Below are 72,089 nucleotides of genomic sequence, written 5' to 3'. Positions count from 1 at the left end.
TTCTTCAAGGATCAGTTAATAAATGTGAACAATAAATGCTTAACACTAAAGTAATATAAAATTAAGTAACACTGGCCGGGTGCAGTGGCTCACGCCTGTAATCCCAACACTTTGGGAAGCCAAGGCAGGCGGATCACAAGGTCAGAAGATTGAGACCATCCTGGCTAACACGGTGAAACCCTGTCTCTACTAAAAATACATAAAAAGAAAGAAAGAAAGAAAGAAAATTAGCCAGGTGTGGTGGTGGCCACCTGTAGTCCCAGCTACTCAGGAGGCTGAGGCAGGAGAATGGCATGAACCTGGGAGGCAGAGCTTGCAGTGAGCTGAGATCGCGCCACTGCACTCCAGCCTGGGTGACAAAGTGAGACTCTGTCTCAAAAAAAAAAAAAAAAAAAAAATTACATAACAGTAGGACAAATTATCTGGTGTGATGCTGCTCTAGACAACTATTTTTAGCATTAACATTGAATTACCTTGAAGACAGATAATTTTCACCCCACGCAGTGTCATAGAGGGTCATGAGGGTCACGTGGACTGATTCACCATAATATTAGGATAGAAAATGGGAAAGTTACTACATTAATACCTGCTGAGTTGTATGTAGCTTATATCCTTCACACTGAGAAGAATAAAGTCAAGCTAGGAGAATTCATAGAGATCCTGAAAGCGTATGACATAAAGAATAATGGACAGAATCAATCAGAGATTATTGGGCTCTGAAATTAAAAACAAAAACAAAAACAAAAACTTTGGTTAGAGATAGTTTAAATCAAACACTTAGAAGACTAATATAAGGAAAATAAATATTCTGAGTCCTTCGAAAAGACAATGAGTAAACATTCTAAACAAAGTGGATTTAGAGTGAACATAAGATCCAGTATTTAATTAAATATGTTTATCTAGTCATGGATGTTGAATTTTATACATGGTATTCATATACACAGAGAAAGATTTATGATGAAGCTCTTGAAGCTTATACTTCACTTATCTTAGCTTCACCAGCCTAGTTAAAAGATCTGAAGTTAATTTTGTTCTTCTAGCTTTGTACTCATTTTCTTAACCTGGGTTTTCCAAATTATGGTTTCAGGCTCAAAAGAACTTGGATCTTTCTCTACTTGGATGGCAGTGAGATGTTTATAATCTGCATCATCTTTTCCAAGGCAGTCTAAGATTTTTAAATTATGCTACTTTTTTTATTGAATTGAATATTGTTTTATTCTCAATAGCTTATTAATATGTTGATTAGATACCCTCTGCTATACATGGAATTGTGAGAATTTGCACTATAGCATAGCTTGCCTCCCATATGGTATAGGGCATGCACACTGACAGAGTATTAGGGAAAGAGACTGAAAGGGAATATAAAAGGAATATTAGACAGCTTTTTATTTTCCCCCATCTAATGGTGTCTCTCTGACTATGCATGAACACAGTCATTCGATGCATAACAATGGAGATGCATTCTGAGAAATGCATTGTTAGGTGATTTTGTCATTATGTGAATATAAATGCTATAGATGCTATAGCTTACCACACACCTAAGCTATATGGTATAGTCTATTGTTCTAGGCTACTACGTTGCAAAGAATGTTATTGTACTGAATGCTATAGCCAGTTGTAACACAATTGTATTTGTGTATCTAAACGTAATCTACACATGGAAAATGTACAATAAAAATATGGCATAAAAGATAAAATTAGTACACCTGTATAGGACACTTACCATAAATGGAAGTTGCTCTGGGTGAGTCAGTGTGTGAGTAGTGAGTGAATGTGAAGGCCTAGGACATTAGGATGTACACTATTGTAGACTTTATAAAAACTATACACTTAGGTTACACTACATTTATTTTAACATTTTTTACTTCTTCAAGAATATATTAGTCAGTTTACTGTAATTTTTTTTTACTTTATAAACTTTTAAATATTTTAAATTTTTTGACTTTTGTAATAACAATTGGATTATAACACAAACATATTAAGCAGTTATACAAAAATATTAGGTTGGTGCAAACAAAACAAAACAAACCCCCACCCTGGAAAAATCACAATTACTTTCACACCAACCTAATGTTTTCTTTCTTTATATCCTTATTTTATAAACTTTTTTAATATTTTTAAAACTATTTATTTTACTTTTTAAACTTTTTTGTTACCACCTAAGACACAAACACAGTCATGCACCACACATTACTGGTACATATTAGCCTAGGCCTGCACAGGGTTAGGATAATCAGTATCACTGTTCCACCTCCACATGTTATCTCACTGGGAAGTCTTTAGAAGCAATAATATGCGTAGAGCTGTCATCTCCTTTGATAACAGTGCCTTCTTCTGGAGTATCTTCTGAAGGACCTACCTGAGGCTGTTTTACCGTTAACTAGTTAACTTCCTTTTAATAAGTAGAAGGAGTACCCTCTAAAACAATAATAAAAATTATGGTATAAAAAATACATAAACCAGTAACACAGTTGTTTATTATCATTATCAAGTATTATATAGTGTACATCATTGTATGTGCCATACTTTCATACAAATGGCACTGCAGTAGGTTTCTTTACAACAGTATCATCACAAACATGTGAGTAATTTGTTGCACTAAGACATTATGATGGCTATTACATCACTAGTCAATAAGAATTTTTCAGCCTTATTATAGTCTCATAGGATGGCCATTGTATACGCAGTTGTTCATTGGCCAAAACCTTGTTATGTGTTGCAAGACTTTAATCACAAGTATCAAGACTAATTTAAACATCTGTTTTAATATTTTAGACAATTGTAAAAACAATGATGACTAAAACTTTGAGTGTTCTGATGCTTCAGTGTAATCATACACACATTTCCATAGTATTCATATAGACATGAAAAGACAAAATTATGTTCGGTACATGTTTTCAATAATTTTAGTGCATTTGACAGTTTTCTTTTGTGCAAATATATTTTGCTATCATTTTAACAGAAAAATATGGACAACTTTGCAAACACAATTGTTATTCTTTTCCAAATATCAAATATATTCCTATTGTTAAGAAAAAGAACAGAGATTTACTCATTAAGTTCCATGATGAATTGATTACATTCCAAGATGATTTAGAAATGAATAAAGTGGAAGGTTGAGCTCACTTTAACATTCCATATGGAGTTAATACAGAAAAATAATAAAGTGGAATTTATAAGAAAGCAAAATAGATATTGAAAAAGAGAGTGCTAAAAATCAAGGAAGTACTTTTATGAAGAAGACTGTTTGAATGATTCTTTTCAGTAGACAAAACATTTATGAACACTGTATAATAATACAGGTTTAAGAAGTGAATGATAATTAGAGGGAATTTTACTTGTGAACCCAAGTTTTAAAGACTTTCTCATTGTCAGTTTCTACATAAAAAACAACACTCCATGCATATGGACAACGTGAGCATGTGAAGTTTCTAACCAATAATGAATACAGTGCGGTGCCAAGCTGGTTACGGTTTTTGGCCAATGCAATAATTAACACCAATAAGAAAACATGATGGCGGACCCATAAGCCAAAAACTAGATTTCCTCTACTCATGATTGGAAACAATGTGTAAACGTGATTTTGCCGAGCAATGTTTTGAACATATGATGGAATATCTATGAAAAATTTCAATGAGAGAAAAGTATGGAGTAATCGATTTGGGAGTATAAGTAAAGAGCATAGCAGAATTTAAAGAATGGTTAATGACCCCTCATAGAGAAAGTTTTAATTATTTTGGTAAAAAGAAAGCTAATCCATTAATGAGGAAGGATGTTTTTCATAAAACGTATTTAATGTCTATGAACTAGTGAATAAAGAATAATTGAATGAGAAGAAATTCCACGAAAACTGTCAAGATTTAACATTAAAAGTCTTTTTGAAGGAATTCTTGCAAATTGAATCAATAATAAATGTTTTCAAGACAGCTGACCCCTGTTCTGAATGCATTTCAAAAGCACTTAGAAAATTAAACATACCGATTACTGCTACAAAAGATTTACTATGAAAAGAAGCATCATTTATTTCATCTTAAATAGAATTTTTTTTTTCTTAAAAAGACCACTTACAATGTAGATGTCATATAAAGGGCTCATTTCACAAATTTCAAAATACATTTAGAAGGCTATATTGCTATATTGTGTTTGATTTATTTATTTCTTTTTTGTGACCAGTTGTGGTGAAAAGCCTAAAATTAAATCTTAATATTCTGTGCTGCCTTGACATAGGGCAACATTGGGAGTGTCTTGATGTCCTAACTGCTGGTTCTTATCCCTTCTCTCCTCTTACAGTTGAAGTCTCATAGCCAAATAAGCCGCTTTATTAAAAAGAGAAGAGCAGGTGCAGTTTCTGCTCATCTGTGAGCAGCTGCTTTCAGGTCCCTGCCAGTCCACTGAATTATTCAAACAAGCCAATCACATCTTCCTTCAGGAACCAAGATGTCACAGACTCTCTTGATCCTACAAAGCCTGCCTCTCATAGTCTCTGTTTGTTCACTGTATTCCCAAGGACAACCTCTCTGTGGCCTTCTGTGGCTCTCTGCATCCTTCTCCCCTGAGCTGTGAGTATACATGACTAATAAACTCCTGCCAATGTCATCTGTTCAGTGTCAAAGTCATGTGTTTGGCTATCTTCATAGTTCTAGGGCAGGAATCCCTTCTCACCAACAGGGTGAAAAGGAAGTGGTTCAAACACCAGTTTTAGTATTTTTTATAATATAAATTTTATTTTCAGGTACAGAATCACAAAAAATCATATTATGGATACAGGAAATAATACGATTTCAACTTATTTTTATAAATTTGTGACAACTACCTAGAAACTAATCAGACTGTATATCACAGAGGATATTTTGTAATTGTATATACTGAGGCACAGTTCAGATACAGGAGACTAAGTCACTTGTATAGTAAATGATGGGAGAAGTACATAGATCACATGGTTCCTCTCACATCAAGGTCTGTTTTCTTTTCATTATATTCATTTGCCAGAGTCACATAGAGACTGGAATACAAGAATTCACTTCCAATAATATTCCAATTCCAAACACATATTTCACATTTTTTTTTCCTTCTTTTCCATTAAATTCCCTCTTTCGAACTTTGTTGACATTATTCATGGCCAAGTCAATTGGAGTTTTCTTTTAGTAAGAATGCCTACTAGATAGGATTTTCTCTTAGACAAAAATCAAATGGAATCTTGGATGATTATTCTCTTTCTTCCACCATCTCTCAGTTATGACTTCACGGCAATATCCCTGATTTGTTTACCAGTAGTCAATCAATGAGTAAATAGAACAGTAACTATCAAGTGTGCAAAATTTCGAACGCTAACTCTGTTTCCATGATCACTAAAATGTGAGCTCTTTCAGCTTTTCAGATGACAGTAATTTGAAGGGTAGAGAAATGACACACACAGCCTCAATTTAGGACAAAAAAAAAAAAGAAAGAAAAAATATACAGAGAGAACAAACTGAGTATGCTAGCTACTTCATCTCTAAACAAAAGGTCTAAGATATCTAAAGTGTGCTTTTCAAAGGAGTGCTTTCTTTCTTGCTTCCCTTGATATTGATGTTTATGTACTCTCATGAAAGGATAAAAAAAGAATATTATTAAAAATACAACAATTTAGAAAAATGCAGTTATTTTTATCTATAGTTAAAAATGTCGTCATGATTACACATTATTGATTATTTTGAATGTATGTCTTTCTGAAATAATATGTATTTTTATGGATGCCACTGGTTGATTTGACTCATACATTAGAAATCACCTTAATAGCACTTGTTCTGCTATATAATAGTTTCTTTAAAAAATCTGCACTAGTTTCATTAACAAATTATATTTAATATTGATTTATATTTAATAATTCTAGATATCAGGTTATAATTATAGTTATGTAAGAGTATAGTGTATTAATCTACTTCCTATTGTGGGGTTCACAATATAGTTTGGTCATAAAGATGTTAAATTTGAATTTTATTAAAGTTGTGATAGGTAACTCATATCTGCTTCAAATATTTCTAGATTGAAATTATTAAAGACATTCTCAAGGTAGCAGATGTTTGATTCTTAATTGTCCATTTGTCTATGTATTGAACTGGACTTAGAGCAGTTATCTGAGATCAATTTTACTTGCTCCTATATGTTCCACTTACCAACTTGTACAGATGTTGGCGGCTTTCCATTCAGGCAGCTGTCCTAGATAGTGTTCTTACCAACCATGAGATAACCCCCCATCTAGTTGTTAAAATATACACATCAGCCTTTATTGGACAATATATAGTCCTTATTGGACTACAACACTTGACTGTAATGTAATCTTGGCTGCTCCCTTCTTCAAGGCTTTTTCTGTTTTGGTTTTTCTGAACATTTTTTTTGTGAGAAATAACATTCATGGAGTTTTTCTCAAGTCATATGTAATGGATTTTCTGTTTATGTCATATTTATCTTCGAATCATGTCAATTCATCAGAGATTTTGAATATTCAGAATATATTATTCTGAATTTTTAAGAAATATTCTTGACTGAACTTCATTATGTAATCATATAGTGCTGGTATGTTGCTAAAAATGTAATTATTTACATAATATAGTGGTGTACCCCTCATGGGCACCAAAATATTTCCAAAATTGTTTGATTTTCTTGTAAATGTGACTTCTCAAATATTGCTCATATTTGCTTATGTTCTGTGTCCCTAATTATACATCTATAGAATTCAGTTCTATGCTTGTTTTCCTCACTCTATTGATGAGGTCCTGCAGCTCATTTTCCATCCTAATGAGACATAGCAAGTTCCTGCCTTGGTTATGTATTATGACTTTATTTTAGTTATGCATTTAACACTGAGTAGAGGAGGTAGAGATACATTCTGAGTGAAGGACGCCTGTTGTCTCGTTGTGGGGTGGAGGTGGTTGCATCTTCTTTCATGGAGTGAGCGGTAAAGTTTATCAAACAGTGGGCCACTTCTACCAATTCAGAGACCTCAGGGTAATACGGTGATTAAATATTTTTAGGGCTATCTAAGCTGGTGCCCCCATTCTATGCCTCAGGGTCCCATTCTTTCTCAAATACAGCCCCTTATTGACGAGAATGTCTTTTCCCCAGTGTTTGTTCTGCGAACCTTTGTCCAAAATGAGTTTACGGCAGGTGTGTGGATTTGTTTCTGGGTTCTCTATTCTGTTTCCTTGGTCTATGTGTCTGTTTTGATTTCAGTACAATGCTTTCTGGATACTTTAGCTCTAGTATAATTTGAAGTCAGGTAATGTGATTCTTATAGTTTTGTTCTTTTTGCTCAGGATAGCTTTGGCTACTCTGGGTCTTTTGTGATTCTATCCAAATTTTAGAATTTTTTTTCTATCTCTGTGAAGAATGCCATTGGTATTTTGATAGTGATTGCATTGAATTTGTAGATGGCTTCAGGTAGTATGGAAATTATAACAGTATTGATTCTTCCAATCCATGAATATGACTATCTTTCTATTTTGTGGTGTCCTCTTCAATTTATTTATCAGTGTTTCATAGTTCTCATTTTAAAGATGTTTCACATCTTTGGTTAGGTTAATTCTTAGGTATTTTATATTATTTATGACTATTGTAAATGAGGGTATATGTTTTTGTTATTGTGGATTGTTTACTGTTGGCATATACAAATATTATTAATTTTTGTATGCTGATTTTTTTTAATCCTGCAACTGTACTGAGTTTGTTTTTTAGCTGTAATGGTTTTTTGGTGGCATCTTTATGTTTTTCCAAATATGAGATTATATCATTTTCAAATAAAAATAATTTGACTTCTTCCTTTCCAATTTGGGTGCCTTTCATTTCTTTCTCTCATCCGATTGCTCTAGCTAGGACTTCCAGTAATATATTGAATGACAGTGGTGAAAACGAACATCCTTGTCATGTTCCAAATGTTGCAGGAAAGACTTTCAGTCTTTCTTCATTCAGTATGATACTAGCTGTGGGTCTGTTGTATACAACGTTTATTATGTTGAGATATGTTCCTTCTATTCCCAGTTTTTTGAAGGTTTTTACCATGAAAAGATGTTAAATTTCATCAAATGCTTTTTCATGGTCAATTGTAATGATTATATGGTTTTTGTCCTTCATTCTATTGATACAATATCCCATACATTGATTTGAGTATGTTGAATTATCCTTGCAACCCATGGATAAATCCTGCTTGGCCATGACGAATGATCATTTTAGGTATTATTGAATTTGGTTTGCTAGTATTTTGTTGAGGATTTTTGCATCAATATTCATGAGAGATTCATCAATATTCTTTGGCCTGTAGTTCTCTTTTTTTGATGTTTCATTGGTTTTGGTATCAGCATAATACTGGCCTCAGAGAATGAGTTTGGAAGTATTTCCTCCTCTATTTTTCAGAACAGTTTGAGTAGGATTGGTGTTAGTTCTTAAAATATTTGTTAGAAATAAGCAATGAAGTCATTAAGCCTGGGGCTTTTCTTTACTGAGGACTTCTATTACAACTTTGATCTTGTTACTTGTTAGTGATCTGTTCGGATTTTGGATTTCTTCCTCGTTCAAACTCAATAGGTTGTGTGTGCCTATGGATTTATCCATTTTTTTAGATTTTACAATTTATTGGCATATAAATGTTCATAGTAGCCACTAATGATACTTTCAATTTCTGTGGTATCAACCATAATGTCTCCACTTTCATCTCTGATATTATTTATTTGGGTCTTCTTTCCTTTTTTCTTAGTCTGGCTAAAGGTTTGTCAATTTTGTTTATCTTTTAAAAAAACAAACTTTTTGTTTCATTGATTTCTTGAGTTTTTTTATCATGTCAAATCCATTTCTGCTCCAATTATTATTATTTTTTTCTTCTTTAATTTGGGGTTCAGTTTTTGTGCATTTCTAGCTCTTTAAGGTGTGTCATTAAGTTATTGATTCAAAGTTTTTCTTCTGCTTTGATGTAGGCACTTACAGATATGAATTTCCCTTTAGTATTGCTTTCACTGTATCTGTACATTTCGGTATATTATATTCCCACTGTCATTTTTTTTTAAAACAAATTACAAAGAAAAATTTCAATTTCCTTCTTAATTTCTTCATTGACCCACTGGTAATTCAGGAGCATATTGTTTAATTTCCATATGTTTATATAGTTTCAAAAATTCCTCCTGTTACTGATTTCTAGTTTTATTCCACTGTGGTCAGAGAAAATGCTTGATATTATTTCAATTTTTTTTTTTTTTGGATGTTCTAAAACTTGTTTTGTGACCTAACATATGCTTTATTTTTGGAAACAGGCCATATAATGAGGAAAAGAATGTGTATTTTCCAGCCTTTGAATGAAATGTTCTGTAAATATCTATCAGATAAATTTGTTCCACAGTACAGAGTGAGTCCAGTGTTTCTTTGTTGATTTTCTGTGTGGGAGATCTGTTCAATGCTGAAAGTGGGATAATGAAGTCTTTAGCTATTATTGTATTGGGTCTGTCTCTCTCTTGAGCTCTGATAACATTTGCTTTAGGTATCTAAGAGCTTCAATGTTGGGTGCATGTATCTTTATCATTGTTATATCCTCTTGCTGAGTTGACCCCTTTATCACTATATAATAACATTCTCTATCTATTTTTAAAGTTTCTGTTTTGAAATCTATTTTGTCTGATCTAAGTATAAGTATTTCTGCTCTTTTGTGGTTTACATTGGCATGGAATATCTTTTTCCATTTCTGTGATTTTACTTTATGTGTATCTTTATAGGTGAAGTGTGTTTCTTGTAGGCAACAGATCATTGTGTCTGTTTTCTTCTTCCATTCAGTCACTCCATGTCTTCTGATTGGAGAGATTAGCCTATTTATATCCAGTTATTACTGATAAGTAGGAGCTTACTCCTGCCATTTTATTATCTGTGCTCTGGTTGTTTTTCAGTCTTCTCTTCCTTCTTTCCTTCTTTTCTGTTTTTCTTTTAGTGAGGCTGATTTTCTCTGGTGGTATGCTTTCATTTCTTGCTTTTTATTTTTTTGTATATCCGTTGTATGTTTTTCAGTTTCAGGTTACTGTGAGGTTTGCAAATACAATCTTATAATCCACATTTTACACTGATGATGATTTAATACTAATTGCAAAAGGCATTGCTAAAGGCATTTACTAATGAAACTCCCACAAATCAAGGATAAAGAAAGAATCTAAAAGCAGCAAGTCCAAGAAACAAGAACAAATGTGCAGAAAAAAAACTAATAAAACTAATAAAACCTCTACACTTTAACTTCATCTCTCCTTTTTAACCTTTAGGTTGTTTTCCTTTATGTCTTATTGTACGATGTCTTAAAAAGTTGTTGTAGTTATCAAGAACAGTTTACACACCATCACAGCGTTATACTATTCTATGTTTTTCTGTGTGCTTACTATTTCCAGGGAGTCTTTTACCTTCAGATGATTTCTTCTTGCATATTAGCATCATTTTCTTTCAGTTGGAAAAACTCCCTTTAGCACTTCTTATAGGACAGATTTGGTGTTGATGAAATCCCTCAGCTTTTGTTTGTCTCAGAAGGTTTTTATTTCTTCTTTATGTTAGAGGGATATTTTCACTGGCTATATTTTTCTAGGGAAAAAGGCTTTTTCTTTCAGCAATTTAATACGTCTTGCCACTCTCTCCTGTCTTGCAAGATATCCATTGAAAAGTCTGCTGCCAAATGCATTGGAGCTCCATTGTATGTTATTTGTTTGTTTTCACTTGCTGCGTTTTGATTCTTTCTTTATCTTTGATTTGTGGGAGTTTCATTAGTAAATGCCTTACCGTAGTTTTGAGTTAAAAATCTCCTTGGTGTTGAATAGCCTTCTTGTGCTTAAATGTTGATATCCTTCTCTAGGTTTGGAAGTTCTGATATTATCCCTTTGAATAAATTTTCTACCCCTATCTCTTTCTCTACCTCCTCTTTAAGACCACTGATGCTTAGATTTGCCATACTGAGGCTATTTCTAGATTTTGTAGCCATGTTTCATCTTTTTTCCCTTTTTCTTGCCTCCTCTGATTGCTTATTTTCAAATAGCTTCTCTTCAGGCTCACTAATTCCTTCTTCTGTTTGATCACTTCTGCTGTTAAGAGACTCATGCATTCTTCAGAATGTCAACTGCATTTTTCAACTCAAAAACTTTCTGCTTGATTCTTAATTATTTCAGTTTTAAAATTTTCTAATATAATTCTATATTCCTTCTCTATATTATCTTGAATTTCTTTGAGTTTCTTCAAAACTGCTATTTTAAATTCTCTGTATATCTCTGTTTTTCCAGGATTGGTCCCTGGTGCCGTATTTAGTTCATTTCATGGTGTCATGTTTTCCAGTATGCTGTTAATGCTTGCAGATATTTGTCAGCATCTGGGCATTGAAGAGTTAGGTATTTATTATAGTCCTCACACCCTGGACTTCTTTGTGCCTATCTTTCTCTGGAAGTCTTCTCAGCTATTCAAAAGGACCTGGATCCAAAGCACAATAACACTGTGGTGTTTGTCGAGTCATGGAAGTACCACTTTGATGGTCTGGATAAAGATCTGGAAGAATTCTCTGGATTACCAATCAGAGACTCTTGTTCTTTTCTCATACTTTCTCCCAAACAAATGAAGTCTCTCTCTCTGTGCTGAGCCACCTAGAACTGGGGGTGTGGTGGTGAAAGCACCTCTATGGCCATCATTACTGGGATTGTGCTGGATCAGACCTGAAGCCAGCATAGCACTGAATCTTGCTCAAGTCCTTCCCTTCAGGGCAGTGAGTTCCCCCAGGCCTCAGGTGTGTCCAGAGGTGCTGTCTGGGAGCCAGGGATTGAAGTCAAAAATTTTAGCAGTTTACCTGATGTTCCATTATATTGCAGATAAGCTGGCACTCAAACTGCAATACAAAGTACTTCTCACTCTTCCCTCCTCTTTCCACAGGTGTAAGAGCCTGCCCTTATGTCCACCATCACCATTCTATGGGAGGTTCTGCCAATCCACCACCAATGGTCACTTAAAGCCCAATGGCTCCTCTGTCAGCTTGTGGTGAATGATGCCAGGCCTGAGACTTACAGTTCAGTGCACTCTGGCCCAAAAGAGGTCCCAAAATGCCACTCAGGAGTCTAGGCCTAGGCCTGGGGACCCCAAGAGCCTGCTTGTTGCTCTACCTACCATGGCCAAGCTAAGAGGCAAGACAAAGTCCCCTTTACTTTTCTCTTTGCTTTTCTCAAACAGAAGGAGTCTTTCATTGTAACCATTATAGCTGGTTATGCGTTGGGTCACCCCTGAAGCCAGCACATGTCAGAATCCAAAGCCCGTGGTGTACTCCCTGGGTATTACTGGGGTTATTCAGGGCCCAAATGCTCTTTAGTTAACACGTGATGAGGTTTGCAAGGACTAGATTCTTCCCTTCAATGTAGTGGGTTCCCTTTTGGCCCAAAGTGTGTCCAGAAACGTCATCTGGAAGCTAAGGCCTTACTACTTTGTCCAGCGCCCTATACTACTGTTGCTGAGCTGGTATCTAAGATGCAAAATTAAGTACTCTTTATTCTTTGCTGTCCTCTTTGTACTACCTGGGATTTGGGGAGAGATGGCACAAGCACTCCCTTAGCCATGCCAGCTGGTGTCTCTCTAGGTCACATGCTACCCTAGTCTACAGGCTGTAAGACTATCCTAACACTAGGATTTACCTAGGAATTGCAGTGCTTGTGTCTTAAACTGCCTTTCAAATTTACCTAGAACCCCAGAGACTTTTAGTCCATGGTGTCAAGGCTGGTCAAAAAACTTAAGTTCCAACTTAAAGGTGATTCCCCTCTGGTAAGGGCTGGTCCAAACGCTAACTACATGCACAGGCATGTGCTGAGCCTAGCACCATTTATTCTCTGTGACAGGACAGCACTGAGGTCAATGTCAAGTCCCCCAGGCACTGAGATCTCCCTCCCCAAGGTGCACAGAGCCCCTGCTGGGGATTGGGGGATGGATGGCATCTGTGATTCAAGACTATCTCTCCTGCCTTCCTCAATGTCTCTCTTAGTAATAAGAAGTTAAAACCAGGTACTGTGGTTGTTCACCTAAATTTTGGTTCTTTTGATGGTCCTTTACTGTGTGCAGATGGTTGTTAAAATTTGGTGTTCCAGTGGGGAGAATGAACAGTGTAAGCCTCTATTCCACCATGTTGCTCCACCCCAGATGAAATTCACTATATGTTTATTATTGACCTAACTTTTGTATGTTAATGTTTTCTGCATCTTTGAGGTTAATTAAATCTTCCCTTTATTGTCCATTTTCCCTCACTAGTTTGATAATTACACATTTTTTAATGAAGCTTTTGGTAGTTAGCCTGGAGATTATCATCTATCTTATTGACTTATTAGTGTCTTAAATAAATTTGAATTCTTATAGCTTTATTTATCTAGCGTGATGGATAATTTCTGTAAAAACTTGGCCAGGCTATGGTACCCAGTTGTTTTGTCAAACACTGGTATAATGTTGCTGTGAAAATATATGTGAAGATTAACAATTATTATTCAATTGACATTAAGTAAAGCAGATTACCTTTCATAAATTGATGGGTCTCATTCAACGAGCTAAATGCGTTAAGATAAAAGACTGAGGTTTTCTGAGGGTAAAGCATTTGTGCCTCAAGACTGCAACTTAGAAGCACTGTGCAAATTCCCATCTTCTGTCCTCCCCTGCAATATTATAAACTCAAGACTGCAACATCAACTCTTATCTGAATTTTCAGCCCAACAGACTACAGATTTCAAATTTGTCAGGCCCCTAAAGTTCTGTTTTTCTGGAGAACCCTGACTAATACATCTAGTAAATTATTTCACTGGAATGAAATGCTGGGTTTCTGATTTCTAACAGCAACAGTGGAAGTGAGGAAATGATGGAATGGAATTTTAAAGCAACACAGTGACACATATCAACACCAACTTAATATTTCATTTGTTTATTATTATTAGAGATAAATTTATTATTTATTATTATTATTATTATTATTATTATTATTATTATTATTATTAGGGACAGGATCTTGCTCTGTTACCCAGGCTGGAGTTCAGTGGCATGACCACAACTCAATGCAGCATTGATCTTATGGGCCCAAGCTATCCTCCCACCTCAGCCTCCCAAGTAGCTGGGACTACAGATACATGCCATTGTGCCCAGCTATTTTCTTTCTTTTCTTTTCTTTTTTTTACTTTTCTTTTTTCTTTCTTTTTTCTTTTTTTTGTTAAAACAGACAAGGTCTTTCTTTGTTGCCCATACTGATCGTGAACTCCTGGCTTCAAGCAATCCTCCCGCCCCAGCTTCCCAAAGTGCTGAGATTATAAGGGTGAGCCACCACACATGTCCCCAGCCTAATGTTAGGAACAAAGTAGGTAGATTTTATAAGAGATTGGATACAGTTAAAAAGAGTATTAGTGAACTTGAAGACTATTCAGTAAAAAAACACCCACATAGAAGTACAAAAAAATAAAAAGGATTAACTCCAGAAAATAGCATAAGCATAAGGAATACAGTGAAAGTCTAACCTACATATAATTAGTTTCCCATAGAGAAAAGAAGAGAGAATGAAGAGCCATGAATTTGTTAAATATTTGGATAAACTAAATTAAATATGTCTACATATGATAGTATCTATAGTACTTTGTAGAGTAAAATATATAGAGAGAATTAAAATATATGAAAAATAGAATATAATTCAAGAATGAAATAAATGGAGAAAATGTCCCAAGGTGTCATTATTGCATAGGAAGAGGGTACCACCTGACATTTTATTTTTATAATGGAAAGGTGGTTACTATTGGAATAGTAAAAATTATACTTCCTAACTGAAAGGAAAAAATGGAATAATAGAAAATAATTATTCCAAAATAAATAAAGAAGTAGAGAAAAAGGACCAAAGGCACAGATAGAAATTGTAGAATAAAATTGAAGAATTAAATCAACATTCATCATTTAATATATTAAATAAAAAATAATGCTCAAATTAAAAAAATTAAAACTGCAGAAAGACAGTCTAAATGATAAACATACAGAATGAATAATATATATATATATATTTATTTATTTATTTATGTATCAGCTCAATATAGCCTAGCTAAAACTTCTTAAAAGTCTAGCAGTTTCTTAGATTATACACCTTCTTTGAATAAAGATCGCATTTTGCTCATAATTGAACCATCTGTGAAACTTTGCAACAGGGCATGCATACATGCAATGAAACAATTCGCTTGAATACTGCATAAGAGTTAATAAAGTGCAGTAGTACATTATGTTTCTCAGAAGACTCTTGTGTACTAGGAAAAGAAGAACTTTTAATTCTTATTTTTATAAATGAAAAAAAGAAACAAAGCTAAGAATTGACCTGTTCAAGATTATTTAGCCAGAATTGAAACTCAAATTTAAGATGCTTTATACCTGTCTTGGCTATTTTATGAATTAACTCTTTGTGTAATTGAATTGAATCATTTGTATCTTTAATCATTCTCCAAATTTTTCCACTTTTAAATATTTTTGAGCTCATTCATTCAAGGATGACTGAACACATGTCTAATTGCTTTATTTACTTATATCATCTTAATGAATATGAATTATAACTCATTCAATTTAGTCCTAATAATTAACATTGATGATTAAATTAGAAATATGCCTGTAGTCTCTGCTACTCGAGACACTGAGGCAAGAAGATCACTTGAGGCCAGAAGTTCAAGGCTGCAATATTTTATGATCTCCTGTGACTAGCCATTGCACTCCAGCCCGGGAAACTTAGCAAGATCCCATCTCTCAAAGAAAATCTCAAAACTGTCTAGTTCTTTTTCATTTGTTAGGAAGAGTCATGGCTTTTGTGTGAAAGAAACATATTTTTCACCCATGCAGCAAACCAAGAGTTGCATCTTTACAGATTCAATCAGAGACAATAAGAAGGTTTCATCTATATTAATTTCAGTTAGTTGGAGTCAGCCAGTGGGTCTCTGTCATTTTGTTACTAGCTGCAAAACAACCATGCCTGATATTCTGACAGTGACTGGGAGACAGTTCTCATAAGATGGTAGAAATTGAAGACATTGACAGGATTATAAAGCTCATAGTCTATTGTGAAAGAACAGTTAAACAAATAAAAAAATTGAAAAGAATAAACAGAGATGAAATCATCATCCCTTAAATAAGATCATGAAAAGCAGTACTGTATTTTCTAGCTTCTACAGTATGGCTAGACCTCTGATTTGGTCATTTAATGGATGATTTCACATTGAAAACTCACACCAACCTGGTAGTAGGTGTATTAAATGTACATGAAAAATAAGAAAACTGACACTCTGAATTATTGTTATCAATAATTTCTAGTTTTAAATATAGTAAGATTAATACTTGCTATACTTTAATCATTCAATTATTTCTAGGAATGGCATTGTACTTAGTCCATTTTCACACTGCCATAAAGAAATACCTGATACTGGGTAATTTATAAAGAAAAGAGGTTTAATTGATGGTTCTACATGGCTAGGGAGGTCTCAGGAAACTTACAATCACGGCAGAAGGTGAAGGAAAAGCAAGTACCTTCTCTACAAGGTGGCGGGAAAGAACATGTGAACGAAGTTCTGTCAAACAATTATAAAACCATCAGCTCCTGTGAGAACTCAGTCACTATCACAAGGACAGCATGGGGGAAACTGACTCCATAATCTAGTCACCTCCCACCAGGTCCCTCCCTCAACACATGGGGATTATGGAGATTACAATTTGAGATGAGATTTGGGTGGGGACACAGAACCAAACCATATCAGTACTCTAACAGCTACGTGTAATTTGAAGCTATAGCCCAGGTTATTTCTACCATATCCGATTCTGCAGTTGTGTTGCAACTTGGTTCTTTTGCTGTACCATTTTTACATTTTTCAAATTTCTATTTAAAATTAAAATATTGGCCGGGCGCGGTGGCTCAAGCCTGTAATCTCAGTACTTTGGGAGTCCGAGACAGGCGGATCACGAGGTCAGGAGATCGAGACCATCCTGGCTAACACGGTGAAACCCCGTCTCTACTAAAAATACAAAAAAAAAAAAAAAACTAGCCGGGCGAGGTGGCGGGCGCCTGTAGTCCTAGCTACTCGGGAGGCTGAGGCAGGAGAATGGCGTAAACCCGGGAGGCGGAGCTTGCAGTGAGCTGAGATCTGGCCACTGCACTCCAGCTCGGGCGACAGAGCAAGACTCCGTCTCAAAAATAAATAAATAAATAAAATAAAATTAAATTAAAATATTTAAATAACTTTCTTTTTGAAGAAAAGTAATAGCAACGGGTTTTGTTTGTTTTGTTTTGTTTTGTTTTTAACTTGTTTTCCTTCTCCCCAGTGAAGTAATTTTTGGTTTTGGTGCTATGTAAGTAGAACCATTAAAATAAACATAAGCCTTGCAAAAAGATTCGTAACAAAAAACAATTTTAACATTTGAACTGTGCTTTTGAAATCAGGTAGAGAATAATAAATTGCAATCATATTTTTCAGCATTCATGTTCTTCTTTTTGCTTTCAAATGCACTTATCTTTAAATGAATCCATATAAACAATATTTGGACAAAAGAAAATGAATTATTTTTGTTTTCATAATGTCCATTAGATAATTTCTGCACCATTTATATTGACTCTTCAATAGAAACAGCACTAAAATAAAACACAGTGAATGACAGATATTTACAATGAATCTACTCAGCACCACAATTTTATATTTGTACTCTTGATCTTAAAACTGCTGAAAATGTTAGAGTTCAATGCCACCTGATAGGAGGTGACATGCCAAGTATCACATGTAACCAACTGCATTTATTTTTCTGGAGATGTTTATAGTAATAGGGTAAAATAGTCAACACGTTTAAAAATAAAGAAAGTAAGATAAATTTTAAAGACAGATTAGGTCTAGGTCCATCCCCGGGGGGTGGTAGGGATTGAAATATACTTGTTAAATTTCAATAATAAATGATTGAGTAGAAATCCACCTAAGTACAAACTCACATATACATGATATTAAGTCCTTTCATTTCTTACTGCCTGACCCTAGAATAGAAATTATTTCAGACCAGGGAAGCAAGAAATCTGAAAGGTTTTTATATACAACAGCATGAACCTTATGCTCTTTCCTACTTTGAAAAAAATTGACAAGAGTGAATGTATAGATCCTCCGAGAATCAGTAAAAGTTTTTCACCCTCTGCCTGTGGCACACAGACAGCTTTCTTGGTGAAGCCCTTGATCAACGGTGTGTGTGAGCTGTGAACGCCTGGGTTGCCCTGCTGAGAGCAGGGCACTCTGTCTGTTAAGGTTGTACATTGCTGTCTGCAGGTTTTGTCAGCAGGAGCAGAGGAAAAAAAGCAAAAAGAAAATTCAACAGAGGTAATTCACAGGGGGGCGAAAAGCACACATCAGTAAAGTGGAGGTGGCAGAGTGTTCCAGCATCCACTGGGAGCACTATCAGAAAAAATGAAAGTGCTACTTTGGATTGTAAGGAGCAGCATGGGGTGAACTCCACAAAGAGAGAAAATAACACAAATTGTCTACCTGTGATAAACTAGTCAAGTTCCTGGAGTAGTGGTTTCAGAACATCCTTGCTTCTCCTTTCTGGTCAATTGAATGCTTTTCAGGTGGGGGAGATTCAGACCAGGGGTTGTATTTAGAGTAATCAAGTGTTTGAGGATAAAGCATTTGGAAATGTATAATGTGTGAGTGGTTATGGCCAGTGAACACTCACTTGGGCAAAGGCAAAGAGTAGAAAGAAAACTGCCTTTAAATACATATAAAGCATATTTTACTCTTCTAGACCTTTAAAACATGACAAGCGATTTTGGGCAATAAAAAGACTTTTTCACAGAGTCCTATACAATGTGGCATTTTGAAAGGTTGACATTCACCCCAAAGAGATTATAATAGACTATAATAAATTGCAACCCTTTGCCCTACTTTTACATCCTGATATCAGGCAGTGCTTTCCAAATCAGCAAGGAATTTGCTATTATTCACATAATTATCCCGCTTAAAAGACAAAAATAGGAGCCAGAAGTCAAAAGCGGGGTTTCTGTCTTGTCTAATGAGTAAAAACGTGGGGTTATTTAGCTTTGTGTGCCTTTGGAATAAACCATAACAAATAAAGATACACAGTTCCTTTTTATTTTTAAAAAGCAAGAGCTTCATTATTCATGCATTCACTTAGCACATACTATTGTGGATTTCGGTATTCTATGTTTTGCATGGCTCTAATACAAAATCAAGTAAGAATGTCATTAAAATTTTAAAAAAGTATTATGAAACCTATCAACCACCTGACATTTAATTTACATCAGACCTGCCATTCATTTTTAACAACATTTATGAATCTCTGAGGTGGAAGAAATCAATACACATTTTTAGAAAAACAAAATCAGCAGGAAGTAGAAGACCCTCAGCACTACTTTGATTTTCTTCTGGAAAAGCAGCAAACGATGTTGTTTTGTTGTTCCTATTATCTAAATGCTCCTGAATTCCTTTAGTCATACAGCAGTATGTTGTTAGAGAAACATTTTTACTAAAAAGCTAAAACCTTCAAAGTGATTGTTTGCTGTGATCCTTCCACATCTTTACCTCCCTCTCTATCTTTCTCTTTGTTCCTTCGATTGCCTAAAAAGACAAACAAACATGTATGAAAAAGACTCTACTTTTGTTTTTCCAAGACTAATAGGAATCAAGGAAGTGAAATACCACAGAGTATAGGGAACATCTGCTGGAGGGAGATGGGTAAGGGGAAAAGCCTACTCAAATAGAGACGAAAGGGTTGCGAGGAAGGGAAAGTGTTTGATGCGGAAGGTGATTTTGAAATATATTATAAATCCTGAGGGTGACATGAATTGGCACTTATGAAGACAGAATTTTTATCTGAAATGACCATAAGGTTAATTTCAATAACAACAACAACAAAAAAGATTTCTGAAGAAAATGTGCCATTTTCCTGACAAGAGTGAAAACACTCTAAATAAAGTTTGTGGCAGATTGTTGATTATCAAAAGATAAATGTCCTGGAACTTCAGAGAGTCAATAAATCAGAGTTCTGTGTAGCCATCGCAATGTAGCTTCTTTATAATTGCATAATGAACCATTTTAAAAGTGGATTCCAACCTAAATTCCTATTTGTATAGCCCACCACTCTCCCTGCCTGCCCTATTCTCTAGCTCAGGATTTCTCAACTTCAGCGCAAGTAAATCTTGGATCAGATAATCCTTTACTGTGAGGGGCTCTCCAGCACGTGGGGATATTTTGCAGCCTGCCTGGCTTCTACACATGAAATGGCAGGAGCGCCTCCTTGACACGGAAATAAAGAAGTGTCCGGATATTGCCAAATGTTTCCTGGAGAGGAAGCAAAATTGTTGCCCATTGAGAATCACTGCTCCATCTTCAGTGAACTACTGAACTACTCTTGAACTAATGGATTCCTTTTTATTTCCTGAACACACATGATGTTTCCCTACTCTGTGCTTTGCCCATTCTGTTTTCTATGCTTTCAAAGTTTCCCTACCTTTCTCTGTCTACTACAATTCATGCTTTTAAGCCCAAACCAAATGTAATTCCTTGTGAAATTTCTTACATCCCAAAATAAATTTGGTTACTCTTGAAATTATATTATTACTCATAATAATTTCCATACTCTTAAAGCATTGTATATGTGCATATGTGTGTACATATGTATATATGTGTGTGTATATTGTTTTTGTTTTGAGACAGAGTCTCACTCTGTTGCCCAGGCTGGAATACTGGAGTACAGTGGCATGATCTTGGCTCACTGAAACCTCCACCTCCCAGGTTCAAGCAATTCTTGTGTCAGCCTCCTGAGTAGCTGGGATTACAGTCTAATCCATTTTGCTACCCACATTTCCCAATATAAGACATTATGCCTAGTGACATTAAGAGTAACAACCACACACACACATACACAAAAAAAAACAAATAGCAATCACTACTGTCTAAAGGTGCTGTTCCAAGCTGTCTTAATCTGTTTAATGTTGCTATAAAGAAATACCAGAATTTCCATAATTTATCAGGAAAAAAGGGTTTATTTGGCTCACACTTCTGAGGGTTGGAAAGTTCAAGATTGGGTGTCTGCATCTGTGAGAGCCTCAGGCTACGCCCACTCAGGTGGAAGGTGAAAGGGAGTTCATTTTTGCAGAGATCGTATGGCAAGACAGAAGAAAAGTAGGGGTGGGAAGGTGCCATGCTCTTTTTAACAACCAGATCTTGCAAATAACATGAGAACTGACTCACTCCCAAGAGAAAGCTTTAAGCTATTCATTAACCTATTCTACCCTCATGACCAAACACCCCCCATTAGACCCCATATTCAAATTTCAACATGAGATTGGTGAGAACAAACAAAACATGTCTACACCATAGCACAAGAACATACTATGTACCTGCTTGTATTATCCTCATAATATCACCATGAGATATGAATTATTGCTATTCCTATTTTACAGGAACTGAAGCCTGACAGAGGCTAAGTAGCTTGTCCCGGTTTACACAGAAAAGACATGGTTAGTTTGAACCCAGGCAATATGACTTTGGACTAACATTTTTAACCCCTATAAAATACCAACTTCCCAAGTGAAAGAATTAATATTTGTAAAATTAAGATTAAGATTGTTAAATATTTTATTTGTATAATGGGAAGATGATTTGGTATTACCCTGTATGATGAAACAGGGAAATGTGCAGACTACAGGGATCCAGCTTCATATAATATAGGGGACCTAATAGATAAAAAAGATACAGTCCCAGAGATAGCATAAATGAAGTCCACTTTGGGCATTTGGTGTAATTTAGGGTTTAGGGTTGACAATTAACAATAAAGTAGCAATGATTGGTCACTAAACTTAAAGAAAATTGAAAAAATTACCTGAATTTATAGAAAAACCTTCTTTTATCTAAAACACACAAAGTAAAGCAAATAGCTTTATTGTTTTGGTTCACATCAATTCTCATGCAAGGATTGTTGGTTGAAGTATGAGACAAAATTATGGCTTTCTCATCTCCATTCAACCTCTACAACATTTTATTTCTACAATAAAAGATATGGGAGTCCAAATATACATCCTAAATTACTCATTTTCTTTAGCAGACTGCCTTAAAGCTCAGCTATAACAATGAGTAAAACAAATTTGAGAGTAGTAGATAGATTACTTTTTTCAACAAAAATAAATCAAATAACACTTTTTATAGATTCATTTATAAATTCATTAAGATTCCTATATTCTTTAAAGATCACCTCTGCAATTTCAATAAGAAGCACAGAGCTCTCAGAACAAGCTTGTGTCTGTTTAAGTACAACCTTGAAATTCTCAGCAGCTCTCCCATAGTCATACATGGTTGAGACTATCAAAATCTATTTGTCCCTTAGGAACCTTAATTTGCCAATAACATGATGTATGAGAATCAATGAAATCATGTTACAAATGTGAAGTAGACTCAGAAGTTTCTCACAGATATGGAAAAATATCAAATTTTAAGTTTTTCTATGGCCATTTGAGAATAAGTGCTGCTGTTTTTAGTGCACTGAGGTTGAGCAAACTGAAACAGGGATGCAAACATGGCTTTAAATTCATATACATTGTCAGTTATCAGACTCTGGCTAGTGAGTAGAATGCACTAATTCAGCTATTGCTACATTAACAGTATCCTAATGTTCAATTGTTTAATTAGCCATAATGTATAATTTAATTATTTGAAAACAACTGAATAATACTTTATTCATTAAACTAACACTGGCTTCTGGGACAGATAACCCCTTCTCTCCTGAGACAGTGGAGTAATAATAGGAATATTTCTAGCTCATATCCTAAACCAAGCTGGTGATCCTGCTTGGGTAGTCATCTATGTGATAATTTAGTCACTGGGGTCTTTTCATATTGTGGTCTCCTCTTCTCTGTATCATCACATTTGTTTATACTCAGCTAATGTTTCAGAAAAGAGAGTGAAAATCACTTGAGGAAGGTTTGTAGGTCACATACATCACAATGTGTATGTTTCATAGGTCAGACTTCAATGGCATGGCAACTGCAACCTGCAAGAAGGGCTAGGAAATGTAGTTAAGTTCTGAAGTTGAAAGAAAAGGGAACAGAGTTTGATAAACACACAGCATTCTCAGCCACAAGCATGATGAACAACAGGTTTTATTAAATACTTAACTTAGCCATATGTTTCATATATACATAGTTATTTTTATACATACGTAAACAAAAGAACTTAAAGGTATCTCTTCATATATACCTCTCATTTTGAGCATCCATCTCAACCAAGTATTGATATTAGTCTAGTCATGTTGTTTCTGTATGCATTTCTGGTTTTCCGTGTATTCTTAGTCTGTACTGATCTTTGCTCCCTTTTTTCAATGTCTTGCATTTTCCCTATTATAACTATCCTTGGTTGTTGTACTTCCAATAACTGTATTAGTCAAGTAATAGTACCTCATTTCACACTTTAGGTTTAAAAAGAGATTTATTGGATTTTGGAATCCAACAAAGGTCAGAAACCTAAACTTTGGAAAGGATAAAGATATGGCTGAACCTCAGAAACAAACAGAGCACAGGATTCTAAATCCACCAGGGCTCTATATCTAACCCATCTTTCCTTCTCTCTGAGTGTCAGATTCATTCTGTCTCTGCAGAACAGCTGCTCAAATACATCTGTAAACATTGTTTTTACATCTGAGGAAATCTACCACTGGAAAGAAACTCTTTCTCAGTTTCAATTAAAAAATTCCACTTGGCTTAGTCATACACCCAACTCTGGATCAATCAAGGGTTTGTGGGAAGGTCACACAGGATAATAGCAGTTCTCATAGGAATGAGATCCTTGTAAAATATGTGCAGCGGTTCCTTGAAGAAGTGGGTTGGGAGAAAAAAGTGACATTTGGGAGGTGGGAAGTGATGGTTTTAGAAAAAAGAAGTGGTACTAGGAGGCAAAATAATAAATTTACTTCTGTAGAAACTCACAGATTTTTCTCAGCAAAATTCTTAGTTCAGCTATTCTGTAAAAATTTGAATACCTTACTGGAAACTTACTCTTTATTAGAATATTTTATTTTCTCCTTTCTTTTCTCCTGGCTCTTTTAAATCATGATTCATTTCTTTTGTATTTTCTTTTGTTTCCTAAGTTATCCGTTTAGCTCCTTTGAAGCTCCAGGCAGTATACAATATTCCACTGCCCTTCACTGCTGTCTACCAACCTATGTGATTATTGGCATTATTATCTGAAGCTGCATTCTCCCTTTGACCACAGAGTCCCTAAAAATATATCGTTATAGGTGGGCTTTTGAATATTTTTTAACATAACCAAATAGAAAGTATTTTACACATCATGACTTAGTACAGACTCATATATGTATACACATATGTTTATACAATTGAGAAAAGTTTTGTGGAAAATGCCTACCTTTATTGTTTGTAATGAACTCTCATATTTGTTTTAATATATTTCATTTGTAAATGCTGATCACAAGCACCTAAATTTGTTTCATGATCATCTCCTCTAGTTGACTCACTCTGGCCATCTAATCTCCTAGCATATAAACTGTGTGGGGTACACTGGCCAATGTCATCTACAGGCCCCAATGGCTACCTGCTAAACATGCAGATCTGCTATTACCTAACCCATTCCTCTTGGATGTCATAGACTGTCTATGGTATCATCAACCCTAGAACAACTGGAGCATTCCATCGTCAAGAACTGGAATGCCAAATTTCTGGGTTATAGTCTATCACAAGAGGGTAGTGATTACAGTCAACGTTTTAACAGTTCTGAAATGAAGAGTTCTCTGAACCTGAGTTTCCTTATTTATAAAATAGTAGTAAAAGTGATGCAGGAGCCTTCCCCAAGAGAAACTAACCATCTACCATGTAAAAATCCTGAATAGTATATCCTAAACAGCATGGCAACAATTATGAACAAAGTACCACAAAGTAGCATGTGTGCACCCTACAATCTCCCTTTTTGGAGGCACTACCTTTTTCTCTACTGTTTTCAAGTAAATCTTCATTGTAAGTTGCTTAATCAGGTCTTGGTGAAATAATAAGATATTACCAGGGAGAGGGGGCAATGGGCAGTGGGCGTTCCAGACTAAATGAATATCAGAACAAATAACAAATCATATTATCATGTTTTTCACTTTATACACATATCATTTGAGGAACCCTCAGATGGGATAATAACAGTATAATAGTAATAACAGCAATCGCATATGCTACAGTGACAGAATGCCAGCTATTGCACCTGCTTTATTAAATTCTCATGACAACCTTTGATATGGGTATAATCAATATTATTATCCCTGTCTCACACTGTATTTAGGGCATGTTAATTTGCCCAAGCTCATAGAAATAGAAATATTGGAATTAGAATTTAAACCGTGGTATGTCTCATTCCTTAGTAGGATCTTTTAATCACAGACCTCTTCACTTTCTCAGCTCCCAGCCACCAGACTATGATTCATCATTTCCAAAGTTGTTGCTACCATAATCAATGATACACGTGTTTTGATTGTCACACAGAAATTTTTGCAAAGCAGCTCTTTTAGTTAATCATTTTTCCTTCTGTAACTGGATTGTCCAATATGGCAGCCGTGGCTACTTAATTTTAAAGTAATTAAAATAAAGTAAAATTAAAAATACAATTTTTCATTTGCACCACCTACATTTCAAGTGCTTAATTGCCGCACATGACTTGTGGCTACCATCTTGGACAGGATACACGTGTGTGCACATGCGCGCACACACACACATATTTCCATTGTTATAGGAAGTTTCTAGGTGGGTTGCACTGAAGAGCAATTTGAGACACAGACATTCAGACCATTACCTATACTCCCTCAGTCAATTTAATATGATTTCATTCTATTTTGTTCCCTCTCAGCTTCCTTAGTTTATATTCATGAAAATTAATTTCTTATATCCTGAAAAAATATCAGCAATTATAAATTTATATTTATATGCTTTGTATGTATTTCCTTATTAGAAGCATTATAATTAATAAAAAGGAAACATAAAACTAATTTCTAAAACCAATCAAACATTTATTTAATTCTGATTGGCCTATTATAGCGCAGTTCCAATAAGTCGTCAGAAATGAGGTTATTGTAAATGAAAATCTTGGCTGTGTGTATACAGCTTCGGTATGTTTGAGTCACTCATTCTTTCTTTATCTTCCATCAAACTTGCACTGAGTGACAGACAGTTTGACACAGTGATTACATAAAAATATGATCAAGTAATCTTGGATCTCATAGGTATTACTAGAATGTGCCCTCCATGGGTTAGCATTTTCATTGGCTTGTACCATCACCACTTGGCATATAATAAGAACCTCAAAAATACATTTTTGAATGAATGAATGAAATAATGTGGATTTAAATTTTTTTTTTTTACATGTGTGCATGTTTTGGCCGTGAAAAATGTGGTAAAAGAAGCTGGCCAAAGTCCTAACTCCATTCCTTTTGCCCACTCCCTGTAGACATGGTTTTAATGTAATTCAATTTTAAGCAAAAAATTTCTCACATAAAAACTTCAAATAAATCTCAAACGTGTTACTTAGATTCTGCTTTTCCTAATAGGTTTAAAATGTAAGCTAAATTATAAATTGAAACAGCAGGCCTAAAATTAGATATGAATTCCTTTGTGGTACTGGCCATCACACTTCACATATCTGATTCCGTAGAAGCATTATTGGAATTATGCCGGGGTGAACCCCAGATGTTCAAGCAACGCTCACTTTTCCAGGCAAAATTAAAATAGAAACCCTTCATTCTGGCAGCCAAAATGCTTAAAGTTGGCATGAAGCCTCTCAGAGACTAATGAGAAAGATGCGAATGATAACGCTACATTGAGATTCTATTTCATTATTCATCCCCTACTCTCTGTGGAGGCTTTACAAACATTAGCTAATGCTCAGAAACATCCCTGGGAGGTAGTTTATCATTGATGTCTTTGTCTTGTACTGTGGAAACCGAGGCACAAGGAAAAAGATGAAATTATTCAAACAAGTTCATCTAAAAAGATATCAACCACAAAAGACTAGAAACCACATTTTTAAAAATTTCAAACTCTTGACACAGTCTTTACTAAAGTACTAAATATATACAGAATAAAATGTTGTAATAGCCAAACCATTTTTAGGTAAAGAAATCAAAGATCCTTATAATTTGATACATACAGCTATACTGAAAGGAAGAAGAAATTGTTTCTTAATTCCTCTTCCTTTGGTGAAAGTATGGTGCTATAACCTGGAAATAACACTTCTTGTGTAATACCCTATGGAACTGTTGGCATTAAAAATAATGCCCCAAATTATTTATAAGACCTTGGCATGCTCTCCAATTCACTGCGCAGCATTTCACCATGTTATTAAATAGTATGAAAACATAATTTTAACAATGTAACAATATACCACAACATAGCTATATTATAATCTAGACAGTTGTTTATCATTTTTTGGATATGTAACTCTCATAATATTTACTAATTAAATAATGCTTCAATGACTAACCTTGTATATAAATCTTTTCTACTTTCCAGTTGTTTGCCATACAGCAGATTCCTTGAACAGAATGCAAAGGGCATTATTCAAAGGGTAGAGAAATTATTAACACTCTTGCAATATTGCTAATTTTCCCTCCTAAAAGGTAGTATCAATTTACTCACCCATTAACAACACGATTGGGTTTACTTTGAGGCACTTTCTCCAAACCTGAGTATAAATATTTTTCAAACAAGTATTTCTAAATTTTAAAGATAGACATTTATATATTGCTGATTGATGTGTGACTAAGTATGGATATTTAACAAATGTTTAATACCTCCTTTTATTTTACCTTTAAAGAACCACTCTAAAACAAGCCTAAAGCTAATACTGGAATAATTACGTACTTTTTAAAAAATGAACTGTTATTAAACTACTGTACTAGTTAAATGTTATGAGGATAATTATAATTATGGACTTTTAACATTTTTTATTTTAATTGTAAAATATGTGTGCTATTTATTGACATCTATGAGGTGTCTTCAAATATAGAAATTATGTTACCAGACTTCTTTTGGGATGTGTCATTGTAATAGAAGGAATACTCAGTGGGAGTCCAATGCATCTGCCTATGAATTCTGGGTATGTGATTTGGTATGCTGTCAGATTTTATTCAGATAGTTTAAAATTTTTATACTTCCAAATGTTTCGTTGAATAAATTATAAATTATTTATGACAGTAGTCTTATGGGGTAGGTGTTATAACATCTACCTCATAAGAGTACTGTCATAAATAAATGAGTAACATGTGAAGAGGTACCAGGCATATGTGGCACACAGTAGCTGCTCAATAAATATAAGACTTTTTCCTCTTGTCCTGGTTTTATTTAACTTCAATCCCAGTGGAAGTAATAAATTTTTCATTATCCCATCAAGTATCTCTAATCAGTTAATTTCATTAGTACAATAAACAAATTATTTCTAAGACAGGTTGTTAAAGCCTAGAATCCTATGTAGAACAATGGAACATATCAAAGCCAGTTCTCTGATGCAAGAATTGCACATCTACCATATCTTTGAGAAAATAATATGTTAGCCAACTAAACCATCCAATTAGAATCACTCCAGTGGATTTCAATTATAATTACTCATTTAATAATTTTCTGACTTAGACTTCTATATCCCTCACTCTAAGTGTATATCTCTTTTTGGGAAAAGTAATTCAGTAAGAATGAATAAACCAGCTTTTACTATTTAATTTATTATTGATTTTTTCCGTAATTTATCATATGACAAATATTTAGCACTATATTAAAAAATCATCTGTAATTTCTTTCTTTTTGTAGACGTCCTGTAGCTCTTTACATCTTAAGATATGGCTACGTATTTTAACAGTCTCTAGATGTACATTGATAAAGACACTATAGGACTGCTAACTTGTACCACTATCTCTATATGTCTGAGAGTAATAGAATTCTTAGTGGGGGCATATGGTACTGAGAATAAATAATATGCTTTATTTAAGATACTCTAATTTGGGGTGTTCAGCAACTCACAACAGAATCTAATTCTAATTTATCAGTCATCTGATGAATATAATTGTTAAATGTTTTTTAAATTCATTCTATATATATCAGTTTTTAACTACTAAACACAATATTCAAATCAAAAAATTTTTTAAATGACACATTTATTTAGCATCATAATTGCATTTAGCAATTAATAGCATGGGTGCAAAAAAAATCTACATTAAAACCCTTTGTTGGAACGCTTTTCCACTTTCCACAGAACAGAAACTAACATAACCTGTTATACAATTAGTCACAAAAACAGTCCTTATGTTTTTTGCCCATACACATGAGTATTGTCTAAAACATGTCTTCTTCGTAGCAGCTAGGCCCTGCCACCACTGTACTTGGCTGAGTTCACAAATCTGTGGTAATCTATTGCTTCCCTGTCACTTCTCTGGCTCTCCTCTCCTACTAAGCTGTGTTTCCTGGCAGTAATTAAAATCTGCCACTTCCATAGTTACTGTTGCTACTGGAACTGCCATAGCCACTGTAGTTTCGTGGTTTGGCAAAGTATTGGCCTCTACCAACATAGGGGCCAGAAATTCTGGCTCCAAAGTTTCTTCCCTTCATGGGTCCAAAATTTGAAAACTGATTGTGATAATTGCAAAAATCATTGTAGCTTCCACCACTTCCAAAATTGCTTCCATCATGACCAAATCCACTATAGCCATCCCCACTGCCAACAAAGCTACTGAAGTTTCCTCCCAAAAAGCCAAAGTTGTCATTCCCACCAAAAACACCTCCACGACTACCACCACCATTTCCGGAACAATTTTGACCTGTTTGGCTGGATGAAACATTAGCCATCCCTTGCTTGGCAGGGCTTTCCTAACTTCGCAGTTGTGGCCATTCACACTATGGAATTTCTGAATGACAGTCTTATCCACGAAGTCATGGTCATCAAAGGGTATGAAGGCAAAGCCCCTTTTCTTGACACTGCCTCTGTCAGTCATAATTTCAGTCACTTCAGTTTTTCTATACTGTTCAGAATAATCTCTTAGGTGATGTTCTTCAGTGTCTTCTTTAATGCCACCAACAAAAATCTGTTTCACAGGTAAGTGGGCACCTGGTCTTTGAGAATCTTCTCTTGAGACAGCTCTCTTTGGTTCCACAACTCTTCCATCCAACTTGTGTGGCCTTGCATTCATGGCTGCATCCACCTCCTCCACAGTGGCATATGTGAGAAACCCAAAGCCCCTGGAGGACTTGGTCTTTGGATCTCTCCTTACCACATAGTCCTTCAGAATTCCCCATGGCTCAAAATGGTTCCTCAGGCTCTCATCAGTTATTTCAAAGCCCAACCGTTCAACGAAGAGTTTCTGCAGCTGTTCGGGCTCTTTCGGAAACTCTGACTAGACATGACAACAGTAGGAAGAGAGACTTGAACGATGCTTCCTTGGCGGGTGGACAGAAAGGAGTAACCTAACGAATCTCAAATCGGATTCGTTAACCATTTGTTGATTGTTAGAAGTTGTATGGCTTGTTTCTGCAACTGAGGAACATTAGCTCTGATACATATGCCAAGCAATAATTTTTAATTGTATAACAACATTCTGTCCAACAAAAATTCTCACAAAGTCTCATGATCGGTTACTCCTCACAAACTTTTCCAATATAGTTAGAATTCTCTGTGTCTACAACCCAGTAGAAGGTATTGAATGGGAGAATTTGGCTTAAGATTTATGATGTATTCTACAATCTTCAGAGAGCTTTGCAATCATTGTCTACTTAATGAACACAATAGCCATGTAATGTAGGTAAGTATCATTATCCCACAATTGGGTAAAATGAGAGGTTCAGTGTCTTGCCTTGGGAGATATGGTTAGTAGGTAATGAATTAGAGATTAAGATTTGAAAATTTCTGACCCTCCATGTGTTGTCTTTTTTTTCCATTCTCTAAAAAACAACTACATTCTATTCTGGAAGAAGTTTAATTTCTGTAGAAGTTAAAATTTATTCCTGAATATGAATTTTTAAATATATTTTAGGCCTTTGAATTATCTATTTTATGGAACCCATATTGCATTCACATGTAGTTTAAACCTTCCAATATTAACTGACACACATACTCCAAAATGAATAATTCATTCATTCAACAGAAGTATTATAGATGCTTAATAATACCATAAAATAGCTGGTACTAAGGCTAAAAAGAGTCAATAAGCCAAGGTTCCTATCTTCAATAATTTCTTTGTCATTAATACTTTATGTCATAAAGAAGCATAAATACTAATAAAATATGTATATTTCACATATGTTTAATATATCCAAAATAATAATTTATACTAGAGAAAATTCAAATAATCTTTAAAACCTATCAGACTTAATCAATATGCTCCAGTTCACTGTAGTTAATAAACCAATTTCAAATTGCAAAGACATCTGGTTTATCCATAGTTACACAAGTTAAATTGAGGAAAAATTTATTAAAATGGTCTCTTACAAAATATCTCTATATCTTGTATATAGGAACTAAATATCTATTTAGTTCCAGGCAAGAAATTATTTAAACACAAAAATCTTTAAGTTAAAGAGTGTTTTGTATGACTATATATAAACACTAAACTTGTGTTCCTTGAAATGTGATGTTTTCTTTGTGTGGGAAGAATTAATTCACTTTGTCGATAAGCTACAAAGGAGTGAATGTCACAGGAGAAAAGACTTGAATTATTATAATCCCTAAAATAAGTTATTGTTGATGATATTGGATAAGATACACTTCTAAAGGACAAATACCATTTAATGAGGGAGTGGAATGGCCTAATGAATTTTGAAGTCCCTTATGCAATTAATAGCTTGAAGTACTGTCTTCTGTTGTCTTATTGTTTATATTAACTTTGTTAAAATTATTTATTTACTTTGTCTTTAAATATATTTTTAACCAGTAGAGCTTCCACTCTTCAATACATGCACAAAATCTTCCAATTTCAGGGTATCATTTGAGAATAACAGAAGCAATTTTTTTTTTTTTTTTTTAATGCAATGAAAATCTCACACATATCAGGATTGTTCAACAGGGTAGGAGTCCAATTGCTTTCCTAAGACTTTGTATTGGAAATCAAAAAACTCTAAAATAAAATGTTTTCGTTCAGTTTTAGCTCACAAATACATGGCTTGTCTTTTGTGATAATTACAAGGGAACTTCTTTAAAAAATGTGTATATATAATATATTTATCTAGCATTTTTTTTTTAAAAAGCCAGGTAATCTTCCAGACATTTTAAATGTATATTTCTTCTATTACAATACTTGTTATTTTATCCCTCTGAGGTCAGTAAGTACTACAGTCTTATTCTGGTATTACTGATAAGAAGATGAAGGCAGACAGGGCTCAGATGACATATTTATTACAGCAGAGGAAATTAATGACAGCTCTGGGATCAAACTCAGAAGCTCTGGCTCACTTACCAATAGTTTGCGTAGTTGTTTAAAATAAAAATATCACACCGCAAACTGACTTTAAAACTCAAGAGTCCCTCTTACCATGGTACCTGAATTTTCTCTTTAACTTAAAAATTTAAAAGAGCAATAACATCAATACATTTCTACTTCTTATTTTTCATACAGTTTCTAAAAATGAGAAATAATTTGGTACATCTGTGTATAAATCCTAACTGGAAAAGTTCTTAAGCAGTAAGTGCCTCGAAAAGCTACCTCAAACATTACAAAACATATTACTATGAAAGCTTCCAGGGAATTTGGGATTTGGATTGGACTGGGGAAAATTCTTTAACAGTCCATCTAGTTATACAGATTTTGTGTGGAGTTTCTCTTTATGTTTTCTTCCATGGATGTGTGTGGACATTTTTTTAAAAGAAATCTTGAATTTTACTTTTAAATGGGACAGTAATCATGCATTTTTAGGGGAAAAAAATGGATCCCTAGAATTAATTAAACTACTTAAAGATAACCATTTACTCCTATTTTCGGGCAGTCAATTCTATTCACCTTAATTAAGCATACTGCTCATCATAAGATAATAAAATGTAGATATTAGTACCTGAAACATTCCAATGTTCACAAATTTTAGTTCCTGAAACTAAATTTGCCTGTAACTGAGCTAAATAGCACAGAAATCATCTTACCCAGTCAGTGTAAACTGCAGACGAGGTTACAGGAATTATTCCAGCCCAATAATTTGGAGGAATTTATCCCCACTTCCACACACACACACAAGGTTTTATATTGAGGGTTCTTCTCTTCTTTTAAATTGCAGCCTATTGTAGGACAGACTTTATTTATAATGTGACTTCAAAATTGGGACAATTTAAATCAAGTCATATGTACAAAAGAATGGATGTTGGGAAAGGGGACAGAGCAAGACTGGTGTGGTAAAGTGGCAATAATATTCTTCAATCTTGATTATGCCATCAACCACAATTTTAGTTCTTTTTTTTTTTTTTTTTTTTTTTTTTTGAGATGGAGTCTCGCTCTGTCGTCCAGGCTAGAGTGCTCCGCTCACTGCAAGCTCTGCCTCCCAGGTTCACGCCATTCTCCTGCCTCAGCCTCCGGAGTAGCTGGGACTACAGGTGTCCGCCACCACATACGGCTAGTTATTTCTATTTTTAGTAGACACAGGGTTTCACCATGCTAGCCAGGATGGTCTCGATTTCCTGACCTGGTGATCTGCCTACCTCGGCCTCCCAAAATGCTGGCATTACAAGCGTGAGCCACCGCGTCCGGCACAATTTCAGTTTTTAAAGCTAAAAAGATGCAAATGAGAAAAAAGAAAAAAAAGCATGAAGAGAAAATAGTTAAAGGAGAAGGTGGGTGAAATGGACATTGAGGGAAGTGCTACAGATTGATTTGCAAGTTTTCAAAAGTAGATGTTCCCGTGTCAACTCTCAACAATCATTCAGCTATGTTAAGCGCTCTAAATACACCTGAGGATCCTTACAGAGTATTTGCTATAGAGCAGAATTCAACATGTGAACTGTAATAAAAGAATTTGAGTTTGCAAAAGAATATCGTTATGAGTCCCTAGAACATAGTTACAGCAAAGCTTCTGGTACACATTTCCTCCCAGTGTGTATGCGTGTGGACATGTGTATGTGTGAGATACTATGCTCTCTAAATCGCTAATTTACTCCAATGAAGATAGGAAAATATCCAGTGTATATAAACGTGAATTGTGTATTTTAGACTCTAGTGCCACCATAAATTTCACCCTTCTTTCCATATTAGTATTAAAATATTCATGTCTGCAATTTTCAAAGAATGTTGCTCACAGCAACATCCTGTCTATCAGTGGGTCAGTATCCCACGCTGCCTTAATGGTAGCTTTCTCTAGAGTGTTTTTGTGGCAATCAACATGGAAGAAAAATACAAAAGAAGTACTATTCATCAGCTATCCATTGTATCTGCAGCGCTAAGTTTGCCATATAAAATATTCACAATGTTATTTTATATATTCAGAAGGAAAAACTGGAACTTAAAAATGCGCATTTTGAGAGTATGTACCACATATAGACAATCTCTTCAAGTAGGAAAATAAGAGAACATTGTACTATATTTTTTATTCTATAATATCAAACACTCAGCCAATTATTATATATTCCATGGCCCAAACGTAAGATACATATATTTCTTTTATTTTATAACTTTTTTTACATTACCCTTTTTACTGATCTTTTTATTTTTCACATCAGGCAATTAAACCCATGTTCTGTCTTCTGGCAAGGTGAATAAAAATTAAATATTCATTTAAATAATCTCCATGCTTATGTTCAACAATCCACATCTAAAATATTATTAATGTGTTAAATTATTAAACATAAATCACAGGACAAAACTTTCAGCTTGTAAAAGTCACCAAGGTAAGTCATGGAATCTCATTGTCATTTAGTTTTTTATTATATAAATTGAATTTTTAAAAAGGCATGTAGAGTTCCTTCACATAACTAAAAATAGCTACACAAGAGTAGGTAATTATTTCATTATGCAAACGTGAAACAACACTCCATTGATTTACACACTAAAAAAAATTTCTAAGAGTAATGTGATGTATTCAGTTTCCAGTTTTCTCTATGTAAGGCGTCACATATTCTTTGGCATTTAAACACTCAGACATAAGACATATTTTCCTGTTGTGAAAATAGTGTGTGCACACGTGTATTTATAAAGAATAATACAAATGTGTTGAACATAACAAGAATAAAAGTTAACAATGAGGAATTAAAACATGAATATTCATTCAAAATAATTCAAGCATCAGGATAATATTAACTTAGACTTTGTAAATACTGATTTTCACTATAATATAAGCCCTGAAGATATTCATGCAAAAAATGTTATGATTATGTTTTCAAGGAATTAAGAGATTCATTGAACAATAAAAATGTACCCTAAGACCCATTTGTTAATCTGTTCACTCATAGCTAAAGCCTGTACCCTAGCAAGCAAGCATGATCTTTTCTGTAATGTCTAACATAAACTATGGCACTTTCATAAATGATCACATTTGGAAATGTAAATGCATTTCTCTCAAGGAAAGATCAAACAGGACTCTTGTTTAATTCATGTTATGAATATACTTTTCAGTTCAAATACTCTTTCAAGATGTTTTTCTGGTAAAATTTATATATCACATATATATAAACACATAAGGAGTGATGTGAAAAACTCTGTTGGAGAAGTTTTACACTTTGCAAGTCCTTTAATGAGAGTCAGAGAATGCCATCAGGAAGACTCATAAGCCTGTGTGAAATGAGACTCATTTTAATGAAAAGCACCCTCACACACCTCATTTGTAGAATTATACTGAGCAGTTTAAATTCCTCATCTGTCACTTTGAGGTTAGGCTTATTGAAATGCATCCTGGACCACAAAATACCCTTTTTCCTTTCTCTTGTTTTTACTACTGCTGAGTTTTTGTTCTGAAGGCCATTGATTGGTTCTGACAAGAAGCCCTACAAACAATCTTGTGAAAGACCATTGCTGGTGTCATATCTTGGTGTACTCCTATCTGAATGACACTGTGAAATGATAGACGTTCTGAGGGAGAATTCTTTCAGGCATGAAACCTTATTTCAAAGTTTAAAATCTATCTCCTTGTTTAGATGACCAATAGCTTGTCTCTGGCTTGACTATTGTTGGTTAGCTGGTCTGGAAGAACTAATAGTAAAGCTTCTGTATTTTTCTAAAGGTAAATCCACCAGAACAAACTACTCAGAGTCAGTAGAAAGAAAATACAATAAGCTGTAAAGTGTGCTCTGGCTGAGAGAAGGTATAACAAAACTTTTGTAGATCAAAATGTGAAAAATACAATTACTTATTTATAGCTTGTCTGGTGTATTCCCATAACTCGTTTTGTTTCTGTTTTCCAGAACTTCAGGAAGATTTTGAAACACTCCCACCAAACCAATCTCTTTCTCACACCTCAGTTGTGCTCCAGACTTAAAACAATGTATTTATTTTGTTTTAAAGTATCAAGAATTTCCATAGAAATTACTGAAATATTGAATATAGATTGTGGATGCTCAGTTAAATCTTTGTTGAAGTATATGGAGATGCTACAATTTTTTTTTTTATGAACTAGATTTTTTTTTTTGCTGTAAGTTTTTATACTTGTTTTTAAAATGACTAAAATTCTCTTTGGCAAATATAGCATTTTGATCTTTAATAACTAAATGTTTATACAAATATAAATTAGCAGTAATAATGTGCTGTGATGACCTTGCTGTAATTATTTATGACATGACCTAAAGAATGTTATATTAATTATTTTCATAAATTTGCCAGCTACTAAGGTCTATTTTTTTTAAATTTCTTTCTACTTCACTTTCCCCACATTTAACACCTAAAGCAGACCATTATAAACATTTGAACTGTGAAAATCTTATGAACTATATTGATGCCTTAGTAAATTTCCTAGAATATAAATTCAAAATATAAATTCCGAATTATCTAGCATGAGCACGTCTAATCATTGACAAAGTCACCTTTTTAAAAAATACTTTAAGTTCTAGGGTACATGTGTAGAATGCACAGTTTTGTTACATAGGTATACACGTGCCATGGTGGTTTGCTGCACCTATCAACTCATCACCTACATTAGGTATTTCTCCTAATGCTATCCCTCCGCTAGCCACCCATCCCCTGACACCAGTGTGTGATGTTCCCCTCCCTGTGTCCATGTGTTCTTATTGTTCAACTCCCACTTTAAGTGAGAACATGCAGTGTTTGGTTTTCTGTTCTTGTGATAGTTTGCTGAGAATGATGGTTTTCAGCTTCATCCATGACCCTGCAAAGGTCATGAATGCATCCTTTTTTATGACTGCATAGTATTCCATGGTGTATATGTGCCACATTTTATTTATCCAGTCTATCACTGATGAACATTTGGGTTGGTTCCAAGTCTTTGCTATTGTGAATAGTGCTGCAATAAACATACGTGTGTGTGTGTGTGTGTGTGTGTGTGTGTGTGTCTTTATAGTAGAATGATTTATAATCCTTTGGGTATATACCCAGTAATGGGATGGCTGGGTCAAATGGTATTTCTGGTTCTAGATCCTTGAGGAATCACCACACCGTGTTCCACAATCATTGAACTAATTTACGTTCCCACTAACAGTGTAAAAGTGTTCCTATTTCTCTACATCATCTCCAGCATTTGTTGTTTCCTGACTTTTTAATAATCACCATTCTAAGTGACGTGAGATGGTATCTTATTGTAGTTTTGATTTGCATTTCTCTAATGACCAGTGATGAGCATTTTTTTCATGTGTTTGTTGGCTGCATAAATGTCTTGAGAAGTGTCTATTCATATCCTTCACCCACTTTTTGATGGGTTTGTTTTTTTCTTGTAAATTTGTTTAAGTTCTTTTGTAGATTCTGATTATTAGCCCTCTGTCAGATGGATAGATTGCAAACAATTTCTGCCATTCTGTAGGTTGCCTGTTCAGTCTGATGATAGTTTCTTTTGCTGTGCAGAAGCTCTTATGTTTAATTAGATCCCATTTGTCAATTTTGGCTTTTGTTGCCATTGCTTTTGGTGTTTTAGACATGAAGTGTTTGCCCATGTCTATGTCCTGAATAGTATTGCTTAGGTTTTCTTCCAGGGTTGTTATGATTTTAGGTGTTATGTTTAAGTCTTTAATCCATCTTGGGTTAATTTTTGTATAAGGTATAAGGAAGGGGTCCACTTTCAGTTTTCTGCATATGGCTAGCCAGATTTCCCAACACCATTTATTAAATAGGGAATCCTTTCCCCATTGCTTGTTTGTGTCAGGTTTGTCAAAGATCAGATGGTTGTAGATGTCTGGGGTTCTTTCTGAGGCCTCTGTTCTGTTCCATTGGTCTATATATCTGTTTTGATACCAGTACCATGCTGTTTTGATTACTGTAGCCTTGTAGTATAGTTTGAAGTCAGGTAGCATGATGCCTCGAGCTTTGTTCTTTTTGCTTAGGATTGTCTTGTCTCTGCGGACTCTTTTGTCATTCCATATGAAGTTTAAAGTAATTTTTTTCCAATTCTGTGAAGAAAATCAATGGTAGCTTGATGGGGATAGCAACAAATCTATAAATTACTTTGGGCAGTATGGCCATTTTCATGATATCGATTCTTCCAATCCATGAGCATGGAATGGTTTCCCATTTGTTTGTGTCCTCTCTTATTTCCTTGAGCAGTGGTTTGTAGTTCTCCTTGAAGAGGTCCTTCACATCCCTTGTTAGTTGTATTCCTAAGTATTTTATTCTCTTAGTAGCAATTGTGAATGGGAGTTCACTCATGATTTGGCTCTCTGTTTGTCTATTAAGTGTTTATAGGAATGCTTGTAATTTTTGCACATTGATTTTGTATATTGAGAAAAGTCATCTTTATCTTTTCAAATAAAATAAACAGACAGCTTCGTTTGGTTGTATCATTATGCAGTGACGCAGTTGAAAGATGATAGAAAACATTTTTAAAAATAACCTCAGAATCTTTCTTTTCCTTTCATATCATGGAAAAGTTTTACTTGCCTATCATATTAGGAATTCTGAAGATCCCTTTGTGTTAAGATTGGCAGTCCAGCACCACTACATTTCTGAGCAGTTTCGATATGCATTGGCATGCCCTAGGTTCCTGTTACACAGTTAAATACCATTTAGTGTAAATTCAATAGATCATTTTATTTGGGTGTAATTAGAATTACAAATATGAAGAGGAATAAAAAAGAAACTTGTTGCTTACCAAATAATTTAACAAGTGTATATAGTTTTAGAAATTCAAAATTTATCTACTTGAAAAAATAATTTTCAAACATGCATAAAACATGAAATATGGGATTTCTAATTTTAAGAATCTGATAATTATTGTATAGACGTTGTAAACCTAGCATAAAGCTTACAGAGTTTACGTATTTTATTTAAGTATCCTACTGCTACTAGGTGCATGTGGTTGTTATGAGTCGTATATTTATTAAATATTCATATAAAACCTAGCAAATATATGTTCTTGGCATCTTTTGGAACTTAAATCTTATGATTGTCACATTATTATATTAAGATAGACACAATCAAATATTTTGGTTGGAGCCAGCAAATTAAGACATATAGAATTTTTTTAATTTTAATTATATTTTAAATAAAGTTATATTTAAAAGTCTTAAATTAAATACAATAAAACTTTGTAAAATAAATATTTTTAACATGTATATATAAATATGTATAAAATCTTGAAGTATTTATATTGTTAGTTTCAGTTTACATGTTAAAAGTGTCTTGATCATTAACATATTGACATAGTGGCTGTTCTAACTGACTGATGAAGAGATTGTTTCACTCACTTTTTCATTCATTAAGCCAACATATATTTAGAACCTCATACTAGAGAATAGGGATCTGACAGTAACCTTTCCCTGGGTTATCTACTACTAGAGCAACTCTATATTCATCAAAATGTCTCCCATACTTATTATTTTTGAAAGTCCCCAAAAGATAGCTTACAAACAGCTCATTTTTGTAACCAATAGCTATATTATTCCATTCTTGTATTTGCTCTTATTGTAATACATCACAGGGGCATCAGTTCTTTTGTTTTCATCAATTATAAATATGATGAAATATTAAAGATGAAAAACAACAACTTGATTATCCAGGTCTTGAGTATGTAAAATAACAAGGTGTTCTTTAAAATATATCTTTTAAAATATATCCAGAATCCACTCACTTCTCACTACCTTTACTGCTGCCACTATAGGTCTGTCATTATCATTCCTTGTCCCTAAATTACTGTAAAAGCTCTCTAACTGGCCTTCCTATTTTGAATCTTCCTCACTGTCTTAATTTTCACAGAGTTGCCCAATAGCATATCATTCTTCTGCTCAATACCCTAACGAAGCTTCCATTTTATTCAGAGTTAAAGCCACATTCTTTTAATGGCCTAAGACCTGGTTCTTCTTGATTTCTCTGACTTCCTCTTCTGTTCTCATCCTTGTCCATTTCAGTTGCATTGGCCTCCTTTCTGTTCCTCAAAAATCCCTTGTACACTCTGGCACTAAGACACATGCCCTGCTCTTCTATCTTCCTGCCACCCTCTTCAGCCAAACCACTTCTTGAATAATCCTTGTTCTTCCTTCAGGTATTTGCATAAATAGCATTTCCTTGATGAACAGAATATTTAAAATGGCAACCCTTCTCTAGTCATCTGAAGAATATATCACCTTCTACCATTGTAAATAATTTACCTATCTGTTTTGTCTATGGTTAAATGCTTATCTCATCTACTAGAATTGGGTTAGTTGCTTATAGTACATGTTCCCATTTCACTTTCTACTTTCTTTGCCATATTAATTGTTGTATGATATGATAATTGCTTGTTGAAATTCAGCCTGATCAATAAACTGTAAGGGTGGGATCATGGATTTTTTGAAATCCATGCAAATAATGAGGACCTATTAAAATGTTAAATGTGCTCATTGTTAAATTCATTCATTCATTATTAAATGAATTCATTGTTGAATGAATGTTGAATATGATGTCAGATTTAGCATGTTGCATTAAAAAATTTAGCATGATGCATTTAAGCCTTTTAGCAAGGCTTAATGATGGCAAATATTTTTTGGTACATAAACACTTAGAGATTTAGATCTTGATTAACATTTTTCCATGTTCCTGGAATGAGTATGTTTTTATCTATTTATGTGTGTGTGTGTTTGTGTGTATATATATGTATATATGTATGTATATATTAGAACACAATAAATACATTTAACAATGAGTCTCACATTTTCAGCATTTAGTAGTCCTAAACAGAAAAGTAGAAGACACTACAGTTTGCCAGGAAGTCAAGCCTATCGATTTCCAGGATCTGCCAGGTACAACAAGTTATGTTTTAATCCCTACTGAGGACTGTGAGAAGCAATAACACCACCAACTATCAAGATACCAAATTCAAGGTTCTATTTGTTCCAGTTATCATACTCTAAACCAGGTTCAAATATATTGCAAAGATGTTCAAATGAGAGCCCTGTTTGTTTAAACTTTTTTAATATTTAAAAGGAATTACAGGAAAATAAAATTTATTCAGAGGAATCATGTATGCATATATATGTCATCTTTTCTTCAAGTTTAACCACCAAATGCTTTGAGAGCTGGTAAGTCTGAGTAACACTGGTATCTGTCCTTTTTTACCATATCAAAATCTGAGCTTAAAAAAAATCATATCAGCTGATGATGACAGCAGAGTGTGGCAGGGCTGAGAACTCAATATTCTTTTCCCAGGCTAATAAAGAGTAAATAAATATTCTGAAACTAAGGAAGGTCAGAGAATCTTTACTACTTTACCTAATAGCTAGAGCCCAAAACAAAAAAAAAGTGTCATGGAAAATGGTGGGTGATAACAATATAAAAATGGACTTGAGGATGAGAAATTTAAAACCAGCACCACTAAATAAAAGATAAAGCTGAGAGGAGAGAAGATAGAAAAACCCTGATTTTTCTCACCTAAGGCCAATTTCAGAGGAGACCAAAGGGTAACAATCTATGCTTCAGCCAAAGGTAGTAAGTGGAAGAAGGCAGGGAAAAGATGACTTAGAAGAGCGTCATCATTATGATTTAAGGAAAAAAACCAGGGGTGCAGATGAAATACCCTTACACACGCAGCAGTAGCGCCCACAAGCTGTGACCTGAAACCTTCACATCTAATCAACAAGCCAGCCCAGCTGGAGTGCTATTGTAGGGAATGAGGGAGGCAGGGAGGCAGGTAGAGTTAAAGGGAAAGAAGAGACTCCAGACAATGCAATCAGCAGCAAGGGAGTATGTGATATGTCTTTTCACATTTGTATTAGATGTATTCCACAGGTAAAATGGAATACATTTAAACATATTTTCTTCATTCTAGAAGTTCTTGATCCCAGTTGTTTACGTGAGCAGAGGTTATGCTCCACGTGATAATTTGGTATTGCAAAAAATGTATTTCAAATGGACAAAAAAAAATAGTATTAAAGTATTTTAAGATAAATTACCTTTGAATGTCAGCTTCCTTTTCAGTGCTTTGAGGAATATAAGACATATCTAGAAGATTTAGTTTGTGGAAAATGAAGACTACTTAAACCAAATGGAGGTGGAGGGCCTGTACCTTTCCTTTTTTATTTTATTATAACATTGTCCTTGCAATAACTAGAGAAGTTCTACATTTTCTTTAGACACCATTAGGTGCCAACCTCTTGCAGGACAACTTTGATGCTATGTGAATTCTGTTATTTCGCTAGTACTGAATATTTAAAATTGTGGTCATTTTTCTTGAGCCTGCCACTCCATTAGAATTAAAATTATTAACTCCATTCATATTAATTTTTGTTTTAAATATTACAGGGGGATGTGCTTCTGCACATTTAAGTCCACATACTATTTTACTATATTCAGTTTTCAAAAATTTTTCTTAGAGGCACAATTATCATCCCGTTCCATCTTATAATTGCCATGTCTTCATCATCCTCCAGGCCCCAGCTGTGTCATGTCATTCTTTCTAGACTTCTTTGAGTTCTTGCAACATTTGGAAATTAGAAAGACTTTTACTTCCAAACCTGTGGTGGTTGCTGTCTTGTAAACACTGTCATAGATGGTTGGCCTGATTATATTTAATGCATGAAATTAATAATGAATCTGTAATCTGTGACCACTAAAAGTACTTAGTTTAGTACATTCCTCCAGTTGGATGGTACTTCTACGATTAACCATGTTACAAATAGATGCCACTATTCACAAAGGGAACACAAGTGACATGTTCTATTAGCAGTAAGGAGAGAGGTATTTTAAAAACTTCTAAAGAAAATAACAGGCTGGGTGTGGTGGTTCAAACCTGTAATCCCAGCACTTTGGGAGGTTGAGGTGGGTGGATCACGAGGTCAGGAGATCGAGACCATCCTGGCTAACATGGTGAAATCAAGTCTCTACTAAAAATACAAAAAGTTAGCCAGGCGTGGCGGCATGTGCCTGTAGTCCCAGCTACTTGGAAGGCTGAGGCAAGAGAATCACTTGAACCCGGGTGGTGGAGGTTGCAGTGAGCCGAGGTCGTGCCACTGCACCCCCGCCTGGGTGACAAACGAGACGCTGTCTCAAAAAAAAAATTAAAAAAAAAAATAAAGAAAATAACATAGTCAAGTAGTAAATAAACATAGGCTCTGGATCAGACAAATCTTGCTTTAAATTGTTTTATCCAACTGTGTCATTTATAATCCAAATGTGTATAATGTAATCTTTAGTTTTCTTATCTATAAGTTAAACTCAGCTTGTGTAAGTTTTACATTGTGTAAGTATTGTTTAAATTGATGACTGCAAAATTATATTGCATTAGGGTAGAGTCATGACAGCAAATGAAGCTGGGCAATGAAAAGTAAAAGGAATAGTTAGGAAGGGAACTTAGGTGAGAACAAATGTTTCTGATTTCCAGCTACAGAGGTTCTACACATAGGCTACAGTTGATCACAATAGCTAACCACTACTAGTTCCTAATGGGAGCTGAAGGACATCCTTTTCATTTTATAAACAAGAGAAAATTGTGAAAAAATGGGAGGTTCTTAAATAGAAATTTAGAATATTAATGTATGCTTGACCCTATAGATACATCTTAAAAGTATAACATAAATATGACAGGTTCATGATCTGATTTTCCAAAAGACTTCTTGTTATACATGGCAAAATGCTTTAATGAATTAAACAAATTCATAATAAATTTTAAAAATGTTCTACAGCCGTAGTGGGAATTTGAAGTTATGGTAAAAACAATCTCTTGGCTAAAGCTATTAAAATTTAGAAGTAATTAAGAGCTTTACCTTTAGTGAACAAAACTTTCTTTTAAACTAAACAAAAAATAATCTTCCTTATTTTAATAACCATTATTCTCCTCTATTGCCCGTAATAATTCATCATTTTGCCATTTGATACAGCCTAGAAGTCAAAATCCCATCAGAGCCCGTCTTCTTTAAGACTACATATCCTTCCTCCAGCCTCCAGCTGTTTGACACAAAATGAGAAGTTCAATATACAACAATCTAAAAAAAAATCTATGCATCTTCTGCCAAGTTTCCCCATTATATCTCAATAACCTACTGTCAAGAAAATGTCAAACAATAAATAGACATCTTTTTCAGAGGTGAAAATTGTCAAGGGTCCTTTTATTTTCTCCCTTTATTATAATAAGACTTGCATACATTTTTCTCTCTCCCGGTAAAAGAAGAGAATTTGTACTATCTCCAGGAAGTTTCAGAGAATTATTATTTTCCCATGAAATGAGTCAATAAAAGTCACATAGCCATATTTGACTACATAAGTGTCAGCATTAGATTGAAAATGAGACATTTTATCAAGTTTTTTCTGAAAATTATTTGTAGCCATAGGGAAAGAACATTAACGTTGCTGAGTGTGTTGCATAGATGAGGAAAACTTAGCACTTGCTAGTAAAACATGGCACCTTGATTTTATTAAATTTACAGTACTTCAAATGCCTACAAATATCTCATTTTAAATCCTCACTGAATATTCTGTATTGTCAATATTAAATGTCCACAGATTTAAGTGAATTCTAAAATTATTTTTTCTCTCATTACAATTATACTCTTTTTTCCAAAATAAATTATATAAACTTATGTTCCCCAATAAAAATTATAGTAGTGGAAATGTGACTGTGGTAAGTAATATCCTGTATACCCTAAATTGCCTGTGATGCCACATTCTTCAGATTCTCTGGAAATTAAAAACAAGCACATTTTCCTATGTACACATTGATTTTGGGCCCAAGATAACAATCACTTAGTTCATTTATGTTTCTTTCATATCCGGTGACCTTGATTTCAGAATGGATCTCTCATTTATGGATTTTCACTCCATGCCCCCAGTTGAAAGAATAAATTTTGGGGTTATAATAAAGAATAGAAGTTAAACAGTATTTCCTACTTGGAGAGAGTAAAATCAGCATAGAGACTCTGAGTCACACATCCTAAGGGTAAAATCCTATGAATTGTCACAAAATGAGCAAACTTAGAAAACTATCAGCAAGATCAAGAAATATGGTGGCTTGCTTCCATTTTCACAGCACTTTGGGAGGCCGAGGAGGACAGATCATTTGAGACCAGGAGTTCCAGACCAGGCTGGCAACATGGCGAAACCCCATCTCTATTAAAAAATAAATAAAAAAATTAGCTTGGCATTATGGCATGTGCCTGTAATCCCAGTTACTCAGGAGGCTGAGGCAGGAGAATTGCTTGAGCCCGGGAGGCACAGTTTGCAGTGAGCTGAGAATTGCACTCCAGCCTGGGCGAAAGAGCAAGACTCTGTTGCAAAAAAAAGAAAGGGAAGGAGAGGAGAGGAGAGGAGAGGAGAGGAGAGGAGAGGAGAGGAGAGGAAAGGAAAAGAAAGGGGAAGGGAAAGGGAAAGGGAAAGGGTAAGAAAAAGGGAAGAAAAGAAGAGAAATACAGTACACTCTTGTATCTCACAAGATCCCTTTGTGACCCTTCCTAATCACTGCTACTGTCCTCTTCACAAAAGGTAACCAATGTCATTAATTATAATGATATGGAATACTTATGAACTGTATGATATTTTATGGTATTCTATGGTGTTGTATGGTACATGTTTGTCATGGTTTGAATGTGTCTCCCAAACTTCATATGTTGGAAATAATATAAAATAATATGTTAATTTGAGGTGGGGGCTTTGGGGAAATAATTAGAATTAAATAAAGTCATCAGGGTGTGGCCCCTCCATGATAGACTGGCGGCTTTATAAGATAAACTCAAGGTCTTGCCCTCCAGCCAAGTCATGCCCTTCTGTTTCTACCATGTTATGATGCAGAGAGAAAGCCGTCACTAGAAGTTGAGCAGATGCCAGCACCATGTCCTTAACTTCCCGGCCTCTTCTTTCTTCTTTAAATAAATTATCCAGTCCGTGATATTGTTATAGCAACAGAAATGGACTGAAACAGTGTTGTTTTGAGTGTGGTTTCTCTCACTCAATATTATGTTTTTGAGATTAAGCCATGCTACTCCATAAAGCTGTAGTCGTTAATATTTACTGTTATTGAGTAGTCTATTGTATATATTTCCCATCTTCATCTTATTATATCATCTTATTATAATAAGATGATAATTTCTTCATCTTATTATTGATGGTCATTTAGATAATTTCCAATTAGGTGCTATTAGGAATATTTCCATTAACTATTTTAAGCCAGTCTTTTGATATACATGTATTTCTATTGGATAAATACTAAGGAATAAGATTCTTGGACTATATGCTCACTGATAGTAGATACTACTAATCAGTATGTCAAAGTGATTGTACTCATTTACATGATCACCTGCAGTTTATAAGAATTTCAATTGTTCCTCATACACTCAAATTAATAATGTCGGTTTTTATAACATTAGACACTCAGGCAGTATAAAGTGATATCTTCTGGTTTTAATTTTCACTTCCTTATTGATTGGTGATGATGGTCACATTTTTATTTGGCTAAAAATAGCTAATTAGATAGACTTTCTCTTTAGTTTCTCTTTTTCATTGATTTATATGTTTTTATGTACTGAAATATCTTCACCCACCAGCTTATGTTTCTACATTACTGGGTCAATTGTTAAACAAAACTTTTTGCTTTTGTAGTTCAATGTATTCCAATTTTTCTTCCTGATGAGTGTTTCTTTTTTTTTTTTTATGTTTTGTTTAAGGATCTTCAGGGTCATGGACTTTTTCCTCTCATGTTTTCTTTTATAAACTGTATTGTTTTTTCCTTTCATATTACATCAAAAGAACACTCATAATTGATTTTTTATACAATAGAAGGTATTGAGTAAATCAATTTGTTGAAAATTTTAGATGGTAAATGAATATTTAATTATAATAAAATGTCTCTTCATATCTAGTAATGTTGCACTGAAGTCTGCTTTGATATTAATGTAATTATATGAGATTTATTTTGTCAGTTATTTTTATGGCATATCTTTCTATCATTTTTGCTCATTATATAAAATTTTATATGATATGTCCATATAATAAATTAATTCAAAGTTTTCTAACTATTTTTTCCTTATTCTTTTCATTTTTCTCTTTTTATCTTCTTTCTTAAATAGCAGTTTCCTAGTTTGTTCTAGTGATCCTTCTTTTTTACATTCTGTAGGCGATCACATTCATGACTATTTTTAAATGAAATTATATAGTATATTAAAGATGGTGGAGTTTAATTTCTCTCTCCTTGAAGCTGAGCTGGTCCTGTCACTATTTAACCAAAAAATAAGCAGAGGCCAGGCATGCTGGCTCACACCTGTGTCCTAGAACTTTGGAATGCCAAGGTGGGAGGATTTCTTGGGCCCAGAAGTTTGAGATCAGCCTTGGCAACAAAGCAAGATCCTGTCACCGCTACAAAGTAATAAGATAAAAATTTACTGGGCATGGTGGTGTGTACTTGTAGTCCCAACCACTCAAGATGCTACTCAGTAGGCTGAGATGGGACGATCACTTGAGCCTAGGAGATTGAGGCTACAGTGAGTCATGACCACACCACTGCACTCCAGCCTAGGTGACAGAGGACGACCCTGTCTCAAAACAACAACAACAACAACAAAATGATGCTATGCTAGTTCCAGTACTGCACTTTCAAAAGATTGACAGTGTCTGCTTCCTTCTTCTCTTGAAATATTTGGTCTTAGAATGCTTCCTCTCAGAAGCCCATCACCATTTTCTGAGAAACTGAAGCCACATGCAGAGCCCATATATGTATACATATTTTTAATTAAAATCCCCACCTGAGCTCACAGCCAGCAGCCAGCACAAACTGTCAACTGTGTGAATTGAGCCATCTTGGACACTTCAATCTAGTTGAGTCCACAAATGAATTAAATAGGACAGAAGATGGGAAGTAGAAGAATCACCCAGCTCAGACTGGTCAACCCACAGAATCATGAGAAATACAGTTGTGTTGTTTTAAGCCATTAAGCAATATATAACCTGAACAGTATACACCAATAAAATGCACATTTATATCTCTACATTCTTTTTCTGGCTTTTGAACCTTTATTTAACTTTCGTCTTGATGCTTATATCAAAGATACCTTAAACTGAGCATGCCAAAGGTTTCCAATAACTTACCTTCTCAAATCTTGTCCTTCCTCAGTGTTAGCTGTTTCACTAAATGACACCAGAATCCATGCAACTGTATAATAGAAAAACCTAGTTGGTACCATAAGTTGAAATAGCTAACCTTTAATCTCTGTCCTGTTTTTTACTCTGTCCAGGTAGGAAATATTGTTTAACTTCTATTGTTTATTATAACCCCAAAATTTATTCTTTCATTTGGGGGCATGGAGTGAAAATCTGTAAATGAGAGATCCATTCTGAAATCAAGGTCATCAGATATGAAAGAAATAGCTAATCTTTAATCTCATGTCCAGTATCCAATCTATCATCAACAGTATCAATGTTTCCTCTGCTTAATAACTCTCAATCTGTCTATTCTCCATTTCACCTGCCACTACCCCTATTTCAGGATAAAATTGTTTATTTTCTGAACTATTGAATAGGTAAGTGAAATATTTGAATCTATTCTTAAAATTACCAATCCATTCTACATGTAACAGCTAGAGTAATCTTTGTTAAATATGAAAATTTAATCCTGTGATTGCCATCCTTAAAGTGTTTCAATGGCTTTTCAATGCTGCAAAGAGAAAATCCAAAATCTTTATCATGGCCTGCAAAGACAAACAATTTGACTTCCTCCAAGCACTTCTTATTGAAGTTCTTTATGCAAAATAAGTATATTAAGTTATACACAACATTAATCCGTCCTGTATAACACAAAGTAAAACGCAAGTGGAAGTCTTCATCATCTTGGTTAATTAATCTACATAAAAACACTGGATGCTCACCATATTCTAGGTTTATTCACATATATTTTCTCATTTTATCTCCACACAATCTATTGAAAATCAGTGCTATTCTTCAACATTTCCATATAAGAAAAGTGAAATTCAGAGAAACTTAGTAACTTGCTCAACATGAAACAATTTTGAAATGATGGAGACACAAATAAAATTTGCAAATTTTTCCTCAATAATTTATTCTTCCTTTCTCCCAAAGATCTCTCTATATATAGTTTATGTGACAAATGAGAAAACAAACAGATTGAAGAGGATCAGGATTTTTCAGTCTTAGGGTTCCATTCAAGTTTACCTTCCTTAAACATTTCAAGCAGAGATTGTACAACTAACAAATCCATACTTTCTATAGAAATGCTGCCATGTTATACTCATATATCTGACAATGATTAACTCTCAATATGTACTCAGCATTCTTACATAATATTGCTGTCACTGTGCAACTGTACATATTTACTAGAGCATAGGTTCAGGTTCTGAGATAATTCATCAGAACCTAGCTTCTTTACTTCTACTAGGCCTCATTATGTCCCATAATGCATGATAAAAGAACTTCAGTTGGCCACATGACCACACAGTTGGGAATGTATTTTCTGACCTTTCCAACTTCTTAGTCTATGTCACTAAATTCTCACTCATGATATAGGAGCAGAAGTAATATGTACAACTTTCTGTGACTTGCCCTGATTTGTTTTTCCTTATTCCCATGAAATCAGCATAGGGATACTCCAACAATCTAAAATTAATCACATAGACCAAATCAACAATCTAGGAGATAGAAAAAAGATTGAATTAGCCTAGACCACTAATAGATATTGCTTAGTAGCATTTCTCTGAAAGCGTGGCTAGGGCGAATAGTACTTGAAAGGGAGATAAGCTTCTATTTCATTTACTTTGTTAACACAGGTTAGCCTTTACCTTAAGATTTTCCAAAAGCCAAATTCAGGGTTATCTCAGGATGTCTCAAGGAATTGCCAATACATTTATTGCATTAGTTCACAAATTGTTTTGCTTAAATCTTATTTCTTTAACCATACATTTTGAAAGATATTCATATAGTGCTACTCAATATATATTTACTGATTAATTTGTTTGCAGACTTATAAAACAAGTCTGGAAGGAAGTTTGACTATTACCTAGTCAAATTCTCTAAGGAGTCATAGTCCGAATAAATTGTTGAACATTAAGTTGCCAGTTAGCAATGTCTACAGCTTTGATGACACTTTGGCTGCCCCTTCTCTATTTCTCTCTGATTTCCAAAAGACAAATTGGTTGTCTCATATTTTAAGATTTCTTTGATTTATGGTGATTAATTCATCATTTAAAAATACATGTCTAAGTAGCAACATTCAGTGACAGGCTTCAGATTTGCAATTCCAGTAACATTCATAGTATGTGAGACCTCTCTTGTTTTGGAAAAGGTATGGTAGTCTCCATTCTCTTAGCTTAGATGTCAACCACAGAATTATGCTGACTTTACAAAACAATTCTTAAATATTGGGTATATATATCGAAACACAAGTATTTATATCAGCACTAGTTCAACAGAAATATAACCAGCCACCTATGTGCTTTTAACTGTTCCAATAGTTATATTAAAACAAAGTAAAAAGAAAAAGGTAAAAGTACTTTTATGACATATTTTAGTAAACCTAATACAACAAAATCTTTGTCATTTAGGAATGTAATACATGGTAATCGCAGCACTTTGGGAGGCCGAGGCAGGTGGATCACGAGGTCAGGAGATCGAGACCACACAGCTACTTGTGGGTCTGAGGCAGGGGAATCGCCTGGATCTGAGAGGCAGAGGTTGCAGTGAGCCGAGATTAAGCCACTGCACTCCAGCCTGGAGACAGAGCCAGACTCTGCCTCAAAAAGAAAAAAAAAAAGATGACATTTTAAGTCCTTTTTCCCTGCATGGTCTTTAAAATATGGTATATGTTTTATACTTATGGTAACTTCCTCAGTTGGGAAATCTGAACACAATTTTCATCAACAATATTTAATTTGTATTTAGATTTTATAAAATTTATACATGAAAAATTAGATTCATAATTTTAAATGGTAGTTCAAACCACACTTAACATTTTAGTTACAAAATTTAAATTTAAATTAATTGAAATTGAGTAAATTTAAAAATATACTTCCATAGTTATAGTAGCCTCATTACAATTTCCCACTAGCTACATGTGGCCAGAGATCATTAGGTTGGACTGCATAACAATTTTCTGTTGATTGTCTTCACAGATTTGATAATCAATTCACTCATTTAAAAGTTGCCCATATTTTAAAAAATATTCTTGTATCAGAATTTGCATATTTGTGCAAGCATTAAAAAATGTAAAATATTTTTTAAGAGTAAGCTAGAACTACTTTTTATTTCACTGAAGTTATTATCTAGCTTTTACTTAACACTGTTCTAAGATGCCACCACAGAGCTATATATAATAGCTTGAAGTTACTAATGGATTTCTAAGGAAATTAAACTTGCTCTTTAATTGTCAAAGCCTGATTATTTAAATAGCTATGTATTTTTGCAATGTCTGTGATTAAAGAATAGAAATTGTAATGTTTTCCCTGAATTTTTCCTCTGTTCAATGTAATGTAGTATAGTGCCTTATATGTACAAACTTTCCAGGAGAAATGCACTAAAATAAGATTTGTACTTTGAACTTTTGCTTCCAGCCAAGATGTAGTAGTACAGGTCAGATTTACCTTCCTAACTGAATCAACTGAAAAAGTGGACAAAATATACTAAGAAACAATTCCGAAGGTATTTGATATCAGGCAACAAAGTACAGTGATCCATGAGAGGTGAAAACAAATGGGGTGAGCCTCACCAATGGCCCCACTTACTGACTGAAGAGAATTTCTAGCCTGTGGCTTAGGAGAGGAGACCCAGGAAGCCCAGAAGTCTCTCTGGAATGAGGAGAACTGTTTATCAGAAAAGATAAAGCAGCTAGTGTTTGCAAAGTAAAGTACCACAGAGGAGAGAATTATTCCGAGAAAGAACTCTAAAGACCACAGGGGGCCTCCCTTATATCTTCAGCTTTGTATACTAATCACCACATCAATGTTTGGAAAAATATCCCAAATCCAGGGAAAAAACTGATTAAAATAGTTAGAGGGAACAATTTTCTGAATTCATACGGGACTAAAGATGTCGGTTTTTACCAGCCAGAGTAGGAAACCTCCTCATTTAAAGACCATCATGTAGGATACCCAGAATGGTTCTGCCAATGGTGAGACAAATGATACCTACATTAAATGTTGCTCTGTCCTTCTCTAACTAAGATTAAAAACAAGCTTCTGAAGGATTAACACATTTCCAAGTAATTTAACTGCATCATGCAACAAAACTCAAGAATATTTGTAGGAACTCAAAAACATTCAGTACTTGACAGGGTGAAATTCACAGTCTGAAAACAAATAAAAAATTACTAGACATACAAGGAATCAGGAAAATACAATCCATACTGAAGAGCCAAATCAATAAATGGAAAGCCAGAGCTGACATCAATGTGAGATTTAGCAGAAAAGAACATCAAACAGGGATTATATCTGCATTTGATGTGTTCAAAAAATTAAATTGACACAGGAGATTTAAAAAAGACCTCTCTGAATTGAACTTTTAGGGGTGAAAACTACAATTTCTGAGATAAAAATACAAATATTATTACCTAACAGTTATATAGAATTTGTCCTGTGACAAATACTCTCTATAACAGCAGAAAAAAAAAAAAAAAAAAGATAGTGAACTTGAAGACATACAAACACTATTTGTAAAAAAAAAAAAAAAAAAAGAAAGAAAAAGAAAAAGAAAAAGTATTGCCTGAATTTTTTTAAATTTGAAGAAAAGTATAAGCCACAGATCCCAAGAAGCTCAGCAAACTCAAGTAAAACAAACATGAATCAAACTGCCAATGACAAAGAAAAAATTACAAAAGTAGTCAGAAAAAAAGACTCATTCTGTACATAGAAACAGATATAAGGATGACAGCAGAAGACTTTTTAGAAAATGCAAGCCAGAGGATCGTTTTCAGCTTCTTTAAAGTACTGAAAGTTACTATCAATCTACAGTTTAATAATATCTTTTAAAAACCCAGGAAATAAAGATTTTTTGGACATATGAAGACTGAAATAATTTTTCATAAGCAGAACTGCACTATAAGCAATGTCAAATGGAGTTTATTAAGCAGAAGAAAAATGATGCCACAAAGTCTGGATTGACAAAGGACTAGATAACTATGAAGGTAAATATTAAAGACTTTTTCTTATTTAAAAGATCTTCAAGTCTTTTATTTATAATGTTTATATGTAAGTACTTATAATCTTTTAAAACAATTATTGATTATTTCAATAATTATAATGTTTTGCAGGTTTCTTAAATATATGCAAAAGTAAAATGCAAAACAATGATGACATGGAGACAGGGAGGGGAGAAATGGAAATACATTTGATGCTCCATATCTGTGGGTTCCATACCCATGGATTCAACTAACCACAGATGAAAATAATCAGGAAAAAGGTAATGAAAAATAACAATACAAAAACAAAAAATAATATAGCATAACAACTATTTATAAAAATTTGCATTTTATTAGATATTATAAGTACTCTAAAGATGATTTTAAATATATGGGAGGATGTGCATAGATTATATGCAAATACAATGTCATTTTATATAAGGGACAGATTTTGGTATTCACAGAAGGTCCTGGAGCCCCACTGATGTTCCGTGGATACTGAGTGACAGCTCTATCCCATTGTAAGGTTCACACTGAGAACATTAATTTGATAATATCATTTGAAAGTGGATGATGATAAATTAAAAATGTATACTATAAACCCTAAGTCAGCCATTAAAATATCACAATCAAGGTTTATAGCTTATAAGCTAATGGAGAAAATAAAATGGAATCAGAAAAATACTCAGTAAACCCAAAAGTAGGCAGAATAGTAGTAAAAAAGGCAATAAATAGTAGTGAAACAATTAGAAAACAAGGAGTAAGATGATATATTTAAACTCAACCAGATTCAAAATTATATTAAAGATGGTTTAAACATCCCAAAGGCAGAGATTTTCAGATACATTTTTAAAAAGAAAAACTTTTTTTTTTTTTTTTAAAGAAACCAACTTTAAATAAAAAGAACTATATTTCCCAGGAAATCATGTTGGCTTCCCTTTATGATGAAAAATAATACTACCTAACATTACATAGTATTGTCCTATGCCAACTACTGTGTGTATACTAAGTCATTAATGTTTGTAGTAACCTTATGAGGTAGACATTGTTATTACAGACTCTCCCCTCATCCTCAAAAAAGACTCTTATTTTTCAGATGAGGACCAGACAGTGAGAGACATAAGCCTGGAGTAGAAGCCAGAGACTCACTAAGTTCTTAAGCTGCACAAGATTGGCCCAATATGGTCAGCAAGTGGGCTCATTTCAAGGAGAGAGTGCAGGGTAATGTAACAATTATGCATATAAAGGGAGTATGACACGGACAGAAGAAGAAGGAATTTTAGCTCTTGCTGTAAGTTGGAATAATTAAAGAGTAGGGCAGAATTCTGAAGAGAAAATTTAGGAAACTTTCTATGTCAAGTTTTGAGTGATCTCCTCACAGTAACGTGTACATATCTATAATATATCAAGCAAGAGTTCTAGCATCAAAGTGCTGTTCCTTTGAATGTACATCGGACATTGATTCAGCCATGCAGGACAGTTGTTAATTTGTGTTACACAGATACATTATGAAATATGCATTATGTTGATCACGGTCTTGTCTAAAACTGAGCTGTATGAAATGTGTTCCACAGACTAGAGTTCTCAAACTGTTTTTTGTTGTTGTTGTTTTTTTTTTAACCAGTTCACAATGATACAGTGAAAAAATGGAAAATAATTTACTTCTGCAGTGCTTTACAAAACATCAATCTTTCAACAGATTTGAAAACAAAAAACAAAAAAATAAAACAAAGAAACACATTCTTAATTCTTCCCAACAGAGTTTTAGAAGCCGTGAAATAAAATCCCCCTTTGAGTATGAGGTTTTCCATTCCATGTTTTGTGTGTGTGTGTCAGTGCAAGACAGCACTGGACATTTTTGCCTTCAAATGTTGAAGAGATATTTCTACTTAAATATTACAGTCAAATGTCTAGGCTTTTTTCCTATTAGTGGTTAAATATAAGGATTTTGGAATCAGGAAATCCTGAATTAAATCTAATTTCTACCACCTAGTAGAAATGTGAACTTAAACATGTCACTGGATAATTATATGCCTTGGTTCAAATAATATCTACCATAGTGCTGTAAAGTTTATTTATAAAAACTAAGATAAAAGTATATGTAAAATAGTGCTGAAAACTTTTACAAATTAAGATACTTATACTCTGTATTGACATACAAACGTAATCTGTGTGGTCATGTTGTTCTAATACATGTCTCCAGAGCCTTCTAGGGAATCTTTCTCATCTCTTCTCTTTCAAGATGTTCTCTTCTCTCCTTGCTGACCCAATCTTTAGATGATACTTTAAAAAATCACATCTTCCTAAGGGTTCATTTTTTTAGAGGTTTCTTAAGGAAGATTTGGGACTTGTAGTTACAATTTTCAGTTTTATCATGTAGCCTTCTCTCTCCCATGGCATATAAATATTTGAGATAGGTAAAGGAAAAGGCAAGAGAAAAGAGGTAATACAGGTTCAAGTAAAGATTTATGTTATATTTACAAGAAATTTTCTCTGCTACACAAGATCATGCTTCTGACCCTTGACCTCATTGCCATACTCTATTTTTATTTACGAGGACCTTTGTGAGGAGAGAGGATATTAAGATTTGAGGAACTGGTTGTGACTTTGATGAGCTATATATATTTGATTTCTGTTGTTCTAACACATTATCACAAGCCTAGTGACTCAAAACAGCACAAATGTATTATCTTGACACTCTAGGGGTCGGGATCGGAGTCTGAAATGTATCTTTTTTTTTTTTTCTTTTTTGCCAGAAAATCCAATTTAATTCATTTTCAATTTTCAGGATTCATTTTCTTCATTTTATACATTGTTTACTTTATTTTATAGACTTTTTTATTGCTTTTTATCCAGATAATTCAAATTATAATGATAATAGATGGTTAATGTTTACATTTTGAAATTTAAGTTATAGTCAATATATGTAATATTTAGTTTAAATGATTTTTAAAATTTTTCTGAATTCTGAACAGTTTTTATTTTCTTTATTTTTATTTTGTTTTTTAATTATACTTTAAGTTCTAGGGTACATGTGCACAACGTGCAAGTTTACTACATATGTATACAAGTGCCATGTTGGTGTGCTGCACCCATCAACTCATCAGCACCCATCAACTCGTCATTTACATCAGGTATAACTCCCAATGCCATCCCTCCTCTCTCCCCCATCCCCACAATAGGCCCTGGTGTGTGATGTTACCCTTCCTGTGTCCAAGTGATCTCATTGTTCAATTCCCACCTATGAGTGAGAACATGTAGTGTTAGGTTTTCTCTTCTTGCGATAGTTTGCTGAGAATGATGGTTTCCAGCTGCATCCATTTCCCTACAAAGGACATGAACTCATCCTTTTTATGGCTGCATAGTATTCCACAGTGTATATGTGCCACATTTTCTTAATCCAGTCTGTTATTGATGGATATTTGGGTTGATTCCAAGTTTTTGCTATTGTGAATAGTGCCATAATAAACATACGTGTGCGTGTGTCTTTATGGCAGCATGATTTATAATCCTTTGGGTATATACCCAGTAATGGGACGGCTGGGTCAAATGGCATTTCTAGTTCTAGATCTTTGAGGAATCGCCACACTGTCTTCCACAATGGTTGAACTAGTTTACAGTCCCACCAACAGTGTAAAAGTGTTCCTATTTCTCCACATCCTCTCCAGCCACCTGTTGTTTCCTGACTTTTTAATGATTGCCATTCTAACTGGTGTGAGATGGTATCTCATTGTGGTTTTGATTTTCATTTCTCTGATGGCAAGTTATGATGAGCATTTTTTCATGTGTCTGTTGGCTGCAAAAATGTCTTCTTTTGAGAAGTGTCTGTTCATATCCTTTGTCCACTTTTTGATGGGGTTGTGTTTTTTTCTTGTAAACACAAGTTTTTTGAGTTCTTTGTAAGTTCTGGATATTAGCCCTTTGTCAGATGAGTAGATTGCATAAATTTTCTCCCATTCTGTAGGTTGCCTGTTCACTCTGATGCTAGTTACTTTTGCTGTGCACAAGCTCTTTAGCTTACTTAGATCCCATTTGTCAATTTTGACTTTTGTTGCCGTTGCTTTTGGTGTTTTAGACATGAAGTCCTTGCTCATGCCTACGTCCTGAATGGTATTACCTAGGTTTTCTTCTAGGGTTTTTATGGTATTAGGTCTAACATTTAAGTCTCTAATCCATCTTGAATTAATTTTCGTACAAGGAGTAAGGAAGGGATCCAGCTTCAGCTTTCTACTTATGGCTAGCCAATTTTCCCAGCACCATTTATTAAATAGGGAATCTTTTCCCCATTTCTTGTTTTTGTCAGTTTTGTTAAAGATCAGATGGCTGTAGATGTGTGGTATTATTTCTGAAGGCTCTGTTCTGTTCCATTGGTCTATATCTCTGTTTTGTTACCAGTACCATGGTGTTTTGGTTACTGCAGCCTTGTAATATAGTTTGAAGTCAGGTAGCATGTTGTCTCCAACTTTGTTCTTTTGACTTAGGATTGTCTTGGCAATGTGGGCTCTTTTTTGGTTCCATATGAACTTTAAAGCAGTTTTTTTCCAATTCTGTGGAGAAAGTCATTGGTAGCTTGATGGGGATGGCATTGAATCTATAAATTACCTTGGGCAGTATGGCCATTTTCACAACATTGATTCTTCCTATCCATGAGCATGGTATGTTCTTCCATTTGTTTGTGTCCTCTTTTATTTCACTGAGCAGTGGTTTGTGGTTCTCCTTGAAGAGTTCCTTTACATTCCTTATAAGTTGTATTCCTAGGTATTTTATTCTCTTTGAAGCTATTGTGAATGGGAGTTCATTCATGATTTGGCTCTCTGTTTGTCTGTTACTGGTGTATAAGAATGTGCTAACTTCAAGATGTTGACAGAGCTGAGTTCTTTTTGGAGGCTCTAGAAGAGAATCTGTTTCCAGCTTCTTGAGGCCATCTGCATTTCTGGGCTCAGGCCCCTTTCTCCATCTTCAGAGCTTATCATTCCAACTCCTGCTTCCATTGTCACATCTCTTTCTCTGACCTTCCCAATTCCCTCTTGCAATTCTTGTGTCTTACACTGTCCCTACCAAGATTGTCATGGATAAACTTCCAGCTCAAGATTCTGAACTTAATCACATCTGCAAAATCTTTTCTGCCACAAAAAGCAGCATATTCAGTTTTTGGAAAGTAAAATGTTGATGTCTTCTATGGACCCATTATTCTGTTTACCACACTATAGTTTCTTAACTGCCATGAAGGAGTTCATAAACATAATTAAGACTACGATTTAGCTGGAAATTGATAAGATAGTTTTTCCTCAGAGTGAGAGGAAGAGGGCACTGCATGTTTAAGTATTCTGAGCCCAAAGGGAGCAAAAAGCTAGGAACATTCTAGAAACTAAATGGAGACCTGTGTGACCAAAACATGTGTATGAGCATGAATACAAATTACTACTCACTTTAGAACTTGAGTAAGTTACTTAACCTCTCTAAATAAGACTCTTCTTCCTTATACCTGTAATATTAACATTTCATAGATTCTTTAGAATGTTTAAAAATATATCTAATGTGAAAGGCTGGCAGTAATCACTGGGTAGGCACTTGTGATTATAAGGTCAGTGGAGACTAGCTTTAGTTGCATCCTCAGGGTCCTTTTGCATTTGTTAGTGACTGTGTGCTAGAACTAAATTAATCATTTAGTAAGAGGAATTCTCTGCTATTGATACACCCAGCTCCATGTGTTCTGTCTTCTCTTTGTCATTCAACATCTTTCCTAAGTAGAAAATTTAATGTCTTATTTAAGTCCTTTGAAGTACAACAATCAAGCACAGACTGTGTGGTCTGAATATATGACATATTTTATGTACATAGTTATGCTCATTGCTCTAACTAGGTGTATATTATGTATTTAAATAAAGGAATGAATTCCTTTATATGAGCACTTTTTATCTCCATTTATCAAGTACAAGTGGCAAATTAAAGCAACAACTTTTATTAGTTTCTTAAAAGTATAAGATAAAAGATATTTATATGTGTATTGCAACACCAAATTGTATTCATATATCTCTAAAATCAACCTTCATTTATTTTCCACTGATAAAAACAGTTTTAGCTGACAGCTTTGCCAACACACTAATTAGCTCTCAGTTGCAGAATTTTCAGTAAGATTCCACCTACAACCTCTGTGTTTTATTGTCAGGTAGCCTGACAAGGATATATCATTTTTAAATGCTGAGCAGATTAAACAACAGTGAACAATTTTTTTTTCTTTGTTTCACTTCACATCATTTGGTGATGTCTAAGCATAACCGATTTGGGGTTGTTTTTTCTGTTGGTTTTTCTTTCAGATGTTTCATTGGAAATGGAACTACAGTTTTTGTCTCTTAGTTTCTACAGGAGTAGTATAATGACTAGTATCTGTATGACTTACAACATTAGAATGATGGGTGATCTAGTAAATGCCCAACACATATTAGGAGCTCAAAGAATGTTGGTTTTAATGAATGAAAATATGAATATATATGTGAAGGCAAAGAAGAAAATGCCATTTCCTTCCTGTTTTTAAAAAAATCATCTGTCCCATCATTTTTCAGTGTCCACAAAGTGTTCCATATGAAAATTAGCAATTTTCTACATCACTCTTGTCAGTAGACTGAACAAGAGAGGGACAGAAAGAACTGGAAATTATTACAGTATAATGGAAAAGACCCTAGGACTGCTATCAAAAACATCAGTCCTCTTTCAAATTCTGAGCACATGAGAAGATGGCACTTCTCTTTGGATTTCAAATATGCCATATAATTTGCTTTGATCAATGAGATATGAACAAATGTGAAATGTGTTATATGCGGATAGTCTTAAGAGGTAACAGGTAATTCAAAAAAATTGATTTTCTCTGGTATTGTAACTAGAAAAATTCAAAATGTTGCAGGCACTATTTAAGTATGTCTCTAAGGTACTTAAATTAGCAGAAACCACCTACTGAACCAAGATGGACAGGTAGAAAGAGCAGAAAACAATCCTTTGGATTTTTAGCTACTGAGATTTAGAAAGATGTGTTACTGCAGCAAAACCTATGCAAACCTAACTGATATACACCTAACCTTACATTTAAAGCTCTTCTCTGTAATTTCCTAGTTATCTTTTAAGTATTAATCTTAGTCAATTTAAAATATTAATGTTTTTAAATAATTATTTTAAATTCCAGTACTGAGTCCTACTCAAGGCAATCTTGAGTGTTTTGTGTACATTGATTAAATTATTTATTGAAAACTTGATAGACTGAAATTGCTAACCTCACTGTACAGGTGAGGAATATGGAATTCAAGAGCATTTATGTAACTTGCTTATGTCCTGATATTCAGTGAATAGAGATCTGACTCTGAATTAGATATGTATAGCTTCAGAAATCTGTCCTGTTAATCAAATTTGTATTCCATTTTTGTTCTGGAATTACATTTTAATTTTCATAAAAATAAGCAAAAAGAGTGATTTTGTGAAAACCAAATGTGATAGAAATACGGATAAAGTTCCCAACACAGAATTAAGTCAATAAATTATAATATCCCCTTTTATCTTCCCTTAAAAAGAAGCTTAAGTTTAGTGCCAAGGATAAGGTGAAATACAGAAAAGACAGAAATGGCAAGTATTATATGATAGAATTATTGTTGACAAAACGTTTTGGTTATTTTCTGAATTTCAATTACATATGCTCTTCTTTTGCATATTAAAAAATCTAATGAAGATGACTACTATTCTTTAAAATTTGACATGATTTGTTGATTTATTAACATACTATTAACTTACAGTATGTTAATAATTAATTAATATTTTTTCTCCTACTTATAACAAATAATATAAACATCTTTTATGTAGCTCATATCTCATATCTCACTTTTAGAAGGAAAAGGGAATGTAACATTGTATTTTAAACTTAATAATTCTTTGGAAAAACTGAAAGAAGGAGAAGAAAACTAGAGAATATCCAAAGTTCTGCTCTTCTCTCGTTTTTGTTTTAGGAACTTATGATTTTAATTCTTCTCACTCAAACTCACCACACATCAAAACAACCCCACTTATCAATACAGAAGTCTTACATTAAACTAATACAAAATGACCTAAGAACTTTGGAAAAGAACAACAGAAATATTTGAAGTGAAATCAAAAAACTTAAACAGCAATTACAATAAAATTCTACTATTAGAAGTAGGACAGCTGGAACAGTGACACAGACTGATACATACAAACCATGGATTAATACCAGCAATAAAGCATAACAAATTCTTGATACAGGCTACAGCTTGGATGAATCTGCAGGAAATTTGTTAAATAAAAAAGAAAACATCAAAAAGTACATATTATGTGTTTAATTTATACAATATTTTTTAAATGACAACTTCTTAGAAGCGGAAAACTGATTAGTGATTGACAGAAGTAGTGGTGGGGGCTGTGTGTAAGAAAGAGGGAGTGTGATTATAGAAGGGCAACACAGGAGATACTAACGACCAAACTGTTCTGTGTCTTGACCCTTAAGATGTAAACAGACAAATGAATGCGATACATTTTTACACAACTAAATAGACACACACACACACACAGGAGTACAAGTGAAACTTGGAAATCTGAGTAAAATTGGTGAATTATATCAATGTCAATAGCCTGGTTGTGATATTTTACTATAGTTTGCATGATATTATCACTGGGGGAGACTGCATAAGGGTCACATGCGATCTCTCCCTACTATTTTCAAATAATGTAAACTAATTATAATTATAAAAACTTTTAAATATTAACCTAAAATTATCTCAATAAGAATTTCAATTAAAAACATAAGACAATTGAACCTCCAGTCAACTTCCAATGTGTTGTAAACGCATTTCAACTAGACTTGCTCTTCGGATACCATATTCAGTATAATTGTCTATGCTCACCATCTCTTTAATAATTATTAGACTGAAAAAAAATTGAAGTATTTTATTTGTTGTGAATTGAATTGTGTACCCCAGAATGATATGTTGAAGTCCTAAGCCCTGCTGTCTGTGAATATGACTTTATCTGAAAATAAGGTATTTGCAAATGTAATCAAGATAAGATGAGGCTATAGTAGATTAGCGTGGGCCCTAATCCAGTGAGTACTGTCCTTAGTGTCCTTATAAGAAAATGAAAATTTGGACACAGTTACACAGACAGACACACACAGGGGGAAAGTCATGCAATGATGGGGCAGAGATGGAGTAATGTGCCTATAAGCCAAGGAACATCAAGAATTGCGGGCAATCACCAGAAGCTAGAAAGGGAGAGGAAGGATCTTTCCTACAGCCTTCAGAGAGAGCGTGGGCCTGAAAATACCTTGATTTTGAACTTCTAGCCTCTAGAGTTATGAGTGAATAAATGTTTGTTCTTTTAAGTGGTCAAGTTTGTACTCCTCTTTTTGTAGCAGCCCTACAGAATGAATATAATGGTATTTTATTGAATGCATCGCCTGAAATCTTTTATGTCGATGTGAAATAGTAAATTAAACCACAATAAGTAATTCTATTTTGAATTCCTCAGTTATTGTCTATTTACAATATAAAAGCTTACCTGAATTGCCAAAGCCATCCTAAGCCAAAAGAACAAACCCAGAAGCATGTATCACCTGACTTCAAACTATACTATAAGGCTATGATAGTGAAAATAACATGGTATTAAAACACAAAAAGACAAATAGATCAATGGAACAGAATAGAGAACCCTGAAGTAAAGCTATACACCTACAGCCATCTGATCTTTGACAAAGTCAATAAAAATAAGCAATGGAAAAAGGACTCCCTATTCAATAAATGGTGCTGGGATAACTGACTAGCTATACTCAGAAGAATGAAATTGGGCCCCTACATGTCACCATATAAAAAATTAACTCAAGATGGATTAAAGACTTAAATATAAGACCTCAAACTGTAAGAATTCTAGAAGAAAATCTAGGTAACACCATTCTGGATATCAGCCTTGGGGAAGAATTTATGACTAAGCCCTCAAAAGTAATTGCAACAAAAACAAAAATTGAAAAGTGGGACTCAACTAAACTAAAAACCATCTCCACAGCAAAAGAAACTATCGGCAGAGTAAACAGACAACCTACAAAATGAGAGAAAATATTTGCAAACTATACATTCAACAAAGGTCTAACATCTAGAATCTCTAAGGAACCTAAACAGCAAAAGAAGCAAAAAATATCAAATAATTATATTAAAAATGGGCAAAGGACATGAGCAGACACTTCTCAAAAGAATACTCACAAGCAGCCAACAAATATATGAAAGAATGCTCCACATCACTAATGGTATCATGGTGTTCTCACTCTGTTATAAAGAAATACCTGAGACTGGGCAATTTATAAGAAAAGAAGTTTTATTGGCTTATGGTTCTGCAGACTGTATAGGAAGCATAATGCCAATATCTGCTTCTGGAGATTCCTCGGAAAGCTTCCAAACTTGGTGGAAAGCAAAGGGGAAGCAGGCAGATAGCATGGTGGAAGCAGGAGCAAAAGAGAAAGAGGGAGAGAGAGAAAGAGAGTGGAAGGGGAGGTGCCATACACTTTTAAGTGAGCAGGTCTCATGTCAACTCAGAGAGAGAGTTCACCACCAAAGACAGCCTTCAGTGTCTTGGTGGCCCAAGAGAGTCATGAGGGTTTCGCCCTGATGATCCAAACACCTTCCTCCAGGCCCCACTTCCAGCACTGGGATTTACTACTCAACCCGAGATTTGGGTGATGACAAATATCAATCATCAGAGAAATGCAAGCTAAAACCATGAGATACCATTTCATACCAGTCAGAATGGCTATTTTTGAAAAATCAGAAAAATAACAGATGCTGACGAGGTTGCAAAGAAAAGGGAGTGTTTAGACACTGGTGGTGGGAAAGTAAATTAGCCACTGTGGGAAGCAGCTAGGAGATTTCTCAAAGAACTTTAAACAGAGGTACCATTCAACCCAGAAATCCCATTTTGGATACATATTCAAAAGAAAACATATTATTCTACCAAAAAGACACATGCAATCTCATGTTCACCATAACACTATTCACAATAGCAAAGACATAGAATCAACCTATGTGCTCCCTCAATAGTGGGTTAAATAAAGAAAATGGGGTTCATATACACCAGGGTATACGATGCAGCCATAAAAAGAATGAAATAATGACCTTTGCAGCAACATGGATGCAGCTGGAGGCCATTATCCTAAGCAAATTAATGCAGAAACAGAAAACCAAATATTGCAGGGTCACACATAACTATGAGCTAACTATCAGGTACTCAGGGACCTAAAGATGGCAAGAATTAAACCTGGGGACTACTAGAGGTATGAAAACCTGGGGACTACTAGAGGTATGAGGAAAGGAGGGAGACAAGGGATGAAAAATTGTTGGGTACCACACGCGGTACCTGGGTAATGGAATAATTCATATGCCAAATGTCAGCATGTACCACCTGAATCTAAAATGAAACTTGAAAACAAATTCAGAATATAAAAAATCATCTTATTTGCTAAAATATTAAAATATATCTTATGTCTAGAAATGGTTGTTGTTCTAATATATTTTGGCCAAAATAATCTCCTCACCTATCTACCATTAAACGTTTAGTTAACATTTTATTTAATTTTGATACTAATCAAGTCATTATTGATTCTTCTGAAGTATCTGTAAAATATGTTCCAAAATATTTCATAAAAATAAATATTTAAACATGAAAAAAAACTATGAAAACTTTGTTGTTCCTCAATTACAATACAGAAAATCATTCGTAGCAATGTCAAACACTATTTGGTAGAGATGGTGAAAGAAATACTGCTTTTTCTTCATTTCTTCTTTTTTTTTTCTTTTATTATACTTTATGTTCTAGGGTACATGTGCACAACATGCAGGTTTGTTACATGTGTATACATGTGCCATGTTGGTGTGCTGCACCCATTAACTTGCCATTTACATTAGGTATATCTCCTAATGCTACCCTCCCCACGCCCACCCAACAACAGGCCCTGGTGTGTGATGTTCCCCTTCCTGTGTCCAAGTGATCTTATTGTTCAATTCCCATCTATGAGTGAGAACATGCGGTGTTTGGTTTTCTGGTCTTGTGATAGTTTGCTGAGAATGATGGTTTCCAGCTGCATCCATGTCCCTACAAAGGACATGAACTCATCCTTTTTTATAGCTGCATAGTATTCCATGGTGTATATGTGCCACATTCTCTTAATCCAGTCTGTCATTGATGGACATTTGGGTTGATATCAAGTCTTTGCTATTGTGAATAGTGCCATAATAAACATACATGTGCATGTGTCTTTATGGCAGCATGATTTATAATCCTTTGGGTATATACCCAGTAATGGGACGGCTGGGTCAAATGGTATTTCTAGTTCTAGATCTTTGAGGAATCGCCACACTGTCTTCCACAATGGTTGAACTAGTTTACAGTCCCACCAACAGTGTAAAAGTGTTCCTATTTCTCCACATCCTCTCCAGCACCTGTTGTTTCCTGACTTTTTAATGATTGCCATTCTAACTGGTGTGAGATGGTATCTCATTGTGGTTTTGATTTGCATTTCTCTGATGGCAAGTGATGATGAGCATTATTTCATGTGTCTGTTGGCTGCAAAAATGTCTTCTTTTGAGAAGTGTCTGTTCATATCCTTTGCCCACTTTTTGATGGGGTTGTTTGTTTTTTTCTTGTAAATTTGTTTGAGTTCTTTGTAAGTTCTGGATATTAGCCCTTTGTCAGGTGAGTAGATTGCAAAAACTTTCTCCCATTCTGTAGGTTGCCTGTTCACTCTGATGGTATTTTCTTTTGCTGTGCAGAAGTTCTTTAGTTTAATTAGATCCCATTTGTCGATTTTGGCTTTTGTGGCCTTTGCTTTTGGTGTTTTAGACATGAAGTCCTTGCCCATGCCTATGTCCTGAATGGTATTGCCTAGGTTTTCTTCTAGGGTTTTTATGGTTTTAGGTCTAACATTTAAGTCGCTAATCCATCTTGAATTAATTTTCGTATAAGGAGTAAGGAAGGGATCCAGTTTCAGCTTTCTACTTATGGCTAGCCAGTTTTCTCAGCACCATTTATTAAATAGGGAATCCTTTCCCCATTTTTTGTTTTTGTCAGGTTTGTCAAAGATCAGATGGTTTTAGATGTGTGGTATTATTTCTGAGGACTCTGTTCTGTTCCATTGGTCTATATACCTGTTTTGGTACCAGTACCATGCTGTTTTGGTTACTGTAGCCTTGTAGTATAGTTTGAAGTCAGGTAGCATGATGCCACCAGCTTTTTTCTTTTGACTTAGGATTGTCTTGGCAATGTGGGCTCTTTTTTGGTTTCATATGAACTTTAAAGTAGTTTCCTTTTCCAATTCTGTGAAGAAAGTCATTGGTAGCTTAACGGGGATAAATTACCTTGGGCAGTATGGCCATTTTCACGATATTGATTCTTCCTATCCATGAGCATGGAATGTTCTTCCATTTGTTTGTGTCCTCTTTTATTTCGTTGAGCAGTGGTTTGTAGTTCTCCTTGAAGAGTTCCTTCACATCCCTTGTAAGTTGGATTCCTAGGTATTTTATTCTCTTTGAAGCAATTGTGAATGGGGGTTCATTCATGATTTGGCTCTCTGTTTGTCTGTTATTGTTGTAGAAGAATGCCTGTGATTTTTGCACATTGATTTTGTATCCTGAGACTTTGCTGAAGTTGCTTATCAGCTTGAGGAGATTTTGGGCTGAGATGATGGGGTTTTCTAAATACACAATCATGTCATCTGCAAACAGGGACAATTTTACTTCTTGTTTTCGTAATTGAATACTCTTTTGCCTGATTGCCCTGGCTAGAACTTCCAACACTATGTTGAATAGGAGTGGTGAGAGAGGGCATCCCTCTCTTGTGCCAGTTTTTAAGGGGAATGCTTCCAGTTTTTGCCCATTCAGTATGATATTGGCTGTGGGTTTGTCATAAATAGCTCTTATTATTTTGAGATACATTCCATCAATACCGAATTTATTGAGAGTTTTTAGCAAGAAGGGCTGTTGAATTTTTTCAAAGGCCTTTTCTGCATCTATTGAGATAATTATGTGTTTTTTGTCTTTGGTTCTGTTTATATGCTGGATTACGTTTATTGATTTGTATATGTTGAACCAGCCTTGCATCCTGGGGATGAAACCCACTTGATCATAGTGGATAAGCTTTTTGATGTGCTGCTGGATTCGGTTTGCCAATATTTTATGGAGGATTTTTGCATCAAAGTTCATCAGGGACATTGGTCTAAAATTCTCTTTTTTTGTTGTGTCTCTGCCAGGCTTTGGTATCAGGATGATGTTGGCCTCATAAATTCGTTTCTTCTTTTAATCAGTGTATTTACTTTTGTTTTTCCTATTCTTATGTGCATATACACACACACACACACACACACATATACACACATATTGCTGGGCCCACTATGTATAAAATGATAATTTGTATCATCCATTACTGGCAGTTCATATTTTCATCCAGATTTATAGATAAGGAGATATATAGACAGATTTTTTTTTTAGTTCAAAGTTTAAAAATTGTTTAATCATACATTTTCTGAAACCATGTATGCCATGAAGTATAATTTCAAGTAAATCATGCTGTGGAAGTATTTTATACTGGATTCAGCCTAGAAAGCTGTTGATATCATTCAATATCAAAACATTTCTAAAATGCTCCATCACTAAAAGCTCTTGAATAGTAAAATATTATTAAAAATCAGCTTCAAGTATGAAAAGAAAATACCTTTGAAAGGCCATCAACATGAAAGGAAATTCTCCCATATATTAACATTGAAATGGAAATGTATTTTCAGTAAAAAGAAGTTATCAGAAATTCTCCCTTGATATATATTTCACCACACTTCCCTTTGGCCATTCTGCCCACACTGTGACCACCAGCACACTGTCATGAGAAGTTTGCTTTACAGAATATACTAAATTTGAGCATTCAGTCTTTCAATTCAATATTACACATATTAGTAACAACTTCAGAATAATTATGGCTTTTATCAAACTATCCTCAAACATTTCACTATTATAACTATGGAGGTATTGAAAACTATGTTGTAAAGTGCTGTGAAGTGCTGGATAGATACTTTTGTTTTGTACACTTAATGCATCTTAGCATAACAAAATGGGCAAAACTCTTCTCCAGGATTAATATAATTATCTCTCTTTTTTTCTGATTTTAAAGTTAGGTTTCCTGACTATTTCTGCCTTTCATAGATACACACACACCACACACACACACACACACACACACACAGAGCACAGAGAATTGGAGTTGTATGGACAAAGGTTCAATAGTTTTTTTTAGAGAGGGAGGGTTGAGACAGGGTCCCTTTTTGTTGTGCAGGCTGGAGTGCAGTGGTGCAGTCACAGCTCACTACAGCCTCAAGTTCTTGAATTTAAGCCATCTTCCAGTAACTGGGACTACAGGCACACACCACAATACCCAACTACTTAATTTTTTTTTTTTTTTTTTGTAGAGACAGTGTTCTTACTATGTTGCCCAAGCTAGTCACCAATCCTGGGCTCAAGATACCCTCCCAGCTCAGCCTTCCAATGAAGGCTTACCTCTCTCACTTATTAACGTGTCTCTATTACGAATTAACTAAGCAAGTTTTGACAACTTATTTAATATTTCTGTGTCTTAGTCCCCTCATTTGTGAAATGATATAATAAGTCTAAATTACAGAGATATTGCTAGAACTAAATAAACAAAAGGTAAACCATTTATCATAATGTCTGAAAAAAATTAATAAGTGTTTAATAAATGGTAGAAAGAGGAAATTTGGGGATTTCTGCCGGGGCTTCTGTGTAGCCATTATTCGTAACCCACAATTCACACATAACCAATTGCTTTCTATAAACATTTGTCCTCAAGATGATGTTACACAGAGGCAGCTTTTCAGCCTTTAAACTGAATTTGTAAATCTATAACAGAGATCATAGCCCTGAAATTCAGGGTTTCCATCTTAAGAGCCAGACTTCTTGGTGGCAGAAAGTTCTTTGTTTTCACCAAAGGGCTGAGAAGCAGGAGTAGTTTGAACAGAAGTACCTAGACAGGAGATAGAAAACTATTTCTACCCTGGTAGAAGTGATTGGAAAACAGAGGAAGAGCTAAAACATGGCTGTTTCTGTAGTTGCTGCTTTCGTCTTTCTTTTAGAATGAGTCTCACGGGTGATGGAAACTTCCTTTAAGTTGAGGAAAATCTCAAAATAAAAGTTACTGTTGCCCTACTTTCTGTGGTGTAGGCCTCATAGAGGGGTTTAGTGTCTGGAACACTGTTGGAATAGCGGGTATTAATGAAGGCAAGAAGATGGTCTAGATGAGAGGTTGGCAAACTTTTTATTAAGTGCCAGATAGTAAATTCTGCAGTCTTTGTAGGTCATATAATTTCTGTCACAACTAACTTTTCTCAACCATGCCCTCGTAGTAAGCAAACAATCATGGGCAATAAATAACTGAATAAATGAAACTTTCTTTACAGATACTGAAATTTGAATTTTGTATCATTTTCACATCAGGAAATACTATTCTCCTGATAATTTTCAATAATTTAAAAGCGTGAAAATCATTCTTGGGTCACAGAACATACAACAACATTACATTTGTCAAATTTGGCACACAACCTGTAGTTGGCTGTGCCCTAGTTTAGACACAAAGAGGATCTAACAATGTCCCTTGACGTTTCTAAGAGAAGCATAGGAGAACTTCAAAGTTTTCTCTTTCCTTGTGAAGGGGAGAATGTAAATTAGAATAAGAAAAGACATTTAGTTGGGAAATATCTAGTACATGTGGACTGAAGAAAATAGGCTGAGGTGGGGCCACACTTGTCAGCAACATAAGCAGTGTTGAGAGGCCAATGTTCTAATTAAGGAAAGTCAAATTTGGTCTCATACCAAGGCTAAAAGGATCTGAAGATGACCTTAGAACAGACTTAAGTCTCTTTACTACCCTTGTTCCCTGAGGCCACATGTTACCTAAGCATTTCAGGAAACTAGATCACAATCAAGGGGAAAGATTTGGGAGTTTGGGTACCATTAGGTGGGATAGGATTAGATTGAGAAGCCAGAAGGAAGCGCAACCACTGCCAGGGAGCATCACAGAGCCTGAGTCAGTACCCAGGTTTTCTATTCTTTTTCATCTAGTGAGAACGACCACTCTCTAAAGACTGACTTGCTACCCATTGACCTCCCAATGTGTAATGCAGTCCTACCTAGAGTGCATCCCTACCTACAGCTTTCATTTAGCTGCTTGATTCAATCCTTCCCATATGGGCAATTCATCTACCAATTGAATTCCACCAGTGAAGGCAGAAGTTGGGTACATGGCTGGAAAGAAATTTGTATTTGTTTGCACAATGAAACTAGATAGAGAGTTTCAATTCTCCTACTAAGCCACAACAGGGATGGGGCATGCTTTTCTATTATAATATCTAGTTAACCATCCACTAGAGACCTCAATGGAGTCATCAAGCTTTCCAATATGTCTTTTGCCAAAAAATTTTAGCTAAGATTGAGGTTAAGAAGTCATCACACACACACACACAAATCTAAACCTTCACTGCTGTTCTCACCTATTTTTCTAGGTCACCGTTCCATCTGTTTCTATGATGACTTGAGATTCATCCAAGATTCCTAAATATCATTCATCTTGTACATTTAACTTGGCCACCTAATCCTATTAATCTTCTCATGTAATATCCCCCAATTCCATTTCTCTCATTTCACAGCAATATGTTAAGCCTTTACTTTTCTTTTTTGGAATCAGTTTTTAATTGGTCTATTTAACTTCAGTTTTATCAACCCTAACTCTTGTTCCCCCAATTATATTCTAAATATTGTTGGCAGGGATATTTCTGAAATATATGTCTGATCGTATTAGATGTCTACTAAAAATCTTTAACAATTCCTCACAGCCTCATAGCCTATAGATAATGTGATAATTTCTTGGCAATGATATTCAAGATTCCTATTCTACTACATTCTCTAAGTTCTTTTGCCACAATGCTTGGTATAGTCATTCTGTAATTCATACATCTGTACATATATAGTTTGCCAATAATGTATTTGTCCTCCTTATGATTCCTTTTCCCAAAATGTATTGTGAACAACACAAATATCCTGTTACAGTATTAATAATTTCTTAGATAAACATTTCCAAGGTCAAAGAATGTAAAGAACAATAAATAAAATTTAAATATATCTTATTACTGCAAAATTTCTCAGGACTTAAAATTTACAACATATTATTAGTCTCTAAGAGAAATGCAATGATATTTAACATAGAGACTTTTTTTTTTTTATCACAGGACCTATAAAGAACATGTATTGACCATATCCTACTCCATTCATTTTACATATCTTTTCTTATTCCAAATCCCCCAAACCCCTTTTCTTTATTTCTCAAAATATTGTGATAAAATGTTTCCACCTCCTGT

General features: G+C 34.5%; 1 pseudogene; it reads right to left on the bottom strand.

The window, feature by feature from the left end:
• Positions 1-29,488: 29,488 nt before the first annotated feature.
• Positions 29,489-63,214, bottom strand: LOC111539318 (annotated as a pseudogene).
• Between the last annotated feature and the right edge of the window lie 8,875 nt (positions 63,215-72,089).

Source organism: Piliocolobus tephrosceles, chromosome 1 (assembly GCF_002776525.5).
Source record: "Piliocolobus tephrosceles isolate RC106 chromosome 1, ASM277652v3, whole genome shotgun sequence".
Taxonomy (NCBI): Eukaryota; Metazoa; Chordata; class Mammalia; order Primates; family Cercopithecidae; genus Piliocolobus; species Piliocolobus tephrosceles.
Note: the sequence above shows the minus strand (reverse complement) of the source record. Positions and strands in the feature narration are given on the sequence as shown.